The 72089-nt window shown below is 37.8% G+C and overlaps 2 protein-coding genes across 3 annotated transcripts; both read right to left on the reverse strand.

The window, feature by feature from the left end:
• Positions 1-27224: 27224 nt before the first annotated feature.
• LOC107804856 (uncharacterized) lies at positions 27225-28715 on the reverse strand. Its single transcript, XM_016628793.2, has one exon. The coding sequence runs from the start codon at positions 28491-28493 to the stop codon at positions 27552-27554; it is 942 nt and encodes a 313-aa protein (XP_016484279.2). The 5' UTR covers positions 28494-28715; the 3' UTR covers positions 27225-27551.
• Positions 28716-29183: 468 nt separating this feature from the next.
• On the reverse strand, positions 29184-44890 carry LOC107804858 (ycf3-interacting protein 1, chloroplastic-like). Of its 2 annotated transcripts, none has more exon segments than NM_001425923.1 (6): positions 29184-29546; positions 30797-30964; positions 33300-33380; positions 43215-43328; positions 44408-44452; positions 44548-44890. In NM_001425923.1, coding segments are annotated over 6 exon segments (705 nt in total). In that variant the 5' UTR covers positions 44836-44890; the 3' UTR covers positions 29184-29537.
• Between the last annotated feature and the right edge of the window lie 27199 nt (positions 44891-72089).

Here is a 72089-nt window from a genome sequence, read left to right on the forward strand (position 1 = left end):
TTCTATCACAGACCGTATGATTTGTTGAGTTTGAAATTAACTATTTGTACTTAATGAGTAAGAATTTAATACATATGGAGATTAGAGAGTTTAAGCCAAAGCTTTAAGTTCGAATGGACACATAACACTACATCAGCCCGTCTTTGAGTTACGTCTCCTTGTAAAAGATGATTTTCCATTTCGTTCATAGATAGTGTTAGTTTTTTTATGTCATTAACTTAAGTTTATTAAGTAAATATTTAAATTAAGCTTGATAAATTAATAACTTGTTAGTCTACGTTACTGGTGTAAAAATTATTTTTAGTGTCGGTATACATATAAGTTAAGGGGTCGTTTGGTTCGTGGCTAGAGTTATCCCTGGACTAATAATCCCTGGATTATTTAGTACCAATATTTTGTTTGGTTCGTTGGATTGAAAATGGGATATACCGTGTATAATCCCAAACTTGTGTTTGATTTGAAACTAAATAAACTTGAATAAATCATTTGTTTCCATTTTTAACCTTAGTTAATTTAGAGACTTAGACATATGTAATTTAAAAAAAAAAAAATAAAGATGGAGATATCACCTGAACCAAAAGAGATCTACAACTCTATAGAATAAAAGTTCTGTAATGTTATAATCCCTGTCTTGTAATATTCTAGAATCAAAAGATTGGATCACTAATTTATTATTGTTTACTGCTTTTCTTTTTGACAATGTTCTATGCCGGTTCCAAAATTGACCACTGTTTACCCGAAAAACGGATAACAATTGAATTTATACGTAATTCTAAGGATACGTGGTATAACTTGGTATAAATTAGAAAAAATAAATGAATGAATATTGAAATTAGATGTAAAAGAAATGAATTCAAACTAAATGAATTAGTTAGCCTAAGCCTTCAAGTTGAATAGAGAGTAGGAGAACAATATAACTAAATATCAAAGCAAAAGAAGAATAGTGTACTGCCTTTTTCTCTATGGATCTTAATGAATCTGTCTTCTACAAATGATAACAACCCTTAATATAGTGAGTAAATCTTATTTTGGATATAATTAAAAATACATATTGGGGATCTCATGATAGATTAATTAATTAGTCTTTCCATGATTTGCGCCGAGATTCCCACTCAATTCCTAATATTCCGGTTCTCTGTCTTTGGCTCGATAAGCTTTCCTAGATCGAGGCCGATCTTTGGCCTCGGTCGGTCTCTACATTTAGCTCGATCTCTATTTAGCTCGATACCGATCTTGGCTGGTCTCGAACTTAGCTGGTTTCGATCTCGATCGTTCCCTGAATCACGAGCTAGGCAATATCTAGACATGTAATGATCCAATTTATTTTGAGATCGAACCTTGGTCTGCCGCCCCGGTCTCAATTAACCGTACAAAATCGGGCAAGTCCGATTTCGACCGTATACAGATAGTCCCCTCGTTTTTTGGAGAGTAATGACAAGAAACGATTTGAGCCTTCGATTATGACGTAATGGTCGTGACATAAGTAGCAGAAGTGACCGAAACATCTCGTCGGTACAATTATCTAGGTATTTAATGCGCGTCAGTCGACAGTCGGCCACTACTAGTTTTGAGTCGTCATTGCGAAATCGATAAATAGCCCATTTCTTCATTATTTCAAACTTTTACTTTCAAATCTTTTTCATTCCAATCTCCATAGTTCTTTGCCTTCTTCAAAGCTTCCTATCTTCACATCTTTAAGTTTCTTTGCTTGTTCTTTCTAAAACTTAAAAACATTTCAGTCTCCATTCTTCTTTGCCCACAAAAACTAAATGGCAAAAACATCTAAAACTGTTTTGCAGAAATAGACTGCTTCCTCGTCTCAGCTGCCCGGCAAAAAACCAGTGGTGGAGCCATGCCCTGAAGATCTTACTCTGGGAGGGTGTGTCATTGATTCCGACTTTAAGGTCGAGAAACCCTCACCAATTTCTGGTCGATGCGAACCGGTATCGAGATATATATGCTCGATACCCAAAAGCCTCCTTGATCAGGTGAAAAAAAGATTGCAACTCGGGAAACAAAGAGATGTGATACCGACACCGGAAGAAGCGATCACTACCCACGTGGAAGGGTTCTTGAGTATTTACACTTATACTTTTACGCTGGGTCCTCTCGATCCGATCATTGTTGATTTCTGCAAGAAATACCAGGTGACCCTCGGTCAAATTCACCCCTCTTTTTGGAGGATCGTGATACTGCTCCGTTTCTTCGTGAGCAAAATCGATGGGCTTCCCTTCACCCTTAACCACCTCATGAGATTATATAGCCCTCAACTCTATTGAGGTTGGCTGATAAAGCTTCAACGCCGGGCTACCAAGGAGCTCATCTCGAGTATAGATGAAAACAGAGATCAGAGCTGGATGGGCCGGTTCGTTTGGGTGAAAATCACAGACCTAATCCCGGCTAAGAGCATGCCATTTCCCGAGAAATAGAATATGAAACGTAAGTATGATTCTGTTTTTAATTTCTGTTCGTTGTTTTTACTTTTTCATTCTTTCTTATCTGTGTTTTTCTCGACACAGTCGTTGCTTGGATGCCGGGTGCGGTTCCCCACCTCGAGAACTGGGTTAGGAGCCTGTTTTCGAGGTCAACATACGTCGAGCGCACATGGCGCAATTTATCAAAGGGTCAGTGGGAGGCTTGTACTCATGGTAATCCTTCTTCCTGACTTACCGATTTGTCTATCATTCAAACATTTTTGCAAACACAAGTTTACTTACTTTCTCCTTTTGTAGGTCTCAGAAAGGATGTGGCTATGAGGTCCCCACCCGGTGATGAAGAAATTTTACCGATTGTCTCTAAACCGGCGAAGCAGAATAAGAGAAAAAGGGCCTCGTACTCCGAGGGTCAAAAACCTAAGAAGAGAACACCCCGTAAGCCCAAGGGAAACATAATCCCACTGACTATGGAGTCAGTTTAAAGACTAAGGGAAGAATAAGAAGAAGAAGAGAAAGAAGATGATTCTGGGCTGGTGGCCCGTGCGCGATCTAGCACCGAGTTTCGGAGAACTTCGGAACCGATGGGAGTTGATACTGCTCCGTCTAGGCTCGATGATGTTGAGGGGGAGACTTTGGCCTAAGTACCCTAGCCAAGAGGAACCGAAGATGATTTGTCTCGAGGCAAAGAGACTGTTTGAAGAGGCGGTGGATGCCGGTGCAGAAACTGGGCTCGAGGCTCTCCAAGACGGAGGCGTTTCCCCAAAAGATCTATTCGGGGCAATAAAAATCAAGGATTCCCCTTCGTTTCCTTTATTTTCTGAGTCGATGATACGCGATGCTCAAGCCGTGGAGACCTGTCACGGGGAAGGAGCCCATGGAGAGGAAGATCTATTTCGTGGTTATTTCGTTGGGGTAGAAGGTGTCACCGGTCTGAGTGACTTGGAGGTTTCAAAGAAGAGCTCGGGCGAGGCAGGAGCGCCTCGTCTTTTCAATGAAGCCCAACAAGCCCTAAACCAGGCAAGTCCATATTCTCTTTGCCGATGTTAATTTGTATACTTGTACTTTTGTCCTTTTGTATAATTCCTTCCTTCTATTTTTGTAGGCTTCTGCGCTTTATCACGAGGCTTTCTTCTGATCACGTTGGGAGCTGGGCCGGTACGAAGCTGAAAACCGAGGGCTTACTAAGCAGAGATATGCCTTCAAGCTTCTTAGTGAGCAAAAGGAAAGGGAAGCAAAAGGACTTCCGGCTGAGCTAGAAGCAGCTCAGAAAGAACAAATCGATCTAGTCGAGCAGGTAAAAAGAACCTTTGAAGTTAATAACACTGACTCAAGCGTGGTGGCTAACAGTTCGATCCCACAGATTCAGCAAAAGATCAACATGATCGGGCAGCTTCGTGAGGAAGTGGACGCAGTGAAAGCGGAGGCCGAGGTATGGAAGAAGATCATGGACCACCTTGCCTCAGAAAAGAAGGCTGCTCGGGCTCAATTGGCCCCGGCTGAGACCCAACTCCGAAGCTTGAAAGAAAAAACCTTGGTGCAAGTCAAGAAAATTGAGGAGTTCCAATCCCGGTTGGGTTTATCCACTTCCGATCGAGAGAAGCTAGCCATATAACTTGCAGCGGCCAAATCGGAGGTCGAGACAGCCAAGGCTAATGCTGATGCAATGGTGGCCGTCTACCGGTCCGACGCTGAAGTTGCCCAGGTTCGAGCAAATGAGGTTGCCGAAGCTGCTCAGGCTCGAGCAAACTGGGTTGCAAAGCATGCTAAATGCCAGTCTCGAAGGGAGACTCTCGAAGAGATCCATGCTCGTGGCTTCGATCTTATAGCCTAGATCGAGAATGCTAAGGACCTTGAAGCTGAATTCAGAGTGTTGGCCTTTCTTGATGATGATGATGATTCTGGGAGTATGAGCGGATCTGAAAGCAGAGAAGGCCTCGAAGATGCTGCTCCCGGAGAAAACTAAGTCCTTTTAGGATTAGTTGTTTTTTGTGTTTCTTTTAAGACCGTCTTGGTCTTTTGTAGAAAACAATGATCGGGCCCTGCTGCCCTAGTAAATGATTTTTGATATACATATAAAACTTTCTTCCTTTCTATCTTATAAAATTATGAAGTTGTATTTTAAGATCCGAGGGTTAAATAATTTTATTGAAACCGAACTAGCATAGCCTTTACGATCGAGTGAGTGCTTGCTCGAACTCGAAGTAAGGTAATCCTTAGGTTTTTTATTTGAGCGAGGATGGTTTCTCGAACTCAAAGTAAAAAACAGCCCTTAGGCTTCTGTATTAGACCGATATGGCCTTTGTAAAAATATTGTTTATGGATTTTCTCCCCTTTTCGGCCTAAAAAACTTTTTCTATCATTTGTATTTGCAAAACTTGTAATGCTTTATCATGAAATAGGAATTGTTCGAGAGTTCGAACGATTTTGTACTCATTAGAGTTTTTGAGGCTTGATGTTATCGAAGCCTTTTATGATTTTGCCTAGGGTAGCCTTTTTAATTGGTTTATAAAAGAATTCGATGACATGTTTTGTTATGGAATTCGGACGTCTCCGAAATGTGTTAATTCGGTCGTAGCCTCTTTAATTCGGAATTTTCCCCTTGGGCTTATTTTTTCATTTTACTTCGTGCTTACTCGAAGTGTCAATCCCCGAGTGGGGTGGTCGTGGCCTATAAAAATTGAGGGTTGCCTAAAAGGTCTTATGATCTCGAAATTTTAATAGTTCGATCTCGTTTATTTTTCGGGATTTGCCCCTTGACCTTATTTTCCCGTTTTACTTCGAGCTTGCTCAAAGTGTCACTCCCCGAGTGGGGTGGCCGTGGCCTATAAAAATCGTGGGTTGCCTAAAACTCCGTGGCCTGCATTCGGTCTTCTCGGACTTCAAAAGTCCCGTTAACTTGGTTTACCACGAGGAGGGAATCACACTTAGCCTCTATGACCTCCGCTCCCAAGCTTCTAGCTAGTTTGAGACCTGCAATCATGGCCTCATACTCGGCCTCATTGTTAGTTAATTTTATAGTTCTGATAGACTGTCTAACTACATTACCTATGGGTGATTTTAGTACGATGCCTAGTTCGGACACCTTCGCGTTCGAAGTACCATACGTAAAGAGGGTCCAGACTCCCAAAGATGTACCTGATTTTATTAGTAGTTCTTTTTCAATCTCGGGTACGAAGGTCGCGTAAAGTCACCCACGAAGTCCGCCAAGATTTGAGACTTGATGGCAGTTCGGGGTCGATACTCAATATCGTACCACTGATTTCCACGGCCCATTTGGCCAATCGACCCGAAAGTTCGGGTTTGTACAAAATATTTCGAAGAGGATAAGTTGTTACAATAGATATTGGATGACATTGGAAGTATGGTTTTAGTTTCCTAGAGGCACTTATTAAAGCAAACGCTAATTTTTCTAAGTGTAGATATCTAGTTTCGGCCTCACCTAAGGTTCCACTAACATAATAGACAGGGAATTACGTACCTTGTTCTTCTCGGACCAAGACTCCACTTACCACAATCTTCGAGACTGCCAAGTACAGGTAAAGCTGTTCGTCCACTTTCGGGGTGTGAAGCTGCGGCGGGCTCGATAAATACCGCTTTAGTTCTTCCAAGGCCTGTTGGCATTACGGGGTCCATGCAAAATTGCTCTCCTTCTTAAGAAGCGAGTAAAATCGGTGGCTCCTATCTGAGGATCTCGAAATGAATCATCCTAGGGTGGCTATCCGCCCTGTCAGCCTCTGTACGACCTTTACATTATCCACTACCGTGATATCCTCGATAGCTTTGATTTTATTGAGGTTGATCTCGATTCCCCGATTGGACACCATGAAACTAAGAAACTTGCCCGAGCCAACCCCGAATGCACACTTTTCGGGGTTGAGCTTCATATTATACTCCCTTAGTATATCGAAAGTATCCTGCAAATGCTTTAAATGGTCCTCTGCTCGCAGGGACTTGACTAACATGTCATCAATATAAACTTCCATTTATATTCCTATTTGTTCTTCGAACATACAGTTTACTAGGCGTTGATATGTTGCACCAACATTTTTTAGACCGAATCGAATTACATTATAATAGCAGGTACCGTACTTAGTGATAAACAAGGTCTTTTCCTGATCCTCCGGGTTCATCCGCATCTGGTTGTACCCGGATTAGGCAGCGAGAAAACTGGGAATCTCGTGACTAACCGTGGCATCGATCATACGATCGATATTGGGCAAAGGAAAAGAATTCTTGGGGCATGCTTTATTCAGGTCTTTATAATCTACATACATTCTAAGTTTGTTTCCCTTTTTAGGGATTACCACCACATTTGCTAACCATTTAGGGTACTTTACTTCCCGAATGGATCCTATTTTGAGAAGTTTTGTTACTCATCTTTGATGAAGGCATGTTTGACCTCGGACTGGGGCCTTCTTTTTTGCTTCACCGGATGGAATTTCGAATCCAAGCTTAGTCTATGAGTGGTGATTTCCGGTGGGACCCCTGTCATGTCAAGATGGGACCAAGAGAAACAATCCATGTTAGTTAAAAGAAATTGAATAAGCTTTCTCCTAAGCTCGTGATTTAGTCCCGTACCTAGGTATACCTTTCATTTGGGCAGATATTCGATTAGTGTGATTTGCTCCAGTTCTTCGATCGTTGATTTGGTAGCGTCGGAATCATCGGGGACCACGAAGGATCGAGGGAACCCATAATCATCATCTTCGTTAGTCTCATGCTTCTCTGGTTGGGTCAAGGTTGGCACTTGTGATTGCTATTTGGTATCTTGTTTTTCCTTCAAATTTAACCCCTTTGTCAATGAGAGTGATGATATCGGAATCACTTTGCGATGACAAACAGTTCCTTTGCGGCCGGTTGCTCACTGTAGATTGTTTTTATTTCCTCTAGTGTTTGGAATTTTAGAACTTGGTGAAGGGTCGAGGGTACTGCTCTCATGTTGTGGATCCATGGTCTCCCGAATAGGGCATTATACCTCATGTCGCCCTTGATCACGTGGAACTTCATTTCTTGGATGGTCCCGGAAATGTTAACTGGCAGAATTATCTCGCCCTTAGTAGTTTCACATGCCATATTGAATCCTTTTAGTACCAGGGTTGCCGGCATGACCTAGTCCTGTAGACCGAGTTGCTCTACGACCTTCGATCAAATGATGTTGGCCGAACTACCTGGATCAATTAACACACGCTTAACTTGAGTCTTATTCATGAGTACAGATATTACCAGTGCATCGTTATGTGGTTGCATGATTCCTTTTGTATCTTCGTCGTTGAAGGAAAAGGTTCCTTTTTGTATGTAATCCTGATCCCTAGATCGCTTCTCCCTTATAATCGACACCTTAGTGTGTTTAAACACTGGCCCTTGGGGATCATCGATCCCTCCGATAATCATGTGAATAATGTGTTGCGACTCTTCTTGCTCGTTTTGTCTATTGAGCTCCCTGTTTTTGAAGCGATTCTTGGCCCGATCACTTAAAAACTCTCGAAGGTGTCCTTCATTGAACAACCAGGCTACTTCTTCTCTCAACTGCCTGTAATCTTCCGTTCTGTGGCCATGAGTGCCATGATACTTGCATATTTGATTGGGATATCTTTGGGCTGGATCGGTCTGCAGAGGTCGAGGCCATTTAGTATCTTTGATACGTCCGATAGCTGATATAATGGCGGATGCACCAACGTTGAAGTTTTATTCTGATAGTCGTGGTGCTTCTTTGGGTTTGACATTTCTATCGAAACCACTCTTACTCATGAGCCCTCGAGAGCCCTGTCCTCGATCATTTCTTCTATCAATTCGAACGGGGTTGCGTCTGGGCCCGTTATTTCTTCGATCTTCACCGTATGGCTGATATCGATCTCTGTTTAACCGTGGTTCCCGATCAATATCCTTTTTAATTCTGTCGATGGCCCTGTTTGGATAAACGGACCCGGTAGGGTCCCTAACTGGTCATCCTCGACCCTAATCTTTGACTGGTACCGATTATGCACATCGGCCTAGGTTACAGCTGGATATTCGATCAAGTTCTGCTTTAACTGTTATGAGGCTACCGAACTTCGTATGTTTAGGCCTTGAATGAAAGCTTGAATGGTGGTAGATCCATTCGTTCCATTTGAAAATGAGATACAAATTCTCTTAGCATCTCGTTCTCTTTTTACCTTAGCTTAAAGAGGTTCGACTTTCTAGTTTCGACCTTTATGGCTTCGGCATGTGCTTTTACAAAAGAATCTTCAAGTACGATAAAAGAGTAGATAGAGTTAGGTGGTAAATTATGATATTATAATGACCCGGCCAGTCATTTTTAGAATTTAAGTCTCCTCCGATGGCATAAGGCCCTGAGCAGCTTCATATTATGTGTTTTGACTTGTGTTCGTGGTTGAATTCAGTTACTAGATGTTTCGGAGTGATTTGGGACACGTAGTCCCTAAAATGAAATCTTAAGTCTTAAGATTTTGACCATAGTCAGAACTGTGTGAAGACGACTCCAGAATGGAATTTTGTCAGTTCTGTTAGCTCCGTTGGGTAATTTTGGACTTAGGGTCTTGTCCGGGTTGTGTTTTGGAGGTATGTAGCTCATTTAGGCTTGAAATGGTGGAAGTTGAATTTTTGGAGATTTTGACCGGTAGTGGACTTTTTGATATCGAGGTCGGAATACGATTCCGAAAGTTGGAGTAGGTCCGAAATGTTGAATATGATTTGTGTGCAAAATCTGAGATCATTCGGACGTGGTTTGATAGGATTCGGCATCAGTTGTAGGAATATGAAGTTTCAAGTTCTTTAAGTTTGAATTAGAGGGTGATTCATGATTTTAGCGTTAGTTGATGTTATTTGAGGGCTTAACTAAGTTCGTATGGTGTTTTAGGATTGGTTGGTATGTTTGGTTGAGGTTCCGGGGGCCTCGGGTGAGTTTCGGGTGCTTAACAGATTAAAGGTTTGATTTGTGTTGTTGCTAAGTCTTCAGGCTTCTGGTATTTTTGCACCTGCGGTGAAGAAATCGCAGGTGCGGGAGCGCACGTACGAAAGACAAGCGCAAAAGCGGAAAAGTAGAGGAGTGCCAGGGGTCGCAGGTGCGGGGAAAATTCCTCATCTACGATGCCCGCAGATGCAAAGATGGAGGCGCAGGTGTGAGAAGAGCTGGACTTGGCAGTCTCCGCAGGCGCGGAGAATTTGTGCGCATTAGCGGCTCCGCAGAAGCAGATTCTGGGACGCAGAAGCGATAGGAAGCGCAGGTGCGGTTGGAAATGCGCACATGCGGTTGCGCACATGCGGCTAATTATGTCGCAGGTGCGGTCACGCCTAGGCAGAAAAGAGAAATTCGAGGGTTTGATTTCATTCTTCGTTTTTGGACTTGAGAGCTCGGAATTTGGCGATTTTTTGAGAGATTTTCAGAGGAAGTTTTGGGGTAATGATTCCTAATTTGTTTTTGGTTGTATTACATTAATTTATAGTTATTTTCTACATTTAATTTCGGATTTTTTGTGTAGAAATTGGGAAATATTGGAAGAACTGCTTCAATAAAGATTTTTAGTTTTGAAGGGGGATTTGTGGTCGGATTTGAGTAATTCTTATATGGTTGGACTCGTGAGTGAATGGGTGTTCGTATTTTGTAATTTTTACCTGATTTCGAGATGTGGGCCCGGGTCGACTTTTTAGGGCGGATTTCGGAATTTTTGTTTAAATATTGATTTCACTAATTAGATGAGTCTATTATTGTTGTATTCATGTTATGCAATTGTGTTTGGCTAGATCTGGGCTATTCATAGCCGGATATTCGTGGAAAAGGAATTGTGACCGATTGTCTGAGTTTGGTTAGAGGTAAGTATCTTGCCTAACCTTGTGTGAGGGATTTTTCCCTTAGGATTTGAGTCTTCTATATTGATTGTAGTCCATGTACGCGAGGTAACGAGTACGTGCTCAAACTTATTTGTGAAAAGTTGCCCTTTTAGGATTTTTAGGTCCTTATATTCACTGAGTACGGAGTTGTTCTTGATATGATTAAGTTCCTATTTACTAGTTTCACTTCTACATGCTTTAATTAGAATTAATCATTTTCAGGATTTTCTTTTATTGCCTATTTGACTCTTATTTGACTTAACTAAATATTTTACCTCCTCTATTGTCATGCTATCTTTGCATAACTGCTTATCTTTATTTGAAATTATTATGATTTCATCCTATAATTTGTTCAGTCTTAATTGAGGTTATGATTATCTTTTCGCTGCTTATCCTTAATTGAATTATTGAATATCCTTCAAAATTTCCTCAACCTTAAAAGAAGTTTTAGATATCCTACATCTTAGTTGAGTTATTTTATTCTGGATTATTTTACTCGTGTTAGCTCTCCCTGTTATTGAAATGTATATTGTGGGATTGTTGCTACACATTAGTTTTTCCCTTTGTTGAGCTGTTCTTTTTATGCCTAGCATTCTTTACTGTGGTTATTCCTTGTGAATTGGTTCTACCGTTTCTTTGTGAATTAAAATTCTTGAGTTGATTTACTTGTCGTACTTTGTATTATTGTCATTGTTGCTGCTGTACTTGTTGTGGTGATGCTCGAGATTTCTGTCGTGCGGTTGTTATTATGGGGTTGCACGAGGTTTCTGTCGTGCTATTATTACCATTGATATTTGCACATGCGGCGTGACAAGGCAGTATATGTATATATATATATATATATATATATATATATATATATATATATATATATATATATATATATATATATATATATATGGGGGTTGCGCATGTGGCGAGACAAGGCGGGAAGTTATGTTACTATTGCACACGTGGCGAGTCAAGGTGGGATGTGTCAGGGATTAATTTGTGATGATTTGTGACCTGGGGCATTTTTGTTGTTGAAATTTGTGAAGTGGTATACATACCTGTTTGAGCTTTATCTTGTGAAAGCTGTGAGAAAATATTCTACGTGTTGTCCGTTCTTTTTCCTTATGCTTATTTACTGATATGGTCAATGGTAGGACACTTGCACAAGAATACACGTAGTTCATATCAATGGAGTTGTTCTTGATATGATTAAGTTCATATTTACTAGTTTCACCTCTGCATGCTTTAATTAGAATTAATCATTTTCACGATTTACTCTTATTGTCTATTTGACTGTTATTTGACTTAACTGAAGATTTCACCTCCTCTATTGTCATGCTATCTTTTAATAACTGCTTATCTTTATTTGGAATTATTATTATTTCATCATGTAATTTGTTCAGTCTTAATTGAGGTTATGATTATCTTTCGGCTGCTTATCCTTAATTGAATTGTTGAATATCCTTTGAAATTTTCTCAACCTTAAAAGAAGTTTTAGATATCCTACATCTTAGTTGACTTGTTTTATTTGGATTATTTGACTCGTGTTAGCTCTCCCTGTTGTTGAAATGTATATTGTGGGACCGTTGCTACACATTAGTTTTTTCCTTTGTTGAGTTGTTCTCTTTACGCCTAGCATTATTTACTGTGGTTATTCCTTGTGAATTGGTTCTACCGTTTCTTTGTGAATTAAAGTTCTTGAGTTTATTTACTTGTCGTACTTTGTATTATTTTCATTGTTATTGCTGTCTTGTTGTGGTGATGCACGAGGTTTCTGTCGTGCTATTGTTACCATTGATATTTGCACATGCGGCGTGACAAGGCGGGATATGCATATATATATATATATATATATATATATATATATATATATATATATATATATATATATATATATGTGTGTGTGTGTGTGTGTGTGTGTGTGTGTGTGTGTGTGTGTGTTTGCGCATGTAGCGAGACAAGGTGGGAATATTATTATGCACGTGTGGTGAGACAAGGTTGGCAGTTATGTTACTATTGCACACGTGACGAGACAAAGTGGGATGTGTCAGTGATTGATTTATGATGATTTGTGGCATGGGGGCATTCTTGTTGTTGATATTTGTGAAGTGGTATACATACATACCTGTGTAAGCTTTATCTTGTGAAAGTTATGAGAAAATATTCTACGTGCTCTCTGTTCTTTTTCCTTATGCTTATTTGCTAATATGGACTATGGTAGGACACTTGCACAAGCATACACGTAGTTAAGCACTCTAATCGGATAAGAGGTGTTCTTGACATTGTTGAGCATAGATGCTCACCCTTGTTTACTTGCCTTCTATGTGAGAATGACTCTGTCGGCACGTGAGTCGTCAGTGCGGTTATGAGATATTATGAGAGCACAGGATGCCAAGTGTTAGAATTCAGGTATTGAGACCCGTGAGTTGTGATTTGTCCGAGGTTCGGTACCTCGTGGAGTTGTTGACTAAAACCTGATGTAAAAGCGGTTGTAGTTGCTGAGTTATTACTTGTCCTTGATGTATTTGTGATTTAGGATTTAGGTTGTGTTCCATTCACCTTTCTGTGTCATTTTCATGATATTTCGCTGATACTTGTTATTTCCTTCCTTATTGCCATCACTGTACTGTGAGCCATATTGCATAGTCTTTATGTGACAGCATACTTCTGTTGTTCAAATAGTTATATCTATTCAGTTTACTAGACCAGTGGGTGTCTTGACTATTCCTCGTCACTACTCCACCGAAGTTAGTCTTGATACTTACTTGGCACCGCTATGGTGTGCTCATGCTACTGTTCTGCACATTTTTGTGCAAATCCAGGTTCTTGTTCGTTAGCTGGCTGTGTGGACTGTTGCTGTGGAGACTCAAGGTAATCCTGCTGCTGCGTTCGCAGGCTTCGGAGTCACCTTCAACTTTTTATTTTGCACTGTTTATTCTTATTTGGGGACAATTGTATTTACAAGTTTTCTAGCAAACACTCTGTAGAGCTTATGACTTGTACTACCGGTTTTGGGAATTGTAAGAGATTCTATTTAAATAATATTGTTGTTTTAATTATTGTTAGGCTTACCTAGTCCTTAAGACTAGGTTCCATCACGATACCCAGCGGAGGGGAAATTAAGTCATGACAAGTTGGTATCAGAGCTCTAGATTCATAGGTGCTACGAGTCATAAGCGGGTTTAGTAGAGTCTTGTGGATCGGTACGGAGACGTATGTACTTATCTTCGAGAGGCTACAGAACTATTAGGACAATCTCACTTCTTTCATTCCTATCATGCGAGCTTATTGATCTCGGAGTTTGAACTTTTATCATTCCATTCTCTCACAAATGTTGAGGACACGAGCTACAGTTATAGACGACGCTGCTCCCGGAGCAAGTATCGCTAGAGGCAGAGGCCGATGAGGAGTAAGTGTCGCAGCCAGAGCACATACCAGAGTAGCAGTTAAGGAGCCGCCAGTAGTTCCAGTTAGGGAGCAAGTACCGGAGGCGCCTGTTATTACCCCCGGACTTCAGGAGACCTTAGCACAGTTCTTGAGCATGTTTGGTACATTGGCTCAGGCGGGGTTGATTCCGCTTGCAACAGCTACTTCACAGACCGGGGGAGCAACCCAGACTCCCGCCGCCCACAGCCAGGGTAGCGATTTCATGTTGGTCAGGTTCCAGGTGTCATGGCGATACAGTCTGTGGTTCCAGTTCAGCCCGTGGTCAGGGAAGCAACATCTGAGAAAGAGCAGCTTAGACTTGCAAGGTTCAAGAAATATGACCCTCCTTCATTCAGTGGTTTGGCTTTAGAGAGTGCATAGGGTTTTCTGGAGGAGTGTCACCGCATTCTTCATACTATAGGTATTGTAGAGACGAGCGGGGTTGTTTTTACTATATTCCAACTCATGGGAGTGGCTTATCAGTAGTGGCGGGCATATGAGTTGGGTAGACCAGCCGAGTTAGCTTCACTTACATGGGTTCAGTTTTCAGAGATGTTCCTGAGAGAGTTTGTACCTCAGTCTCTTCGAGATGCATGGCGCGCGGAGTTTGAGCAGCTGCGCCAGGGCACTATGTCAGTGTCAGAGTATGCCGTGAGATTCAGTGATTTCGCCAGACATGCACCTGCTTTGGTCGCCACAGTTAGAGAACGTGTCCGTAGATTCATTGAGGGACTTAGGCATGATATTCAGTTCAGCATGGCTCGGGAGTTAGAGTCAGATGTTTCGTTTCAGCAGGTGGTAGGGATCGCTCGTCGAGTAGAGGGTATGTGGGACCAGGAAAGAGAAGACAGGCGAGGCCATGAGAGAGAGTACATATGAGATCAGGAGAGAGAAGACAGAGAGGTGAGGAGGCCTCGAAGACCGGAGAGATCTACTGGTCCTTATTTTAGAGCCGGGCTGCGTGCCGTGGTGGAGGTGATACCAGGATGAGATCCTTATGATTTGTTCATGTAACTTGATTTTTCCTTTTGAATTGATTCGTAGTAGGGTATTGTTAGAAAGTTGTGCCTGTCGGGCTTGTTTGATATTTATCTTATGTGTTTCTCTTTACATATTTAGTCGATTTCGTTATGTGCTTCTTGAGTTTTGGCTTGCGGGGTGTGTGCCCGGTGGTGTTAGTTGTGACTTGTTGATTCGGGTGTATAGTTATGAGGTCTTCGTGTTTCTTGAATCATTGTCAGCGTTGTGGAGGTTTGAAACGGGTTGCTAACGGATATGTATCTAATTATCGGTGCTAGTTTTGATTTTGGGCAGCTAATGTGATCAGAAATGTTATTATGGGCCTATATGTGGTGTGTCTTGTTGTGTGGTCGTACCTTGTGGATGTAGGCATGAGTTGTTACAGCTGATTGAGACTGATATCGATTATGGATTTAGAATCGGGTCTTTTGAAGATAAATGAAGGTAAGAATTTTGACTCTAAGGCTTATCGGTGTTGATAGATAGGATAAATTACAGTTGGGATAGTGTCGTCAGTCTTATGTGGATTGGGGTGACGTAGGGTCCCCCATGGGTGTATGTTGGGTATGTACTTTCAGTGATTTCAAGACTTCGAGGTGATTCTTAGCACGTTCGAGGACGGGCGTTTGTTTAAGAGGGGAAGGATGTAACGACTCGGCCGGTCGTTTTGAGAATTTAAGTCCCGTCCGACGGCATAAGACCCTGAGCAGCTTCATATTATGTGTATTGACTTGCGTGCGTGGTTGAATTCAGTTACCAGATGTTTCGGAGTGGTTTGGGATACGTAGTCCCTAAAACGAAAGCTTAAGTCTTAGGATTTTGATCGTAGTCGGAACTGTGTGAAGACGACTCCATAATGGAATTTCGTCGGTTCCGTTAGCTCCGTTGGGTGATTTTGGACTTAGGGGCATGTTCGGATTATGTTTTGGAGGTCTGTAGCTCATTTAGGCTTGAAATGGTGGAAATTGAATTTTTGGAGATTTTGACCGGTAGTGGACTTTTTGATATCAGGATCGGAATACGATTCCGAAAGTTGGAGTAGGTCCGAAATGTTGAATATGACTTGTGTGCAAAATTTGAGGTCATTCGGACGTGGTTTGATAGGTTTCGGCATCAGTTGTAGGAATGTGAAGTTTCAAGTTCTTTAAGTTTGAATTGGAGGGTGATTCGTGATTTTAGCATTAGTTGATATGATTTGAGGGCTTGACTAAGTTCGTATGGTATTTTAGGATTGGTTGGTATATTTGGTTGAGGTCCCGGGGGCCTCGGGTGAGTTTCGGGTGCTTAACGGATTAAAAGTTTGATTTGTGTTATTGCTAAGTCTTCAGGCTTCTGGTATTTTCGCACCTGCGGTGAAGAGACCGCAGGTGCGGGAGCGCACGTGCAGAATGGCAAGCGCAGAATCGGAAAAATGGAGGAGTGCCAGGGGTCGCAGGTGCGAGGAAAATTCCTTATCTACTATGCCCGCAGATGCGAAGATGGAGGCGCAGGTGCGAGAAGAGCTGGACTTGGCAGTCTCCGCAGGTGCGGAGAATTTGTGCGCATTAGCGGCTCCGCAGAAGCGGATTCTGGGACGCATAAGCGAGAGGAAGCACATGTGCAGTTGGAAATGCACACATGCGGTTGCACACATGCAGCTAATTATGTCGCAGGTGCGGTCACGCCTGGGCAGAAAAGAGAAATTCGAGGGTTTGATTTCATTCTTCGTTTTTGGACTTGAGAGCTCGGAATTTGGCGATTTTTTGAGGGATTTTCAGAGGAAGCTTTGGGGTAATGATTCCTAATTTATTTTTGGTTGTATTACATTAATCTGTAGTTGTGTTCTCCATTTAATTTAGGATTTTTAGGGTTGAAATTGGGAAAAATTGGAAGAACTTCTTCAATAAAGATTTATAGTTTTGAAGGGAGATTTGTGGTCGGATTTGAGTAATTCTTATATGGTTGGACTCGTGAGTGAATGGGTGTTCGTATTTTGTAATTTTTACCCGATTTCGAGATGTGGGCCCGGGTCGACTTTTTAGGGCGGATTTCGAATTTTTTTTTAAAATATTGATTACACTAATTAGATGAGTCTATTATTATTGTAATCATGTTATGCAATTGTGTTTGCCTAGATTTGGGCCATTCGGAGCCGGATATTCTTGGAAAAGGCATTGTGACCGATTGTTTGAGCTTGGTTCGAGGTAAGTATCTTGCCTAACCTTGTGTGAGGGATTTTTTCCTTAGGATTTGAGTCTTCTATAGTGATTGTAGTCCATGTACGCGAGGTGACGAGTGCGTGCTCAGACTTATTTGTGAAAAGTTTCCCTTTTAGGATTTCTAGATCCTTATATTCAATGAGTATGGAGTTGTTCTTGATATGATTAAGTTCATATTTACTAGTTTCACCTCTACATGCTTTAAATAGAATTAATCATTTTCCCGATTTACTCTTATTGTCTATTTGACTCTTATTTGACTTAACTGAAGATTTCACCTCCTCTATTGTCATGCTATCTTTTCATAACTGCTTATCTTTATTTAGAATTATTATTATTTCATCCTGTAATTTGTTCAGTCTTAATTGAGGTTATGATTATCTTTCGGCTGCTTATCCTTAATTGAATTATTGAATATCCTTTGAAATTTCCTCAACCTTAAAAGAAGTTTTAGATATCCTACATCTTAGTTGACTTGTTTTATTTGGATTATTTGACTCGTGTTAGCTCTCCCTGTTGTTGAAATGTATATTGTGGGACCGTTGCTACACATTAGTTTTTCCCTTTGTTGAGTTGTTCTCTTTACGCCTAGCATTATTTACTGTGGTTATTCCTTGTGAATTGGTTCTACCGTTTCTTTGTGAATTAAAGTTCTTGAGTTTATTTACTTGTCGTACTTTGTATTATTGTCATTGTTATTGCTGTCTTGTTGTGGTGATGCACGAGGTTTCTGTCGTGCTATTGTTACCATTGATATTTGCACATGCGGCGTGACAAGGCGGGATATGCATATATATATATCTATATCTATATCTATATATATATATATATATATGTGTGTGTGTGGGGGGGGGGGGGTGCGCATGTAGCGAGACAAGGTGGGAATATTATTATGCACGTGTGGTGAGACAAGGTTGGCAGTTATGTTACTATTGCACACGTGACGAGACAAAGTGGGATGTGTCAGTGATTGATTTATGATGATTTGTGGCATGGGGGCATTCTTGTTGTTGATATTTGTGAAGTGGTATACATACATACCTGTGTGAGCTTTATCTTGTGAAAGTTATGAGAAAATATTCTACGTGCTCTCTGTTCTTTTTTCTTATGCTTATTTGCTAATATGGACTATGGTAGGACACTTGCACAAGCATACACGTAGTTAAGCACTCTAATCGGATAAGAGGTGTTCTTGACATTGTTGAGCATACATGCTCACCCTTGTTTACTTGCCTTCTATGTGAGAATGACTCTGTCGGCACGTGAGTCATCAGTGCGGTTATGAGATATTATGAGGGCACAGGATGCCAAGTGTTAGAATTCAGTTATTGAGACCCGTGAGTTGTGATTTGTCCGAGGTTTGGTACCTCGTGGAGTTGTTGACTAAAACCTGATGTAAAAGCGGTTGTAGTTGCTGAGTTATTACTTGTCCTTGATGTATTTGTGATTTCGGATTTAGGTTGTGTTCCATTCACCTTTCTGTGTCATTTTCATGATATTCCGCTGATACTTGTTGTTTCCTTCCTTATTGCCATCACTGTACTGTGAGCCATATTGCATAGTCTTTATGTGACAGCATACTTCTGTTGTTCAAATAGTTATATCTATTCAGTTTACTAGACCGGTGGGTGTCTTGACTATTTCTCGTCACTACTCCACCGAAGTTAGTCTTGATACTTACTTGGCACCGCTATGGTGTGCTCATGCTACTCTTCTGCACATTTTTGTGCAGATCCAGGTTCTTGTTCGTTAGCTAGCTGTGTAGACTGTTGCTGTGGAGACTCAAGGTAAGCATGTTGCTGCATTCGCAGGCTTTGGAGTCACCTTCAACTTTTCGTTTTGCTCTGTTTATTCTTATTTCTGGACAGTTGTATTTACAAGTTTTCTAGCAAACACTCTATAGAGCTTATGACTTGTACTACCGATTTTAGAAATTGTAAGAGGTTCTATTTAAATAGTGTTATTGTTTTAATTATTGTTAGGCTTACCTAGTCCTTAAGACTAGGTGCCATCACGATACCCAACGGAGAAAAAATTGGGTCGTGACAGATACCATATCATTGCTCCCTTTGACATGGTCTCCCCGAATTTCTTTAATAATACAACTTTGATCTCATCATCTTCTAGATCGTTCCCTTTAATGGCACACGTGTAAGAGGTGACATGTTCGTTGAGGTTAGTCGTTCCATTATATTTAGGAATCTCGGGCATGCAGAACATCTTGGGGATCGGTTTGGGAGTTGCGCTCGGGGGGAAAGGCTTTTTTACGAACTTTTTGGAATCCAAACCCTTCAATATTGGTGGTGCCCCCGGGATCTGATCAACCCTGGAGTTATAAGTTTCTACTTTCTTGTCGTTTGCCTCAATTCTTTTTTTTCCTGACTCTATCCGTTTATATCAGTTCCTCGAGCATCTTTATAATTTTGGGGGTAGTTCCCGATTCTTGATAATTTGACCTTACTACAGCTGGTCCCGTTTTGTGGGTGACTTCTTGGAGTGGACCATGCTCAGGCCTGCTCGGTGCCTGGATTTTGATCTGCAACTGAGCTATCGCTACTTGTTGAGCTTGCAACATTTCAAAAATCATGCGCCACGTTGGTTTCAAAAATCATGCGCCACATTTCAAAAATCATGCGCCACGTTGGCTCATCCCGTCTTCTCCAATATTTTGGGTATTTCGAACTACAGATCGAGTTCCACCATGAATGTTATTTTCGGGGCCGGAATGTTGGTTTGCTTCAATGGCCACATGCGAATTAACATCAATTGGACCCACGACCCGAGTTCCAACGGGGTCAACGGGTGGTCTTTTATCCCTGGGCGCCACGTTGTTATTCTCATCTTGATGGCCAGATTCGTTGTCGATAGGTAGGGCCATTAACTAAGAGTTCGTCATTTTTAGCTTGAAATCAAAGATACTTCCAAGAGCAAGTGTAAAATAGTGTGTTTTACAGAGATTTATATCAAATAACCACTATTATCCTTAGCCCTACGGTAGGCGCCAAACTATTTACCCGAAAAACGGATAACAATTGAATTTATACGTAGTTCTAAGGATACGTGGTATAACTTAGTACAAATTGGGAAAGATAAATAAATGAATATTGAAATTAGTTGTAAAAGAAATGAATTCAAACTGAATGAATTAGTTAGCCTAAGCCTTCAAGTTGAATAGAGAGTAATTGATAGGAGAACAATATAACTAAATATCAAAACCAGAGAAGAATAGTGTATTGCTTTATATTCTATGGATCTTAATGAATATGTCTTCTACAAATGATAACAACCTTTAATATAGTGAAGAAATCTTATTTTGGATATAATTAAAAATACATAGTGGGGATCTCATGATAGATTAATTAATTAGTCTTTCCATGATTTGCGCCGTAATTTCCGTCGAGATTCCCACCCAATTGCTGATATTCCGGTCTCTGTCTTTGGCTTGATAAGCTTTCCTCGATTGAGGCCGATCTTTGGCCTCGGTCTGTCTCTACATTTAGCTCGATCTCAATCTTGGTTGATCTCCATTTAGCTCGATATCGATCTTGGCTGGTCTCGAACTTAACTGGTTTCGATCTCGATCGATTCCTGAATTACGAGCTTGGCAATATCTATACATATAATGATCCAATCTATTTTGAGATCGAACCTTGGTCTGCCACCCCGATCTCAATTAACCGTACAAAATCGGACAAGTCCGATTTCGACCGTATACAACGACATAAATTTTATAATCCATATCATATTCTTTTTTCATTCGTTGCACTGTTATTGTTATGGTCTCGTGGAGTTCAATTCGAATTAATAGGACTACTAGAATGAAATTCCAAACACATTTCATCAGTTCAAAAACAGTGAAAAAGGAAAGGTCTTTAACGGGGATAACATGATCATTTTTGAATCTTATCCTGGGAATCCCACCTATGAGGTGGGTATTAAATAATCCAAGATTGTGATATAAATTTATTCCGAGATTAACTAATTCTAAAAATAAATATGAGATAAATTTAATCGTAATTCCTATACCACCTTATCCCACCTACCAAAAGATCCACTGCGTAGTTAAAAATATAAAACTCTAGTGAACCGTTTGAATGACAATGAACATAACAGTCGGTAGCGCAATGATGACCCACCCTGTCAATTTCTGAGACAAAAAAAAAAAAACAATGTCAGACTGACAAGAGATTAACAGAGACCATAAATGTTTGTTTCTATAATTTACTTATCGTTCTCTTTTAATTATTTACTCCCTCTGGTCCACAATAAGTGATTTGTTTTGAATATTTTTATACAAATTAAGAAATTCACCCTTTAACATTAATTAGCAATGAAATTGACCATATTAATCTTTACTATTTCTTCACATAAATATCTCTAACACATACTCCAATATTATTTACTCTAAGGGTAATGTAAGAAAAAAAATAATTAATTCATTTTTTGAAATCTGAAAAATTACTTATTTTGGACCACAAAAAAAAAAACCAAAAAATCACTTATTTTGAATCGGAGAAAGTATTATTTATTTATCAAAGAGTCAACATATAACTCTTGCATGGTAAACTCTTAATCTAGCGGTTGAGCTTGATTAGCAATTTTACATATCTAAGCACCTAAGGATCTGATCTAGCCGTTAACGAAGTGCATAGAAATCATGCGTGATCAGGGTTCAATTTTAGTAGAAAATAAACATAATTATCCGAAAGACATAATCTAAACCTTAATAGACATAATTATCCGATGCGAATATCGGTGGAAAAAAAAAAAAGCAAAGTCCGAGACATAATTTAAATGTGCACAAACTGACAGAACACCTTAAAAAACAAACAACATTACATAACCTACTTTATCTCGATGTTAAGTAATACTACTATACAATTAGATTGTACTTTCCAGCTTAGATAAATTCAATAATAATAGCATAATATGAAAAGAGTTTTTGCGTGTGGCTTGTGGAAGGGGGTTAAGATGTTTCCTATTTTAAATTAAAATAAGAAATAAAATAGTCAGATCCATAACTAAAGCGAGTGGGTAACATTTTTGAGCACATGGATTCATGTGGAAGAGAATTTAATGAAAAGGTTGTCCCTGATTAATTATGATAATTTAAACTTTGAGTAAAATACTAACGTGATGAAAATCGAGGAGACGGTGCAGATTCTCATCTTTTTTTCTCGTTATTTACGACTTTTTGATACTCTGTGCAAAAAAAAGAAAAAAAACATAATGCAAATTTATCTAAGGTAAATATTTGGTTCAGATAAATTAATTTTTACACCGTCTAACTACTACGAATTCTCTTGGCGTAAAGTTAGAATATTTGTTTTTGGGTGCTTCGTCTGTACAGTATATGTTGAAGTTTCTGTTAAACTATTCTGGGTTTAAAGGTAAAACATGAATCTTTTTATCTATAATACCATCTGTATCGTTAAATCAATTCTACTGCAAGGAGGGGTATCATTGATATCTCAAGATGCTTTACCAGTGCTTTTTTGGAGTTTAACTACTATACACTAACAAGGTAAAATCTTTTTAACACAATCACATCACCTGATCGATAATTATAGTTAACCATTCATAATAGATGAGTTCTGTAACTTGGAAAAGGCAAGTTACATCCTACTACAAGTTAAACTATACCAATATAAGCTAAATTCTTTTGTGGGATTAAGGACACGACAAAGACAACAAGTAACTATCTGCATTAATTGGGAAACTATGATCAAGATAAAAGCTAAACATATGCTATAACTCACCTCTTATTCAGAGGAAAGCTAAATATATGCTATAACTCACCCATATTGAGATAAAGAAGTCCAAAGTCAAAGAACAAAGAGCATTAACTCTTCCACCACCATTGTTTGAGATTCAGAGATTGCTTTTTGAAACATCAGAAAACATGAAATTAGAGGCTTGTGAAGCAGATAAAATGTACAACAATGAGGCAGCATCTCATCCAACACTGAACGTTACCCATAAAAAAGTTGAGAGCTTGAAGTCACTTGGGCTTTTGTGAAGTGGATAACCTTGAAGAATGGAGCACGTTTTGCTCGCTTATTGGTTCTGTACAACAACAACAACCCAGTATAATCCCACAAGTGGGGTCTGGGGAGGGTAGGATGTACGCAGCCATAGCCAATCTTTGGAACCTTAAAACTTTGATATGGAAAAAATGTTGCCGCTCGTAACACTTTGGTGGAAGATGAGACATTTGTAAATTTCTCACGGTTTCACAATAAATAAACTAATTATTTACTGTGAAGCAGAGAAAGATATGCAAATGTCTCAATTTAACCATCTTTCAAAGTATTGCGAGTGATAATATTTCGCCCCAAACTTATAATATCAAAGTTTCAAGGCTCCAAAGATTGGCTATGCTAGACAAAATTAACTCCCCCCATCATTCTCTACAGAAAAAATACCTCAAATAAACTAGCTCGGTTGGAAAACAGTCAATAAAGGTGTCCGCTCGAGCACGATAACTTTATGCAAGTTTCTTTTTTGTTTTCCACTATGAGTCAATACAACTGTCCAATCTTAAGCTGGATTAGGCTTGTCAAGAGCTAGTGTTTTTGCAGATGCAGCAATTTCTCTAGAGCCGTTAGAGAATGGAATACCATGTAAATTGAAGATGTTGTCAATTAAGGACCTAAAATAAAAAAGAATCATTAGAGTGGATATAACATTCTAACATGACATTTCTTACTTCTTAGGGCCTGGTTTTATATGAGAAAAAAGTCGCTTTACCTGATTAATGACTCTGTTCTTATGATACTCACAGCAGACACAGACAAAAGATAAAACTACTATAGAACTGCTGTAGCAATATGGACACACACACACCAACCGCCGTTACCAAAAAAGATTTTGTCATTGTAATCATTAGCCATAGAACATGATCAGTAGCATATGCAAAATATGCAACTCTTGAGAATTCAAACCTAAATGAACTGACCAGCCATGTATGTTCCCACATTTCACGAAATCAGTGTTAAACAAAGTATAACATATATGGCTATCGATTGTTTTCTCTTGTTTCACCGTAAAAACAAAAATAACTAAGAACCCGTTTGGATGGGCTTACAAAAATAACTAAGAGCCTGTTTGGATGGGCTTATTTTAAGTAACTTTTAAGCCAAAATAGTTTTTAAGCCATAAGTTAGGATTTCTAGCTTTTGACTTTTGGCTTGTTTTTGTCATTTTAGCTTAAAAACAAGTGCTTAAAAGCACTTTTTTTACTTTATCCAAACACTACAAAATGGCTTAAAAGCGATTTTGGCTTAAAAGCACTTAAAATAAGCCAATCCAAACGGGCTCTAAGTCATTCGCAAATAAGTTGTGACCGAAAATATGAATCCTAAATGAACATGTGTCTCCATTTAATTTCATCTAATGCCGACGTTACAACAACTATGCCTCAAATAGATCTAATAAAACTCCTATGAAACATATCACCTACAGTAAATGCACCAACATTATTAAAACATCTTCCCAACTAATAAGTATCGCATGTATAGATATTTTTCTTCAATTTTGTCCTACCTTATGTTAAGTGTGCATGGATTCCAAAACCTTATATATCTTTCGAGACAATTTCCTTGCATATAATTTTAGGTCTAACTAGTCCTCTTTTAATACTTTCCGCCATGGCTTCACACATACACGGATGCATCTGGAGGTTGATACAGGACACGATCCAACCATTTCAAGCCACTTTCTTTCAAAATTATCCTGATGTGATTATTTTTTGATCTTGTCTAATCTTGTATAACCACACATCCATCTTATATATCCACATTTCCACGACACAAATCTTGTGGATGTCTTGGACTTTAACGGCCCAACATTCACTTCCATCACATATAATATTGTTGATTTTATAAGTTATAACTACCCTATGAGCGTTAAATTCTTTGGTTCTTTGAGCATTAGTTAACAACATTATTAATCAGAAAAAAAAAAGGTTTTAAACCCGGAGCACATTGTGAATAAGCTGATGTTTTTTCGCATCCCTCCTATGAAGATCAGAGCAGACACAGTAGACAAATAATTTTTGAAAGCGGTATACAAAATGATAGTGAGAAGGATTACACTGTAGCTAAGAGGCGGATAGAACAGATCCAAAAAATCTGATACATATATATTCCTTAGACAAAATCAAGGAACATGAATCTGTAATCAACAGACGAAGAAAGAGCGGTTACTTACTTGTTAAGTAGGGTAGCAGCATCCGAAAATTAGAGGAGGTAAAACCTGCCTGAAGAATAGGCGGCGATTTTTAGCTCATAGGAATATGGTGAAATCACATCTCAATATCTATATGTGGCATTGGACGCGAGTAGGTTGGGCTATTTGAGGCATTGACTCGGCCCAATTTGAACCATCTAAATATTAGAGCCTAATTTCCACACGTAACTACAATTTACTTAATTATCATCAATTATTATCAATTTGTATCATTTGTATTCCTTCGCTCTAAATTGTTGTATCAACACATATACTATACTGAAATACAGTGATACATGCAGTTATTGTATCACCGTATGTGACTCCATATGCTGGATTTACCATTGAAATTTTGCTACAAAATACAAAGAGTAGCTACCACTTGTAATCATTTCAATGTGTATTTATGTCTAGTTGATACAATGTATAAGTTAGTTATACCATGTAATTTTTTCTTTCTTTAACCATTATGGTAATAAATACCTTTACAAATTTTATCAAGGAATCTTCATAAAAATAGCCGGTTAGATTTACTGTTTACTTTGCCTAGCCAGTATACATAGATCAGATACTGATTATACACACTAATTCACATATTATGCATAAGCTGTATATATGTTATATATCCGCCGGATATTTTTAGTTTTAGTTGGGTGGGCGGCTGTTTAGAGGCGGACCCAGGATTTGAGCACGACGGGGCCACAATTGTATGCTAATTACTAGCGATAAAATTTGGCGGCAACTCTTTGAAAATTCAATGATTATGATGACTTATCATCCAAGTATAAATAAAAAGAAGCTCTAAAGAAATAGAAAGTATCAAACAAAGAGAGAGATTTCTTCGCAAAATAGGTGTTACGGAAAGAGAAGGTATTTGATTTAAGATTGTTTCAAATTTTAACTTTTCTAGCTTTTTCTCCATTAAAAAAAGGGTCTATGATCAAAAGGGTGTTCAAACTTCAAAAATTATGAAAAAACTTACTAAACAAATCAAGATTAAGGGTGTGCTAATAGTTAAAGAACTGAAGAAAGGTCTCAAATTCTTAATTAGTTGTCATTGCCGAGTCAGGGTTGACGGATATCCGCTACTTTGTCAAAGTGATTGTTGAAGAAAGTTGTGGTAGAAGGATTTGTATTTTTCTACTTCAGGAGTGCGATAAATTACAATTTAAGGCTTTTAATTTTAAGGGAAGGATTTGAAAATGAATAAAATTAAGTAAGTTGACTATTATGTATTAAAACTAAACTATAATTGAATTCAAAAAAAGAAGAAGATAAAAGTAAAAAGTGTAGCAGTTTGCTATTAAGTACAAATTAGTTGAATTCAAAGAAGTAAAATAAAAATGAGAGGAGAAATGATGAAAATGGGTTTTGAACCCACGAGATCCAGCAAAGGCGAAAACTTAAGCGCTCCATAAAATCGCTCCTCTAGTTCGCCTCTTTGAGTTTGGGCACACACATATATATATATATATATATATATATATATATATATATATATATATATATATATATATATATATATATAGAGAGAGAGAGAGAGAGAGAGAGAGAGAGAGAGAGTCGAGGTTAACGGGGTCCCGTGACCCCTCAACCCGAAACGTAGGTCCGCCTCCGCGGCTGTTTGGATTAATTCTTCTCTCATCTATTATGTAGTTGTCTTTTGGAGTCCAAATTTTTGCAGACTTGTTGCTGATATGTTAAAGAATTTCTGGTTGATTTTGCTAGTATTCTGAGTTAGTTGATAAATTCATTTTTTTGTCCTAGGGCCGATGGTACGATTTCGAAGGCAAAAACAATGCACACTCTATGTTCACACTAATTATAAGTATAGTTTATTATGATTAAGTCATTAAAATGACATGAAAATGCGTAATTATATACATGTAAAGACACATGTCATGTATTTATTGATTTGATATAATCAACGGGTATAAATAAGTATTTTTCATGGTAGGAATTTCGCTTATAAATTGTCGATATAGACGTTGTTCTTTAATTTCATTAATGTTGAGTCTTCCATTATCGCATCATGATTTGATAGCTTATACTCCGTAATAAGAATCATATTACAAATGCTGTTAGTATCATTTCTCTCTCCATTTCACCAAGCTAAACATAGTAGGATCTTCTCAAGAAGATAAAGCTTCATTGTATACCTACATGATACAATAGAAAGATGCTCCTTTTGACTCTTCTCAAGAAAGGGGAAAATGTTTTATGCATACACAATACATGATCTAGGTTTGTGTATTTAAGTTCATGGTCATGCACCGTGGCGGATTCAGAATCTAAACATTGTGAATTCTGAAATGCATATCTAACTCTACCTTTATATGTTTTTCGCAAATATATATAAGGTTCGGCCTTGAAACACTGAATTTTGCCGACTGCAAAACCTATGGTTGAATCCGCCACTAATCGATCATGCACATTGGGCTTCTAGGAAGGCATTGAAATCTTCCCTCGCCTTGTGAAGGCGAGGAGTTACGCAGGAATTGGGCGAGTCAGAGTCAGGGGACGATGTAGAAAACCGAACATGGCGTCTCGACTCATCGGATTTTCTATCAGTTATTTTTGCTGTGGTGTTCTTCAGGACCCCTTTTGGCTCCTTATCAAAAACAAATGCTGTTGTCACTGAGGAATGAGTGTCACTCACACTGCATCTGACTAGTTCCATTGGTAGATCAAAGAAGAGATTGGACTCATTTTCTTCATCTTCACTTGAGTTGATTATAGCTGATGATGTCCATGATCCACATTCAAATTTCTCCAATGACACTTTCCTTGAAACATTGTCTCCCATATTATCACATATTCCAGTTTCTTCCCTTCTGGCTTTTACTTGTTTTGCTTTTCCAATACCAGGAATAAACAAACACATAGCCCCACACTTAAACTTCTCCTCATAAGACTCCACTTTATCTTCACCACCACCACTAGATTTGTGAACTCTGCTAACTTTGCTTTCCTCAACATGTTTAACACTATTGACTTTTGTCAACCCAAGAACAGATTTTTCCGGTGGCGCGCTTGATCTTGATCTTTCTACACCCAATGACATGCTCCTGCGCAAGTGGTTTTCTTTCAGCCGTTCGAGATTTGCTAGCGCCACAGAATGCTGCCTAGCCAAAGGGTTGTTAGAGAGAGGAGAAGGTTGGTTTTTCCCTTTCTTTTTGGATAAATTTGATGCAAATTTTGGTGATGAGGTTGCTGAATTTGGAAGGCTGTTGCTTAAGAACTTCTTTGATGGTGGAAAAGGGAGAGGAATTGTTATGGGATCAAAAGATTTGGGTTTGTCATTTGTGTGAAGTGAGATAGGGAAATCATATTCATTTGCTACTTGAATATCCATGAATGAAGGCATATCTGAATTCTGAATTTGTCTGAACTTTGAAGCTGAAAGTGAGTGAGGTTGCTACCAATTATAGAGTGAGGTATTTAAGGAAAAGCCAAAGCATAGCTAAACCAAGAATGTGGAAGCCATGTCTTTGTTTTTCTTAGTTATGATTCTCACGTCTTCCTGTCCCAATGTGTGAAAACACAATAGCATTAATCTATTAATATGATACTTGGACTTACCATGAACTAAGTGGACAACAACTTGTACTAAGCAATCCTCTCCCAATGTGTGGAAAACACTATTTCATTAATCTATTATGTGATACTTTGACTTACCATAGAACTAAGTGGACAACAAGTTCTACTAAGCAACCACCAAAGGATGTGATAGAATGATTTAGATCCCTCTGCTCTTATCCAAAGGTCTTTGTCGAGTCATGGGAATAAAGAACCTCTTGGTAAGGAACACCTTACTCTCCATAGTGGGTCTACCCGGCGCGACTCCAAATTAATCAGACTAGTGAATTTCGGATAAGCGATGCGGAAAAAAAAAATCTACTAAGCAGTTTTTCATACATAGTAGTCCACCGGCATGAAAGGTTCGATGTAACCCAAACAAACAAAAAGAATATCAAAATATTCTTTAAGTATGTCTTCATATTCGGTTTTAGTAAGTTCAACTACTAAAAACCACCAACTGCATGACTTGCTACTATTTTAATCAACTTAATTCTGACTTTCGAACTGAAATTTAACAAAATGAACGTGCAATCACACGGCTGAATACAATTATACAACTAACTAAATAATTGAGAGTGGTCAAATGTAACCATTCCAAACACTAGAGGAGACGAGACAAGACACAGTTGCATATGAAAGATTAGAATCTAACTGATTCACTTACGTAGCTAAATACAGATACACTAAGAAAAAACAGAATAAATTGGAGTCTGGAGAGTGGAAAATTTACTCAATCAATTAACTCTATAAAAACAGATATACGTATCTATTTTCCGTGGCAATATACATGTTCCACTATTGTAGGACGAATCGTGTACATTGACACAACTTACTGACCCTGCAAAAATGCCAAAAGCTGTATCACTGTAGAGAATTATAGAAGAGAATCAACACAACAGAGATGCCAATGATGATTGGAAATGCAGAGACCAAGTATAACGCTCCATATCCCTGCATGAAATTGTCACTCGTCAGAACCAGCTCCAAAAGAAGCGGTAATGAGAGCAACATATCTGGCAATGTTTCACAATTACAAGTGCATAATCTTATTCAATTTTACTTAATAAGCACCTGATATCACTTCATTAAGCACATTTTCCACTAAACTGATAGTTGAGAAAATCTTCAAGAAATCGCTATATGATGGAGCTACATTATAAGGCATATGAAAAGATTTGAGGGCATTTGCAATAATGCTTTTCCACAGCAGCAACATAATCTTCCATGAAGCCAATTTTTTTCTCATCTACCAGCTTAACTTGAATTTAGTCTAAGTTGAGCGGACTTTTCATTTGTGGCGCCTCACCTATGTCGACACGATACCAACACTAGTATGGGTGTGGGATACGTACCAGATCTGGTCAATCAACATTAGGTACTTTGACTACAAACTACTAAGAAATTAGAGATAAGATTTTGTATTTTGATTTCTCAAGTCAAAAGCGACTGTAGATTTCTAGATGGCTACCTACAACTTGAGAATAAAAGATTGAGTTACTGCATTCTACTACCTACATGTAAGTTTTTCACATAATGTCTCATTATTTTGGCATATTTTTAGCTCTATTTTTAGATATAGTCAAATCGCACCACCCGTAGCTGTACCTAGATACGTACCCCGAATCTTAAAATTTAGATACGAAGGATCCGACCTCTAGATCTGCACCCGTATCGGATACCCACACCCGAGTCCGAGCAACTTAGGATTTAGCCATGACTTGAAAACTCGTTAAAAGAACAACAACAACAACCCAGTATAATCCCACTAGTGAGGTCTGGGGAGGGTAGTGTGTACGCAGACCTTACCCCTACCCTGAGGTAGAGAGGTTGTTTCCAATAGACCCTCGGCATCCTTCCCTCCAAGAACTCCCACCTTGCTCTTGGGATGACTCGAACTCACAACCTCTTGGTTGGAAGTGGACCTATTAGTTTTGACATGTTCCAACAATAACATGTCAGATTGGTCCATTTAACATATTCCACAAATTGTAAGCTAATTACCGGAAACAGTACTTAGCCTGCCTTATGAACAATCATAACAAAAGGGATAACTAGAGACAATGTCTAAGAATTATTTCGTCAACTAACCAAAGCTGGAGGAACATCTGGCTCATCACTCTCAGCTGACTCGTCAATCTCAGCTGCTGAATCCCAGTCAATCTTGAGCCGCTTAGCAGCCTCTTTTGGATTGATACCAGTGTCTGTGGCTTTTGCATACAGGGATCTGCCAGGCTTATTTTGCTTTGTAGCTTCAACCTAAATCCAACAAGAATAGAGTAAAACTACTAATTGGCTAAATGATGAAATTGGTGCCACTACAAAGACATAGCTTTTCCAGAGGATGTAAATCAAGGAGTCTCATCTGATTTCAAGAAATGAAAAAGAAATCAATATTATCTGCAAGTGGAATTCTCCAGATCAAGTAAAAGCTTAATACATGAAAAAAATAGTACTGGTGTCTGAAATTTCCAAAAGAAAGAAAAGAACAAGAAAATGTATTCTACTACTTTTTAGAAAAGTTGCAGCAAATGGTTGGAGAAAGATAAAACTATCCTGAAATCTAAAGATGAGGAGAAACTATTCAACCAATAAATCAATGTTACAAAAATTCAAATGCAATAAATTTTCCTTTTTATCACAGTATCTGACTTTGAGCGTGAAAGGTTAAATTCAACACCATGGACTATAGATATAGATGTCAAGGGGCCGGGCTGGTCAGGGGTAGAGTAAAACGGAACCGGCCGGTTTCATTACCGGGCCGGTTCCGGTTATTTTTTACCGGGTTTACCGATTCCGGGCTTCCCCGGTGCAAAATTTAACCGGAACGGTTCCGGGCCTAACGGACTGGGCCGGGCTTATTTATTTATTTATTGTATTTTATATAACAATCGTAATTTATATTAAGATAAAGTAAAAATGTAAAACATTAAAAACTAACGTATAAAAAGAATGTTTGAATAAATATAACTTATAGTATAGATCTTATACTGGACACTGGAGTGTTAATAACTTGATATGTAAGGATCAAACTTCAAAGGCTTTCATAGTTTCATTTCAAATTTTCATTGCATAATAATACTTCAAATTAATCTAACAAACTAAAACATTAAGCTTAAATAAGTCTAATAATTTTAAAATAACACAAATTGTCTCAAATCAACTTAAATACAAATTTCTGGAGGACGCTCAAGACAACTCTTCATATGCCTCCTTAAACAGCCTGTGCCCTCCCACTTTCGACGAAAATTTAAGGCTCGACCACAGTTCTTGCACTTTACTTTGTGAACTTCTTTATTTTCTTCTACCACCTCAAAGTGTTCCCAAACATATGAGCGCACTCTAGAAGCGCAAGGCATGATTTAACTTGAATTGAAATTTGGGTTTGAGAATTGAGAGATGAGTGAAGAAATGAAGAAGAAGGGGGGGTCTTTTATAGTTTTTCAAAAGGATAAATTAGTAAATAATAAAAGTGTTATTTTTGAAAAAAAAAAGCCCAAAAAAGGCTATTCTTGCAAATTAGCCATTGGGCAACGGTCAAAATGGCAGCTGACTGTTGCCAAACAAGCAACTTTATAAAATAAAAATAAAAAAATCAAAAAATAGCATTGAACCGGTCCGGTTAACCGGTTCCCATATGACTTGACCATAACGGGTCGTACCGGTCCGGTTAACCGATACCAAAAATCTACAGTCCGGTCCCCGTCCCAACCCAGCCCTGCCCGGCCCCCTTACTACCGGGCCGGTCCGGGAACCGGGCCAACCCGGCCCATTTGACAACTATAACTATAGATGGCTTAGAATTTGCCTTGTAATAGGCGTATCTAGATAAAGTATCACTAACAAACCTCCATTGCATGTTAAGAGGACTTTAATTAAGAAAAAAACTTGATTCTCAGGTCAAATTTATCGAGAATATGAGATTTCGCTCTCCAAGAAGTTGACATCCCTCATTTAAAAGAAGAAAAAAAAATTAAACTTCTTATTAGATGTAATGTCATTTACTTTTAGCTAAGTCTAATAAAACAGAGTCTAGATATAAGAAAAGTAGTAACTTTTTGATATTCTATGAATTAAAATGTTAAGCAAGAACATATTTTGTCCTTCTTAATCTTTAACAGTCTTGAGTTATACTATTGTTGTCCCTCAACACCTCTCACCCACAATATTAAGTAAGTCTATCTGATTCTGGCCCAAGTGAACCGACATACTATATTAGAATGATTTATGCCTGCATGAATGTGCTTCATGAAGCAGATATTGTGATTGTCAACCTATTATTGAATGCAGTTGAATAAAATGAAGTTAAAATACCACAATATTTACTGATGATTTTGGGTCATAATAAAACCTAGTCATGCATTTGTTGGTCCAATCAAGCTACGGGAGAAAACAATCAAGTAACCTTATTAGAGCATTTAGTTTCTCCTTCACCGGCCTTCCCCACCCCGTCCCCAATAAAAAAAAGTGTTTTTTCTTCCCCGCTATGCAGAAATGCTAGCCCTACCACAAAATGTGAGCTGGATTATGAGCATTTTCCATCATGTTTAATTGTAAATTTTGCCAAGAAGAATGTTTGAAGTCACAGTAATACCTCCAAATTAGGCCATGAATTCATCTCTTCAGCCAGCATCTGCAGAGCAGCAAAATCTTTTGGTACTTTTCCTTCGTTGATCTGAAACCAAAAAAAATAAAAATAAATAAAGAATTTAGCAAGACCTTGGGAAGTATATACTTAGAATCATAGACTGCAACATTAAAAAGCACTCTAACTGGTTGATCAAGGAACTTTAAATATTCAACAGATAGTAGTTTGGTCCAAAAAAGATTCTTCTTTTACATTCAAATAGAAACAATCTGATCTATACCTATGAAATATAAACTCATTGAGAATCTATTAAGGTGGACAAAGCAAGAAGAAAAAGAGTTTCTAAATTTTTTGCTATTTCACTGTTTCATTTTTATGTGGCACATTTCCTTTTCAAGAGGTCATGAAATCTTCGACACAGTTCTGCAAATAATATGTTTGTAATACAATTCACATTCAGATGATGATGTGAGATTTTCCCATACTGAACAAACTTTATACACATTTCAATGAGAAGTTAAGTGCTTTCTTTCTTTAGTAATAAAATATTTAAGTCACATTAACTCATTCTCTCTAGAGCTAGTCAAATTGTACCACATAAAATGGGGTGGAAGGCATAGTTAATATAATAGTTATCTTCCTAGTGAACATCGATAAATTTTCTTATAACTTAATTTTATGACTCCCTGCCTATTTAGGTTCATTTATTCTCCAAACTGCTAGTTTAACACCACTATCACATTGGTACAAAGGTCCACTTGCTTACAACTAGGGGTGGCAAAAGTAGCCCAAGTCCATGTAACCTGCCCAACTTTTAATGGGTTGGGCATGAAACATTTTTCCTGATGAGCTAGTTTGGGCATAACCCATCTAGACCCATGAAAAAAGTTAGCCCAAACTCAACCCATGAAGAAGCCCAAAGTTAACCCGCCACTACCCAAACTGATATGCACCAGAAATTCTGGAATTGAAAAGAAGAAGGAACACCTAAAGAGTAACGAGAAGAACTACTCTTGAACAGTGATTCCAAGAGCTCAATGAAGCTCCGTCGAATTGAGAGAATAGAGAAGAGAGAATGTTATTAATCTTCACAACAATAGCTAAGTACAAAAGGAAGGTTTTGTGAGCTACATAGTAACATCCACGTGATGTGCAGTTAGTTAGTTATAACTAACTTCTGGAAGTCACATGACCCACACGTGCCTCTTCTAACAACCTTCACTAACAGTTTTAACTACTAACTCGACTACTCCTTATCATTTAACTATAGATTTAACTATGACTACTCCCTAACTGTGATTATTACATATAGATACGTATCAATAGCCCCCTCTTCAGACAATCCTTGTCCTCAAGGATTAAAAAGTGGAAACTTGAGCTTGAAATCTTGTAGATCCTCCCAAGTGTTGTACTCTGGTGCAACATTCATCCATTTGACAACGACTTGTGCTATTGCCTTGCCATGCTTCTTGGCCAGCCTCCTATCCAATATTGCTTCAGGTTCTAGTAGGACATGCCCTGAGTCAGAATGGATCACATGCAATGTCACAGAACCAGTGTGAGCTCCCAACTTTTTCTTGAGCAGTGAAACATGGAAAGTTGGGTGGATCTTACAGTGTGGAGCTAGAGCTAGAGTGTAGGCACCTTGGCAATGATTTGGAAGGTCCAAAAGAACTTAGCAGATAATTTCTGATAAGAATGGTTCTTTAAGGAGAGTTGTTGTAAGGTTGTAACTTGATGAAGACCCAATCACCAACTTGATAGCTTCTATCAATTCTTCCCTTGTCTGCATGCACTTTCATTGTGTGTTGAGCTTTCTCCAGATGAGCCTTTAAAGCTCTTAATGTGGCTTCTCTTGCCTGCAAGCTCCTATCTATCACATCCAGCTGGGAATCAAAAGGTTGGTAAGGAAGTAGAGGAGGTGGTTTCTGACCATAAACAGCTTCATATGGAGTCATATTGGTAGCTGAGTGAAAGGTGGTGTTGTACCACCATTCTGCAAGAGGCAACCAGTGTGGCCATTCCTTTGGTTTATCAAAGGTCATACACCTCAAGTAGCATTCCAAACATCGATTGACAACTTCAATTTGGCCATCTGGTTGAGGGTGATAGGCAGAAGAAGTCAGAAGTGAGACTTTTTGTAATTTGAACAGCTACTGCCAAAATCTACTTGTGAATACCTTGTCCCTGTCAGACACAATGGTTCTGGGCATTCCATGATGTTTGAATACTCCTTCCATGAAAATTTGGGCTACCTCTAAGGTTGTGTAGGGATGTTTGAGGGCCATAAATGAGCAGCCTTGCTGAGCCTGTCTTCCACTACAAAAATGACCTCTTTACCTGCAGCCTTAGGCAATCCTTCTATGAAATCCATAGAGATATCTTGCCGAACTCCTGCAGGGATGGGTAAAGGTTGTAATAGCACTGGGTAAGCCACATTCTCTCCCTTGCACCTCTGACACACATCACATTCCCTTACATAGTGATACACATCCTGCTTCATCTTTTTCCAGTAGAAATCCTGTTTTAATCTGTTGAGGGTAGCTGTGATACCAGAGTGTCCTCCAATAGCACTGTCATGATAGAATGACAACAATCTTTTCCTCAGCTCAGGATCTGCACCTACCATCATTCTCCCTTTCCTACTAAGGATGCCACCTTGAAGCAAGTGGTGAGATTTATGGCAGGTACCAGATTGCAGCCTTTGAACCAGCTTTTGGAGTGCTGGATCTTGGGTCCATCTGTGCTTAACTGCTTCTAAAAGCTCAGAAGAGACCAGAGATGCTGAATAGTTCAATTGGATCCTCCTTCCTGGAAAGAACATTAGCTGCAATGTTGTCTTTGCCCTTTTTGTAAGAGATGATGTAATCATAACCTAATAGTTTGATTAGCCATTTTTGTTGGCTGGGAGTGGTAATTTTCTGTTCTAGTAGATACTTGAGACTGATGGTCAGTCTTGATTACAAGTGTCTCCCCAGTAGCTAAGGTTCCATTTTTGGACTGCAGTAACCAATGCTAGCAGCTCTCTCTCATAGGCTGATAGTACTTTGTTTTTCTCGGATAAGCCTTTGTTGAAGAAAGCTATAGGTCTGCTATCTTGAGCCAGTACTGCTCCAATGCCAGAACCAGAAGCATCAGTTTCTACTACAAACTTTTTGTTGAAATCAGGTAGTGCCAGAACAGGTGTTGTAGTGAGTGCCTTTTTCAAGTCTTCAACTTCCTCAGTGGCAGCAGAGTTCCAGATGAAATTCCCTTGTTTCAACAGATCATGCAAGGGTCTTGCAATAATACCATACCCCCTTATAAACCTTCTGTAGTACCCAGTGAGACCTAAGAAACCCCTCAAGCTCTTTAGGGTAGTTGGTTGAGGCCAGTTCACTACTGCTTCCACCTTCTGATGGTCCATAGCAACTCCCACTTCAGAGATTACATGGCCTAAGTAATCTATTTGTTTCACTCCAAAAGCACACTTGCTTTTCTTGACATAGAGCACATGTGATCTCAATACTTGAAAAGCTTCCTCAAGGTGAATTAGGTGATCTGCCCAGCTAGCACTGTATATAAGAATGTCATCAAAGAAAACCAAGACTGATTTTCTAAGGAAGTCATGAAATATTTGATTCATTAGGCTTTGGAATGTTGAGGGTGCATTAGTTAGGCCAAAGGGCATGACCATGAACTCATAGTAGCCATTGTGAGTTCTAAAATAAGTCTTTGGAATGTCCGGCTCATACATTCTGATTTTGTGGTATCCAGATCTAAGGTCTAGCTTAGAAAAATACTTAGCTCCATGTAGTTCATCTAATAGTTCCTCAATGACAGGGATTGGGAACTTGTCCTTAACTGTGCAATCATTCAATTCTCTGTAATCCACACACATCCTCCATGTGCCATCTTTCTTTTTTACCATCACAATTGGTGAGGAATAAGGGCTGGTGCTATGTCTGATTACACTAGAACCTAACATCTCATCCACCATTTTCTCTATTTCATTCTTCTGGATGGTTGGATACCTATAAGGTCTCTTGTTGATTGAAGAAGTACCTTTCTTCAGGATAATCCTATGATCATGCATCCTAGAAGGAGGAAGTTTGCTGGGCTCTTCAAACAGATCACCATATTTCTGTAGTACTAGCTGTAGATCTGCAGGTTCACTTTGAGTCTCCAACTGAGATTCCAAAGAGAACAAGCTGGCATATTCCTCTACTGATTCTTCTGTTAGAATGCCTACTGATATCATACATAACTCTGCAGGTTTAGCTAGCAACTTATCCATTTTGCCAGATTGGATTAGTTTAGCAGCAGGAGGCTGGATGCCTCTCAAGGATATCTTTTGGCCCATGATAGTGAACTCCATCTTGAGCTTCCTAAAATTCCACATGATATCTCCAAGTGTGACCAACGATTGAATTCCTAGCACCATGTTACACCCTCCAATGGGCAACACTAGCATATCTGAATCAAAGGAAATTCCCTACATTTTCCATATCAATTTCTTGCACACATAGTGACTGTGTACCTTATTGCCATCAGCTACTGAAACTGCAAATGGTGAGATGGCAGTCAAAGCACATCCCAATCTCTTGGCAGTATTGAGATCCAAGAAATTGTGGGTGCTACAATACCCTCATCCACCTCCATGGAAAAGAATTGTCTTCTCTTCTTGCAGATATGGCCTTGAGTGTACTTCTCATCACGGTTAAAACATAATCATTTACTCCTCTTCTCCTCCATTTCAACATGAGTTAAGAGTTTAGCATTTTTGTAGGGTAGTTTAGGATTAACGGGGTAAGGGTGTTGGCGTTTTAGGAAGATCTGGGCAGTGGTTTGGGTGAGAGGTTGGTTTGGTCCAAAGTGAGAAGAAGGTGGTTTCACAGGAAGGTTTCTAGGATTATTTCTGGGGTTTGGCAAAATAGGTGTTGAAAAGAAAACTTGTTTTTGGATTTCTAAAGTTTATTCCTGTATTCTTTCTAGGCTAATGGCTTTGGCTAAAGATCTAGGATTTAACATTTTAACAAGCAGTCCAATATCAGGCTTCAGTCCCCTTATGAAGAAACTAACAACATATTCATCTTGCAATTCTACTCTATTAAGCAATTCATCAAAAATGTCAATGTATTCTTGAACAGTTGTTACCTGCCTTAGGCCTTTGAAATCTCCCATTGGATCGTCAAACAACTTTGCTCCAAATCTGGAATAGAGACACCCTACAAACTCCCCCAGCGAGGCCACTCTCTTGTAACCCTTGATTTCATGAATCCTTGATGCCATTGAAGAGCTCGGCCTTCAAGTTTACAAGAAGCCAATTTCACCTTTGAATCTTCAGGAGTCTCGTCCACATCGAAGAACTGCTCACACTTATAGAGCCAATCCTTAAGCCCAGTTCCATCAAATTTGGAGATGGCCACATCCACCTGATAATTTCTAAAGGGAGGCTGATGTTCGACAGCTCTGGCCACTCGATTCTCTGCACGATTTCTCAGAACTTCCTCACCTCTATCTATTACTGGTTCATTCTGCACGTGGCTATCCCCATTGATAAGCATCATCTTCTTAATCTCTTCTAATGCTTGGGCAAAATTTTGCTTCCACTAAAATAGTCAATTCTGCAACGATGTGAACTACAGAATCTACAGAGCCTTTGAGACTATCAACATCCTTGCGTAACTCTGCCATTCGCGTGCTATGATCGCCCATTGTCGTAGCCAAGGAATTACAGCTCTAATACCAATGATACGCACCACAAATTCTGGAATTGAAAAGAAGGAACACCTAAAGAGTAACGAGAAGAACTACTCTTGAACAGTGATTCCAAGAGCTCAATGAAGCTCAGTCGAATTGAGAGAATAGAGAAGGGAGAATGTTATTAATCTTCACAACAATAGCTAAGTACAAAATGAAGGTTTTGTGAGCTATATAGGTTAATCCACGTGATGTGCAGTTAGTTAGTTATAACTAACTTATGGAAGTCACATGACCCACACGTGCCTCTTCTAACAACCTTCACTAACAGTTTTAACTACTAACTTGACTACTCCTTATCATTTAACTATGGATTTAACTATGATTACTCCCTAACTGTGGTTATTACATGCAAATACGTATCACAAACACGTACGGACAAGAATTTGAATACGAAATGAAGATTTTATTGGGATTAGTGTTTTTGCTACAAAGTAAATTTTTGGCCAATCAACAATCTTTCTAATACCTCATGTAATTTGGAATTTCTTAAATAAGTTATTTCTTTTGGTGGTTGAAGCTTGAACCAATTAAGACAAAAAAAGATTTAAATGTATTATAGATAAAAAAATTATTCAATAAGAATCTTGGAAATGTTGCTCTATTGAAGACGATATCATAGCAGTTACAAAATTTCTTAATAATATTTTAATTCTTCTTTGGTGGAGGTTATAACTAGTGAGAAAGAAAGATATGTATAACTCTAAATGTTTGTTATATTTACTTCTACTTCTGATTTCAGAGCAATATGCTAAGTTGAAATTGATCACGAGAGATTTTTGTTAATCATTTTCGTGATTGGCATGGATTCAAGAATTGTGGCAATGAAAAGGTTTGTGACAAAAAAATGGCATGAATCAATACTATGCAGAGATAGATATTACATTTAATTCACTGAAAATTAGTATTTCAAAAATTTCTTGTTGTAATAAATTTATAACTTTTTGTTATATGTAAATATTTATGAAGACTTGTTTATAGATATTTGGTTGAGAATGTTTATTGGTTTCTTCAAAAGGTAAGAAAAAAAGTTGGGTCAAGTTGGACGGGTTGGGCTATGACCCATTGTTTATCCCATTTTGACCCCAGCCCATCTTGAATCAAGTGAACTTTGGGTTGGGTTGGGCATTGACCCATTTATAGTTCAGCCCATCTTGACCAATCCAAACTCAACCCAAACAGCCCATTTGCCACCCCTACTTACAACAAAAAATTCCATTCAATCCACTTTTTTTGGTAACATAAAAAAAGGAAAGCTTAGTATGGATTTCCATACTTAGTGCTTAAATTATAAAAAAAAATCATGGAAGTAAATTATGTGACACAACAGTGTAAGTTGAATTATTTGTTGTAGAGTAATACCAAAAGTAAAAAGAATGTTCTCCTATACATTGGATGTTATAGAGTAATACTAAAAGTAAAAGAATGTTCTCCTACACTTTAAACATTATTCTGAGAGTGATCACAATCGATTCTACAGATTTTAGGACAAATTGTTTCTAAGAGATATATGAACGATCAATCTTTTCCTAAAGCTTAAATACATTTGGGAGTAGGAAATTGTGTTATAGACATATAGCATATAGCAGTTATCCCTACCAAGCACATAGAGAGAGATACATTTTCTTAAATAGGTAATATATCAGCAAAAATTCAAAGGAGTATAGACCTATACACCATCAAATAAACATAATCGGAGTGCAAGACCAATAACAGATGTCGAGATATAAATTTGCCAAGCAGTATAAAATGAAACCCTTAATAACTCAATGCAACCCCTTGACAACTAACACTTTTCCCTGCAATAATTTATTCCAATCTCCTTTCGCATCATTGTTAATGCCACATACATGTGTACTTCACTTTATTGTCACTAGGGTTCACATAGAAATCCACATACATTCTACAGGAAATATTCATCTCGTACTATGATGTAATTGTAAATTTAATCGACTACTCCAATAATATCAGTAGAATTTTGCAGAATTAGTTGCTCTGACTACAACTTCTATGCTTCATGAAATTTTCATCTGAAGGACATTGTGGTAACTCCCAAAGATCTTGCTTATAATTTCCAAGGAAGAGTGTTAGTTTCCTTTTAACTTCGCCGGTCTAAACTTGCCCATGTTGCCGATTCCAAACTCAACTAGTGGAAAGTTGTGGTAAGTTGATACCCAGTGTAAAGCTAGTCAACTTATGATGAGTCTCAAACAACATTAGGTATGTCTGGGACCACTATAAATAGTGAAGATTCATATAGTTGACCCCAACTAACTTGGGGTTGATGCGTTGGTTGTTGTAGTGCAAGTTTCCTTTGTCTTCATCATGGTTTGACAGATACTAAAAGTAGTATTTAGTTAAAGGGTTGGTTGCATTGTTGGTTTGAAAGATCTTTTACAGAATAGAGTTAAGTTTAGAGTTAACATCACAAAAAGTTTATTATACTTCAAGTAATACAGAATCTTCCCTAGCTACTCTTTTTCCTAACTCTTACCATATAGTATGATACTTCCATTTCTGATATAGTAACACTTCTCTCAAACCACACCCCAGGGAACAAAAGTGGAAATTTTCCACTCTTTTTCCCCTTGTGACTTGAACCTCCAAAATCATGGTTAGAAGTGGAGGACCCCTTCCTCTTACTCTTGTTTCCCATATAGCATGATACTTAAGGAGTTTGGTATGATCTTACATCTTATCTTTTCCTTTTCCTAACTATGTTCCCCCTTTCGAAGTATTCCTAGATTCCCTTTCTGCTGTATTATTCCTCAAAAGTTACCTCTGAGAGGCTTGTGGATTTCCCACATCACAAGAACTAATAACATGATCTACATGCATTCTAGTAGAGTGCTTAGATAAGTTATAAGATGTGTTGGATTTGAAAGAAACATGGGAATCTAACCCAAAACTTGAGGAGTAGAGTTAAGAGCCAAAAACTCTTGACGTAGGGAGGTTCAGTCCAGTCTCACCTCAATTTGCGCCCTATTTGAGACTAAAGCAGGCGGGGACCTGTACTGGAAAATACTTATAAAGGAAATATTTCAACTTGCTCTGCAACAATAGATGAGAAATTGTTTTCTTTTTGCTGGCAAAACCTATTGATTAAACAAGGTCCTTAATGCGGAAAGGACAGTTTCAGCAGTTCATTATGAATTGTTCTCCATAGTCCATATAACTTGTCTTTTGGTGGAAAACATTCTTATTCAAACTGGAAAAACACAAAAAGGGATGTGGAAATGGGGGGGGGGGGGGGGGGAAATGCTGTTGAAGGAAGAAAAAAGATGAAGGAAAGAATGAGAAAATGAAGGGAGTAATACAAAGCAGTGACAGAAGGAGAATTGCTTTTTCAGTGAGAACCTCTTGTTCAATTGAGCAATTTTTGTAATCAAAGGGATTCAAATATCCGCCTATTTCAGTGCATAACTGAAGCATGTAAAATAATATTTTCCTAAAACAAGTGTTAACATCAGTTTTCATTCTTTTAATATCAAGGCCTGCTTTCAAAGTGCTTCCTAGAAACTGAAAAGGTTTTGTCACCAAACAACGTCATTTAATCTGCATTCTAAAATTTTTGAAAACAAAACAGCAATTATATTCCTTATTTTTCTTACCAAGCAGCTTTCAGCCGGCAAGAGAAAAACTACAAAAGCATCACTAGGACTCTTATTGCAACATTTAATATCCTAGTGCATGTTTTGGAGGGTCGAAAAACCTTCTATGCCAACTCCAATATATTACACTGTAAATCCTTCTAAAATGTTGTGTTGCAACATATTGCACTTGTACTTCGCTGACTTCTATATTTTGATCTACTTAACTAGAGTCTTCCATAAAAAGGTATGCAGCCTTTTTCATTTGCTTAGAATAAACTTCCCTTTGCAACTGCACCAGAGGAAATACTTCACATCGGAATGTTCTATTCTTGTCATCAATCAATTAAGCCTCAATCCCAAAGAGATGATCTATTCTTATTGGATGTCCTATATTCCTTCTTTTATGAGGAAACCATCTAGTACCAACAAATATGCCAGATTAATAGTCCAAATCATAGTTCCAGGTCACACTTCCAGAACCAGATCACAACTTTTAAAGCAGATAGTTCAGGAGCAGCCTCCTGAGTCAAAAAGCCATATAATTTGGTCAGCATTAAGCTGAGGCATTTGTGGAGCAGAGACTTACTTCTTCTAAAGCAGCAGCTAAGTCATCCCTTGTTGGAGCATTTTCATCGTCGATGCCGAGCAGCCGCCTCCTCTCAACGTCCCTGGGGTCTTCAATCATTATTGTCAACTTAACCTGTAATAAACCCAAGGGAATAGGTCAATCAAGATACAAATTGACATTTAAATTACCCCATGGAGCTAGTTAACCAAGACAGTCTATCAATCAATTAATCACTACTCCTCAATCCCAAATTAGTTGGAGTTGACTATGACAATCTTCAGTATCCATTCCACTCTCTTCAGGCCCATTTCATTTCAATACTAAATAATTCATCTTTAAGGGCAAATTAGGCAAATTAAGATTCTTTAAAACCATAGTTCCCTAAGTCTCACACTTACATCTGCGTGGACGCCCGGACCTAATGTAACAAAGTTTTAATCCTAGTTAAGACAATTAATGTCGTACTAAAAAAGAAGAGGCACCGACATCTTTCATATAACATTAACTAAAGGGACAATGAAAAAGTGCAAAAAGCATTCCAAACTTAGTACATGTGGTGAGCTTAACAAAATAAGTGATCTTTCAAAATAAACTGAGAGCTTAAACAAGCCGAAAATTCAAAGGGCGTGTATGGAGGTCAACTAAAAATGTTCAACATGAATAATACAAAATCTTTTTTCAAGGAAAAATATATTTCATTAATGGGAAAAACAACTTTCTTCACTTATGGGCTGAAGTCTCGGGCAGCATGAAGAATTTTCCAGAATAAGCGCAAGCTGAGTTGGAATCCCGTTCTAATAGAGGGCTTGCTTCTATTAGACCTGGAGTTGGTCAAAGGACTGTTGCGGGTCAAGTAGTAGAGGATATCGTCCATAAACCAGTTACTGGTACAAGTAACATAATGAAATGTAGCCATTCTCCTTTTATAACATAATATCCCATCCCTATCTCCATATAACTTAGTTCAATCAGTACTTTGACATTATTGCTACCTTTTAAAACTCAAAAATTATTCCCCAAAACATTATCCTCATACCTTATCCCACATTTTGCACAAATACCATATGTCACCAACCATTCTACCAGACCAAACATTCAAAAATGATGCAAACAATTGTTAAAATATTTCCAAAAAAACATTACTATCCATACCAAATGCACCTTAATTGAAAGAAAAAATCATAAGGGGGTTAAGGAAAATAAATTCACACCTCACCGAAGAGCATATCCCGATTCCTCTTGAGAAGCTCCAAAACCTACAAAAGTGACAAATTTGAACCCCATACACATCAGAAGCTGCAAAATACAAATCATAGGTAATACAATATTGGGTAAAGCATAAAGACTGAACCCTTTTTATTTGTGAAACGTATTCAAGGGATTGAGGATCTGGGTCAGCATCATCATCATCTTCTTCTTCTGTGACAGTATAAGTTGCACTGTCTTCTTCTTTATTCACAAACAGCGGTCCCAAGGAAGTGCTTCTGCTTAACTGAAACCGAAAATTTTGAACATTAAAGAGAGAGAAATGGCGGCGTTGCTGAGTAAAGGAATTGTTGCAGCGTGAAGATGATAATAATGTTAGTGATGATGAGGAAGAGAGTGGTAGGAGTGACAGTTGAAGCATGTTCGAGGCCATTGTAATGGCCACTGGATATTTTACTTGGGATAAAGCATTGCTTGCTGTTAAGAGTTTAACCGAAAGTATAATAGGACAAATGAGAATCCTCATCTTTTGGTAAATAATTTCCTTCATTGAACTTTTGGTAAATACATTGTCGACCCTAAAGTTACCATGAGTTTTCATTTAGACACTACTTATAGTCAGTCCATAGTGTATCAATCATATATATTCTGCACCCGAAGTACCTTGAGGGGTTTGTTTGCTATAAGGAACAAGTAGATACTCGTATAAAGTTTTAATACTATCTTAATACTTTATTTGGTTAGCAAATTTGGTATAAGTTATTTCGGGATTAAAATTAGTATCGGAATAACTTATACCTTATAGGAGTGTGGTAATTAGTGTCGGAATAACTTATATCTTCTTCTTAGAAATTATGTAATTATTATTTTTAATACAACATACCAAATAGTGAATAAAAAATAATACCAGAATAATTAATCTCAGCATAACTTATCCCATCATAAGCCGTATTCAAATCAAACGACCCTAAGTGTGTGTCTGCAAACGCTCCTTACTTAGTATAATTAACCAATTAAATTATTATTATAATTGGAATATGTTATTTTCACGCCTCTTTTGGACAACTTTTCATGCTCGTTCCTAGGTTCATCTTTCGCATCAAAGTAATTTAATTGGCTAATTACTCCATGTGCACTTGTAGACCCGAGGTTGAGGTATTTTCATGTCAGTGCGAAATGCGTCTCACTGGTATACGTTGGGTCTAGTACTGTTTAATTTTTCTAACAACCAATTTACTTCATTTTTCTAAATATAATTTATATGAAAAGGAATAACAATAATAGAGAATAAAACTGAGAGAATAATGAAATAGAAATCTTATTGATGATTATCGTTTTCTTTCAGTAAGAAAAAACAAGATTTATAATGACAGAGAATAGCAAGAATATTGATAATTGACTTTTCTGACGGGGATACAAGTTATGAAAAAGGGATTTATATAGTAGTACAATTTGTAACCGCTTATCCTATTTAGTTCCTACCCGTTATAATATTTATTATATTAATTACCCATTACGTGGGTGATTTGTAAGGGTCGAAGCAATAATAGCAAATCGCGCACGATCAGGGATTCAACTGATTTCTTTCCATATTTGAACTATTAATTACCTTTCCATTTATGCGACCTCCAATGACCTTAATTATCAGGCCCAAACCTATTTTCTCTTATTCAACTAACATGCATTGTATCTTCTGTCACGACCCAAAATCCTAACTTGTCGTGATGGCGCCTATCCCAATGTTAGGCAAGCCGACAACCTCAATAAACCATATTATCTCTTAAGTTTGAAAACATAATATTTGAATTCAATAGAAAACCTCACAATTTCAAATACAAAATACTCACAAAACCCGGTGTCACTAAGTACATGAGCGTCTAAATGATAACAAAGTCTGACTAATAAAATCATTGTCTGAAAATATAGAACAGTACAATAACTGAAAGAAAGTGAGTCAAGGTCAGCGAACGCCAGGCAACTACCTTGATAGTCTCCAACTGATAATACTCTGAGATATAACAATCAACGTGTCCGGAAGCACCTAGATCTCCACACGAGGTACAGAGTGTAGTATGAGTACAACCAACTCAATAAGTAACAAGACTAACCTTTGGGCTGAAAGTAGTGACGAGCTTAGTAGGTACAGTCCAGTATAGAAATGTAGGCATTCTTTCAAGTTCTATAGTTAGGTCAATACTGCTCATTGTCATTAACGCTAAATTTTTCCTTATAAAAAAAAAGCTCGCACTTTCCACTCATCATGCTTAATCACTCGACACACTTAGTCACTCAGTACTGTATATGGCCAATCCAGCCTAGGAAAGATCCATCCCATATATATATATATATATATATATATATATATATATATATATATACACACACACACACATCAACTGCCAGTCAGTGACTCAGTACCGTATAAGGCCAATCCAGCCTAGGGATAAATTTATCCCCAAATATAAATGACTCGGACAAGATCCATGTCCAGGGAAAATTTCATCACAATTATAAATAAATAAGGCAAGTTCATACCCTGGGAAGTCCACCCCGAATATATAAATCATCTACACTCACTGTGGGGGGTGCAGACTCGGGAAGGTCTCCTTCAACCCAAGTATGATATAAAGCCGATATGGCATGCTGCAGGCGGGCAGTCCCGATCCATATAATAATAAAGCTGATATGGCATGCTGCAGGCGGGAGCCCCGATCCATATATTAATAAAATACATAAAGTTGATATGGCCTGTTGCTGGCGGGCAGCCCCAATCTCATAAATATTCCCACAATGAATGAACATGACTGAGTATGAAACGTACATTTTAAAATAATTAAATTCAACAGCAACACGACCTTATGGGTCCCAAAGCATCGGCACGTAGCCTAAACATGATCTTTAATACGAGTCTCAGCTCAATTTCTCTAGCACGTGTAGGATATGCGAATAATGACATGATTCTTTAATTTTACAACTCCACAAAATTTATTTAAGTTACCATTTCTATGGTGCACGCCCACACGCTCGTCACCTAGCATGTGTGTCACCTCCAACAATTGATAGAACGCAAAATTCGTGGATTCATACCCTCAGAACCAAGTTTAGAAATGTCACTTACCTCGAACAAACCGAATCCAATGCCAAGCAAGCTGAACAATTGTCACGACCCAAATCTTCCTCCGTAGGATATCGTGATGGCACCTAGTCTTAGGGACTAAGTAAGCCTAACATTTACTGAAATAATAACAATATTTATTAAGGACTGATAAATGCGAAAAAGAAATCTCTATACAATAATTACAATCCCAAAACCGGTAGTACAATACTACAAACACAACTGTTTTGAAGTAGAGATAAGACAGTGCAAACGCATCAACAGGTTTACCTTGAGTCTCCACAACAAGATCCCTATAGCTAGCTAGCGGTCAACTGACTCCAAATTACCTCCCTCTGCACAAAAATGTGCAAAAGTGTAGTATGAGTACATCACAGTCGGTACCCAGTAAGTATCAAGACTAACCTCGGTGGAGTAGTGACGAGGTATAGTCAAGACACTCGCTAGTCAAATAACTTGTTCAATATAGCATGTAAAAATAATAAAAAATAAATAGCAGTGATAGCAACAATAATCAACTAGTGATATAAACAGCAAGGAAACAAGAACACCATAAATATTACCCAAACGAATAATAAACACAAGCACAACCAATTAATCAAGTCCTTCAAAATATACACCTTTTATCTACAAGTTTGTTTTCGGATAAAAATCTTTGGAAGAAAATCCGTTCAAATAAATTAAATATCTTATATCATAATAATAAATCCGGGTCTCAGTCCCCTTTCATATTCTCACGGTACCTCGTGCCCATATCTCTATCACAACCGCACAGACAACTCTCGTACCAAATATATATCAATACATAAAATCTGCACGATCAATTTATTTTCAACAAAATAAGGTTACAATTTTATTTTATTTTTTTGTAAATCAAATAAGAATTCACCAAAGAAATGAGTTTATTTTTTGAAATAGTTTGAGTGAAGAAAAATAATATTTTAATTAAAAAAAAGCATCAAATAAGCTACTGATTTGGATGTAAAACTTATTAAATTAAAACATAATAGTAATTTTTTTTATTTAAAATAACTCAATTATTAAGAACAATTAAAAACCAGACATATAAATCCTCAGAATCTCGTACGAAAAAGCCAAAGCCAACACAATATAACAAGAAATACAAAACACTTAATATTAAGTCAAATAATACATCACGGAGAACACAAGAATTTACATATTACGAAAAAATAAAATAACCAAAGGCAAGTGCAGCCATAAAGAAATATCAACAAAAGGGCACTCATGAGGTACCGCCTCGTAGTCCCAACACAAATATCAACAATAACAAGGCTCCCAGGACATCACAAGTCATCACAAATCAATCCCCGACATAGCCCACCTTATCTCGCCACGTGCACAATAATAAAGTAAATGCCCGCCTTGTCTCGCCGTACGCGCATAATAATATTCTCACCTTGTCTCTCCACATGCGCAAAACTACATATATAGCCCGCCCTATCACGTCGCATGTGCATATATCAATAGTAACAATAGCACGACAGAAACCTCGTGCAAACACCCGAACAAACATCCCAACCATATCACGTGCCAATATCACAATATCTCATAAATTGCACCTCAAGTTCTCAAATATTACAACTTGCCACAGAAATCAACAATACATTATTTTTCACAATAAGGAGCCCATGGCTCGACCGTAATGTGCACAAAATCTTAATAAAATATTCGGGAGTGAACAACTTAACAGAATAATATTTTACAATTTAACACTTTGCCTCAATATGATTTACGGCTTTTATAACTCAATACCAATTTCAACAACATGAACTGAAAAGTAATTCATCAAGGAACAACACCTTCTTAAATCCAAATTTTGGCATAAAAATGTCAACCCAACTAACCACGGTATTTCACATAAAAATCAAAGTGACAATCACACCAAATTATCATATAAAAACAACCTCGACAAACAAGGAATGAGGCATAACAAATAAAGAATTTACTATGTTCCAACAATTTTTCCAATCTAATACATAAGGGCGTCTATGAATTGCAACCGATATAATTTGCACATGTAAATCAAGTATGTACTCGTCACCTCACATACATGGTTTTCAATTACACAATTTTCACATAAGACTTAATGTCTAAGGGGTAATTCCCCCACTCAAGGTTAGGCAAGATACTTACCTTTTTGAAGTTAGGCCGATATTCCAAAATTGCCTTCTTGCTTGAATTGACCTCCGGACAACTCAAATCTATCCAAATTAATTGTATAACTTCATTAAAATTCATCGGAAATAATTCCGGATAATAAAATATCAACTTAAAATTTTGTTCTAAAAAGTCAACGAGGGGCCCGCCTCTCGAAACCCGATAGAATTTTTATGAAATTCGAATACTCATTCCGATACGAGTTCAACCATACCAATTTTATCAAATTCCAATAACGAATTGACCTCCAAATCCTCAATTTAAGGTATAGAAAATTTCTACCTTTTTCAACCCAATTCACTAATTTCATAATAAAAATAATAATATATTCATGTATTTTAACCAAAATCGAGTTAGAAATTCTTACCCCAATATTTTACTTGAAAAACCCTCGAAAAATATCCTTACCCGAGCTTTCTTTGTCCAAAAATGGAAGAATTTTTTTGACTTTATTCTGCTGCCCAAGGGTTTGTTCTTCGCGTTCGCGGCCCTCCTCTCGCGTTAGCGATGAACAAATCCTTCCACAGCCATTTCCAAACTCTTCTCAAACAATATTTAGTACAATGTTTATAACGTTTTGTACAAAATTCCAAATGACACATGGTTTAACTTTTTCAAAACTAGACATCAAAGGCTACAACTTTCATGTTTTGCTCAGCTCCTAATTCCTTATAGATTTCGAGATATAAGCTTCCAAAGTCAGCTCTGTGCACTAGAAATTTCTTCTTTGCGATTTCTAAACTCTTCCCAGACATCTTGTAGTGTATCTACCATATCCTTTTGTACACAACTCCAAATGCTAAATAGTTTACATTTATGAAAACTAGACACAAAGGACTACAACTTTTATTTTTGAATCATCTCCAAATTCCTTATAGATTGCAAGATATAAGCTTCTGAAGTCGGGTGACGGACAACAAGAATTCCTTTTTCGCGAACGCGAAGAACAAAATCCCAGAAGCCAAATCCTTCTTCGCAAATGCGAGAGGCACCTCGCGAACACGAAGAACAACACTGTACATCAGAAAAACCAGCATCCAACGTAGCCCAAAATGATCCGAAACACACCCGAGGCCCTTGGGACCTTAACCAAATATACCAACAAGTCCTAAAACATGATACAAACTTAGTCGAGGCCTCAAATCATATCAAACGGTACCGAAACTACGAATCACACCTCGAATCAAACTTATGAGTTTATGAAATTTCCAAATTCTATAACTTGTGCCGAAACATATCAAATCAATCTGGAATGACTTCATATTTTGTACACAAGTCAAAAATGACATAATAGAGTTGTTCCAATTTCCTGAATTAAATTTTGACCCTGATATCAAAAAAGTCAACTCCCGGTTAAACATTCTAAAAATCTTGCATTTTCCAACTTTCGCCAACATGCGTCAAATTGTCCTTAGGACTTCCAAATCCAAATCCGAACATACTCCTAAGTTCGAAATCACCATACGAAGCTATTGACATCATCAAAATCCCATTCCGGAGTCGTTTTCTCAAAATTCAAACTCCGGTCAACTCTTTTCATTTAAGCTTCAAAAATGAGAATTGCTCTTTCAATTTAATTCCGAACCTTCAAAAAACCAAACTCGACCACACACAGAGGTTATAATACATATTTCGAAGTTGCTCGGGACCTTAAGTCGCTAAACGGAACGTAAATTCTCAAAACGACAAGTCGGGTCGTCACAACAATACTCCGAAAACTCCATTTCGTGCGTATCAACCTCCAAACGCCTTCCTATCTCTTCAATTCCAAGCCAAACGATTCGAAACTGGTCAAAAAAATGTGCCAATTTATCAAAGATACTCCAATGCTTACAATTTAACAATTTATAAAAATTCTCAACTCTGCTCGGAAAGTCGGGAGTGGGGCCCATGTTTCGGAATCCGATGAAACTCACAAAATCCGACAACCCATTCAATTATGAGTCCAACCATACTAATCTCACTCAAATCTGACTCTAAATCGACATTCAAATCCCAAAAAATCATTTTATGAAATTTCCATCTCAAAATACTAATTAAATTATGAAAACAGTGATATATTCATGTATATTAACCAAATCCGAGTTAGAATCACTTACCCCGATGAATTTCTTGAAAATCCTATGAAAAATCGCCACAAACCGAGCTCCCAAAGTCCAAATATGAAATAATGCTCTAACTCTCGTTTATAAACTACAGCAATCTGATCTCCCATTGTGCTAACCGCACATTTTTTGTGCGGTCCGCACATTCCAAGTTCCGCGGCCGCGATCCAAATTGTGCGGCGGCACTTTAGCAGCCACTATACTACCAAGTTTCAGTAAATTGACCATAACTTTCGGTACAAATGTCCAAATAATGAATGGTTTAACTTTCTGGAAACTAGATTCAAAGGATACAACTTTCATTTTTGGATCATCTAGAGATTCCTTATAGATTAAAATATATAAGCTTCCGAATCCAGACCATCAAACCTGTAGATTCCCCTTTCTGCGATCGCAGGAGGATTTCTGTGGTCGGCACATTTCCAACTGCGGTCCGTACATTTTCCACTGCCTCCGCACTTTGGGGGTTTGCGATCACATATCTGCACTCCTAAAATGTGCCCTCCGCACTTCAACTGCTCCAAGACATCATCAATGTGCCGAAATGCCCAAACATGTTCAAAACTCACCCTGAAACACACCTGAGCCGCTCGGGACTCCGTCCGAATATACCAACAAGTCCTGTAACATAACATAGACCTACTCAAGGCCTCAAATAACACCTAACAACATCAAAATGACGAATAGCAATGCTATGAGCTCATAATATATAGTAGAACCAAGACACACGAATCTAATAACGGTAACCAGCGCTCCTAGAGCTCACATAAACATCAACTGCACGGCTCACGTGCTATAATATCAGTATTTGGACCCGCACGAACAACTCACGTGCCAATAATATAAGTATATGGATCCGCACGGACAACTCACGTGCCAATAACATAATCCGCCTGGCATGGTCACATGCCTCCAGTCCAAGTATATCATACATGAGCAATCAAATAAGTACATATGTATATGATAAATGAAATAAGATTCACATGCTCCTGGACTGGTATAAATAACACGCCATATAGTAGGCATGTACAAAGTGTGTTATCACGACTCAAATCAGCAAGTTAACGCATAAATAGTAACTACCCAATTTATTCAGGGAATTAGCCTCTTTGTAACCTCAAGTGTAACCCAGATAGTTCTCGACAAAGGTACGAATACGAAAAACGGTATAACTTTACGCTTAACAATCAACTCTAGGCATATCTTTGCCTAAGCATTCCTCCAAGTATGAATACTAAAAAGTCAAACTTGGTCAACTCTTCCAACTTAAATTTTCAAACATGAAATTCATTCTTCTGAACTAATTCCGAAACACCTGAAAACCAAAACCAACGATTCACACACGTCATAATATATCATATAAAACTATTCAAGAGTTAAAATAGTTGAAAGGAGCGTAAATACTCAAAATGAACGGTCGGGTCGTTACATTCTCCCTCACTTAAACATACGTTCGTCCTCGAACGTGCCAAGAGTTGTTCCTAAACCTTCAAATCACTATTCCACCTTACCACGCACATACCCGGGGTGATCCCATGCCACCCTATTCTATATAGGCCTGACAACACAACATAATCGAAGATTATTACTTTAACCTTAGTCCGCAAAACTTAGAACACAATTTCTAACATCCAGAATTTCTTACAAGACCCGAGTCTCATATCTACACACTGTATAAGTTTGAACAAGCTGTATCAAGCCGTAACCATAGCCCTAAATATAATCACATAACATACTACACAACTCGCATACTCGCAACACCATTCCTGATCATAGTAACTACTCAAAACCAACCCGGTACTAGTATTAAACCCTATATCAAACAAAACCTTGTTCCAAAACCTTAGAACACTGCCGATAATGAAAGGAACATGTGGAATCTCATAACCACTTATCAGATCAACAAGTCTTGGAGCTCTCTCGCTCCAACCAGAACCATAATCACTTTCTAAGCCGACTTTCAATATTATCCTCCCAAATATACCGTAATCAAACCTGATAGTGCCCATTATAGGTCCAATGAACTTGTATTATTAAACACAACTATCCCACATACATGCCACACCAATATAACTCAAGCCACAATTGCACAATCCGTGCACCCAAAAATGGGAAATGTCTCAAAGAAGAGAATCGTATTGCAAGTTCAACAAGCACCACCACAACCATAACACTCACTCTGAAAATACCTTATGTGAATTTAAAATTGTTCTTTTTACCTTTCTTATACTAAAATATAGAATCCATAGTCATTACCGCAATACCAACGAAACATCTGTAAGTCAAAACATAGTGTGCCCTTCTGAATGTACACTCTTCTCAGGTAATACCACTAGTGCCAATATCTGAAATCGACTGTGCTCCATAAACTCATGACCTTCCTTTTAAAACTAAATCGTATACTTGCACATGCAAATCCCAATCTAACTCCACACACAACCTCTATTAGGCCATCCTATGAAAACACGAGAACCTCATTAACACTCTGAGTCACCAGCAAATTACATCCTCGGTTAGTTAGAAACCTTCCATTTGCTCTCATCTAGGAGGAAATCACAATACACAACATGTCCCCCACACCGGTAGAAAATATTTGGTTCGAACCATGGTAGAGATCATCAAGAATACTTTGAAATCTATTTGTACATAACCAAGCTATCAGAACTGAATTCCTCTAACTCGACCAAGCCACGCAGTTCACCAACCCAAGAATATTTCCACTAAAACATCCGTAGAGACTCACCACTTCATAGGTATCCAAAGAACCAATCATGCCATACTGGTCTAGCCTACTACCCAGTCGTCCTATTTTCTCCGAGTTTCTTCTGAATTACCCTCAAGTTGACACTTCTCCCTATCATAACTCCACGATCCTTACCCAAATCTCACTACAAGACATCCTATCATAAAAATACACCGCCCTATGGCCTATAAGTCATTGTATTCTTCTTAAGCACCTCCATAAATACCACAATCAGTTCTATAAAAATTCTTCTCAAGTTCATGCAATGCCAACCATAAAAATACCTCAATAATTCGCTAAGCTCACATTAATTCTCTTGACACTCAAGTCAACTTTCTCAACCAGATTCAAATTCAAATCTCAACACATATGCCCCGCTGGCAGAAAAGAAACTCTCCACTCAACATTATAAGGAACACACCTACGTAGATTACTCCGCAGGTGATAACCCACATGCTTAGCCTCAAATTGGCATCTTGTTATACCCTTTCGCAGTCACAATTACTATGAAATCACTTAATCTTTCTGAGTCCAAACTCATTAACAAGACATGAGAATTTAGTTTGTCCCAAAATTTAACAACAGAAAGAATCCTTCAATGCACTCATACTCGAGACTGTACGTCACATCAAAATGAAAATCAAGCACCCAATGGCCCTTACTTTACATTTCAAGGAAACACTTCTCGTCGCATTCAAACCATCTTAACACATCCCTCAATCACATCATACTCATCACAAAGCCATTTCACCGCTCATCGAGCCACAAATTCCACTCGTAGGGACATTACCGGACATATGAGTCCAAATGTACAAGTTACAACTGAAGCTACCGAGCTTAAGCTGCGGTCTAGCACTGGCCTCAAGTCCTCCAGACTGGCCCATCACCAAAACACATAATACTTATCTCGAACCTCGTTCATGGAATCATAAGCCAACGATGCACAGCTGATACCAGCACTCACATACGCAGACGAATGCATGGAAGGGATTCAAAGAGTAATATTTCAAGCTGAATCAATTTCGCACGATAAGGAGAGAAATATGGGAAGTTTATCCTAAAAAGCCCAGTAGCCCCTCGAAGATAAGTATGGACATCATCATACTGATCTACAAGACTCCACTAGACACTTGCTCATGACTCGTGATACCTATGTAACCTAGGCTTTGATACCAACTTGTCACGACCCAAAATCCTAACCTATCGTGATGGCGAATATCCTAATGCTAGGCAAGCCGACAACCTTAATAAACCACATTATCTCTTAAGTTTGAAAACATAATATTTGAATTCAATAGAAAACCTCACAATTTCAAATACAAAATACTCCCAAAACCGGTGTCACTAAGTACATGAGCATCTAAATGATAACAAATTCTGACTGATAAAATCAATGTCGAAAAATATAGAACAGTACAATAACTGGGGAAAAAAGAGTCGAGGTCATCAGACGCCATACAACTACCTTGATAGTCTCCAACTGATAATACTCTGAGATCTAACAGTCGCCGTGTCCGGAGCACCTGGATCTACACACGAGGTGCAGAGTGTAGTATGAGTACAACCAACTCAATAAGTAACAAGACTAACCTTTGGGCTGAAAGTAGTGACGATCTCAGCAGGTACAATTTAGTATAGAAATAACAGTACAGAAATGTAGGCATGCTTTCAAGTTCTACAGTTAAACTCAGTATTGTATATGGCCAATCCTGCCTAGGGAAAGATCCATCATGTATATATATATATATATCAACTGCCAGTCAGTGACTTAGTACCGTATAAGGCCAATCCAGCCCATGGGTAAATTTATCCCCAAATATAAATGGCTCGGACAAGATCCATGTCCAGGAAAAATTCATCACAATTATAAATAAATAAGGCAAGTCCATGCCCTGGGAAGTCCATCCCGAATATATATAAATAAGACAAGTCCATGCCCTGGGAAGTCCATCCCGAATATATAAATCATCTACGCTTACTGTGGGGAGGTGCAGATTCCGTAGGCCATATCGGCTTTATATCACGCTTGGGCTGAAACATATAATAATAAAGCCAATATGGCCTGCTGCAGGCGGGCAACCTCGATCCATATAATAATAAAATATATAGAGCCGATATGGCCTGCTGCAGGCGGGCATCCCGATCCCATAAATATCCTCATAATGGATGAACATGACTGAGTATAAAATGTACATTTTAAAATAATTAAATTCAATAGCAACACGACCCTATGGGTCCCAAAGTATCGCCCCGTAGCCTAAACATGATCTTTAATACGTGTCTCAGCTCAATTTCTCTAGCACGTGGAGGATATGCGAATAATGACATGATTCTTTAATTTTACAACTCCACAGAATTTATTTAAGTCATTATTTCTATGGTGCACGCCCACACGCTCTTCACCTAGCATGTGCGTCACCTCCAAACAATTGATAGAACACAAAATTCGGGGATTCATACCCTCAGAACCAAGTTTAGAAATGTTACTTAACTCGAACAAGCCGAATCTAATGCCGAGCAAGCTGAACAATACTCCGAAAATTCCATTTCGTGCGTACCAACTTTCGAACGCCTTCCTATCTCTTCAATTCCTAGCCAAACGATTCGAAACAAGTCAAACAACGTGCAAATTTATCAAAATATACTCCAATGCTTACAATTTAATAATTTATAAAAATTTCCAACTATGCTCAAAAAGTCGGTAGTGGGGCCCATATCTCAAAATCGGATGAAACTCACAAAATCCGACAACCCATTCAATTACGAGTCTAACTATACTACTTTCACTCAAATCCGACTTCGAATCGATATTCAAATTCCAAAAATTTATTTTATGAAATTTCCATAATGTTCCCCAAATTTTCATCTCAAAATACTAATTAAATGATGAAAACAATGATATATTCATGTATATTAACTAAATTCGAATTAGAATCACTTACCCCGATGAATGTTTTGAAAATTCCACGAAACATCGCCACAAATTGAGCTCCCAAAGTCCAAATATGAAATAATACTCTAACTCTCATTTATAAAGTACAATAATCTGATCTCCCATTATGCTGACCGCACATGTTTTGTGCGGTCCGTATATTCCAAGTTTCGCGGCCGCGATCCAAATTGTGCGGCCGCACTTCAGTAACTACTACACTACCAAGTTTTAGTACATTGACCATAACTTTTGGTACAAATGTCAAAATAATGTATGGTTTAACTTTCTGGAAACTAGATTCAAAGGGCTACAACTTTCATTTTTGAATCATCTCCAAATTCCTTATATATTAAAAGATATAAGCTTCCAAAATCAGACCATCAAACCTGTAGATTCCCCTTTCTGCGGCCGCAAGAGGATTTCTGCGGTCCGCACATTTTCAAATGTGGTCCGCATATTTTCAACTACGGTCCGCACATTTTCCACTGCCTCCGCACTTTGGGGGTTTGAGGTCGCACATCCGCACTCCAAAAATGTACCCTCTGAAATGCCCAAACTTGTTCAAAACTCACCCCAAAACACACCGAGCCGCTCGGGACCCCTTCCGAATATACCGACAAGTCCCGTAATATAACATGGACCTACTCAAGGCCTCAAATCACACCTAACAACATCAAAATCACGAATCGCACCTCAAAGCTCATCATATATAGTAGAATCAAGACACACGAATCTAATAACGGTAACCAGCTTTCCTAGAGCTCACATTAACATCAACTGCACGGACAACTCACGTGCTATAGTATTTAGTATCTGGACCCGCACAGATAACTCGTGTGCTAATAATATCAGTATATGGATCCGCACGGACAACTCACGTGCCAATGACATAATCTGCCTAGCATGGTCATATGCCTCCAGTCCAAGCATATCATACATGAGCAATCAAATTAGTACACATGTATATGATAAATGGAATAAGATTCACATGCTCCTATACTAGTATAAATAACACGCCATAGAGTAGGCATGTGCAAAGTGTGCTATCATAACTCAAATCGACAAGTTAACACATAAATACTAACTACCTAATTTATTCAGGGATTTAGCCCCTTTGTAACCTCAAGTGTAGCCCAGATAATTCTCGACAAAGGTACGAATATGAGAAACATTATAACTTTACGCTTAACAGTCAACTCTAGGCATATCTTTGCCTACGCATTCTTCCGAATATGAATACTAAAAAGTCAAACTTGGTCAACTCTTCCAACTTAAAGCTTCAAACATGAAATTCATTATTCCGAACTAATTCTGAAACACTTGAAAACCAAAACCAATGATTCACACACATCATAATACATCATATGAAACTATTCAAGAGTTCAAATAGTTGAAATGAGCGTAAATACTCAAAATAAACGATCGGGTCATTACATCTTCATAGATGATCCCGTGGGTGTTGTTCATATCTTCTTTGCACATCATTCTTCTTTATTACTTCGACTCCTATGACACCTACTATTATACTATTAGTCCATGTGGTAAGTTTCCACCAATACAACTGTATGTGTTCAATCGAAACAAGACCTAATTAAGATGTTTAAATGAAAAATTATACCTTAGGTGCATCAGTATATGTTCAGTCTTTTTTTATTTCTCAACCATCATTTGAAAGACACACATCCAATTAATTCAGGTTTCGTTTGACACCTTCTTTCTTATTTTTTTTTATTGTTAATGCATTCATTATTGGAGAGAAAAACAAATGTTATTTATTGTTAGTAATATGTGTTCAAAATCAGAAAATTATAGAAGCAAAGAAACGTTAATTCAATAAACAAAATAGAAAATAATTTCGAGCCCACAAGTTACTTGTATCCTTAAGGAATTTAATCCCCTCATTGTTGCCCAACATTATGGATTACTTCCTCTCAGGATAGAATAAAAAAACTATTTTATAACACTGGCAATCAAAATTACAGAACTTCAGTGAACTCAACAAACAGAGAAAATCACACTTGACACTTTGTTTATTTGAAAAAATAATGCAAAAATATAGAAAAGAGGGAAGACATATTCAGATTTTCCACGTTTAAAAAATGAGGCTAATCCTCTATATTTATAGACAATGAAAGGGTGAGATGAAGAGGTGCAATTCAAAAGGTGCCTCTTCAATTTCCCATTCACACCCATTCACGAAACCTAACAATCCCCCACATGAATGGGGGAATGGCAATATGTTTAAAAACATGCAAAAAAGCTTGTGTGATTCACAAATAAGGATTAATCGCATCTGGATAAGTAGGTTTCCGTTTGAACTTTTTGTAGTGAACATATGTCGGATATACTCGGTCAATCAGTAGATTTGATATCTTTGAATCGTCGGGCTTTGGTATATACCTAAACAATCATAAATCATACAATCAACCATTAATCGTCATTGGTTCTCATTATTGTGTTCGTTTCATCCATGAACATCGCCTGGTTTTGTAAGTCAATAGAGAATTGGCCTTACAGAACTCTCCTTGAAGCGACTAACACTTCACACTTACATAGGTGATTCCTAAATGCGTTATCCCGTAGATACACTATTTGATATACCCCGTATCAAACTTAAAAATCATTAAAAAGCCTTAACGTTTTGTCCTTGGTACTGAACATTATCTCATCACGAGAATGGACCAAAAAATATTATTTGACAATATTAAACTGTCATAAATGACTTTGTTTGAGCTCCTTAAACCTTGATGTTGGGATCTCACGTCTTCTAGGTAGAGTCACCGCCACAATGACTTATCCTCGGCCATAGTCCTATTCCCCTCGATGATCTTTCAACTACCTCTCTCTAGTTAGGCTTTTTTTTAAAATGGATCTGATACAATATCGCTTGACTTCACATAGTCAACTATGATAATTTCCCTAGAGAATAGTTTCCTAACGGTTTTATGATTTCGTCGTATATGACGAGATTTTTCGCTATACATAATGCTCCTATCCCTTCTTATTTTCGCTTGACCATCGCAATATATGCACATATGTACAAATATTTTGAACTAAGATGGAATTTCTTCAAGAAATTCAGGATCCATTCAACTTCTTCTACAATTATGTCATTTGAGACTTGCATGGAAAATTTGACGTCATTCCGGGTTGATTTGATATGTTTCGGCACGAGTTTTGGAAGTTGGAAGATTTGAAAGTTCATAAGTTCGATTCGAGATGCGATTCATAGTTTCGACATTGTTTGATGTATTTTGAGACCTCGAGGGGGTCCGTGTTATACTATGGAACTTGCTGGCATGTTTCGACGGGGTCCTAGGGGCCTCAGGTGCGTTTCGGATGGGCTACGAGCCATTTTCTTATGTTTTGGAATGCTGAAGTTCTGGTGTCTGATGTCCCTCTCTGCGATCGCGTGGGTGTAGCCGCAATCGCGAAGGTTGTTCTGGTAGATAGATCTTTTTTCTCTTCGCGTTCGCATGTCTTATCCCACGATCGCTTCATCGCATTCACATTCGCATAGAAATAGCCTTGGCAAGTGATATCCTTCTTCTTCACGATCGCCTGAATTAGTTCGCGATCGCATAGCGCACTCTTTGGGGCAGAGAAATTTCCTTTATCATGATCACATCTCTCCTCTCGCGATCGCGAAGTGTATTATTGGCAGCTGTCATCTTTCTACTTCGCAATCACATACAAATCTTCGCTATCGCGATTCATGTTACCTGGGCAGCAAAATATAATTTCCATATCGTGGGTTTTGTCCATTTTTTCATATTTTGAGCTAGAGACCTCGGATTTGAGCGATGTTTGAGGGGTTCTTCACGTGGTTGTTTGGGGTAAGTGATATTTACCTGGTTTTGATTTTATTTCATGGTTTTATTTTTATTTTTATCATTAAATTAGAGAATTATGTTGGAAATTTGAGGAAAATTTATAAAATCTTCCAAAGTGTAAAATGATGATTTGAAGGACGAATTGATATCGAAATTGGATAATTTTGGTATGGTTGAACTCGTATCGGAATGGGTGTTCGGATTTTGTATATTTTATCGGGTTCTGATGTGTGGGCCCGAGGGTTGACTTTTAGGTTGACTTTTTAGTTCTTGTTAAAGATCGAAGCTTTATTATCCAGAATTATTTCCTATGAGTTTTATTTATGATTTAAAGTTATTTTGGCTAGATTTGAGCCGTTCGGAGGTTGTTTCACTCGAGAAGGTCATTTTAGAGTATCTGTCTAGCTTCTTTGAGGTAAGTATGTTGCCTAACTTTGTGTGTGGGGAACTACCCCTTAGGGTTTGAGTCATTTGTGCTAATTGTGTCATGTGAAAGCCGTGTACGCGAGGTAACGAGTACGTACTCGGGCTTAATTGTGGAAATTTGACCGTTTAGGGCTCTTAGGTTCTTATGTTAATAGATATAAAATTGTTTTGTCATGTTAAATCCCCCATATATCAAATTCACCCTTACGTGTCTTATTTGGAATTAATTGCTTCATGTTCTACCATTATTGCCGATTAAACTCTTATGTGCCTCAACTAAAGTTGTTGCCTCTTTAATTGCCATGCTATCATTTCCGTAGTTGCTTATCCTTAATTGAAGTTACTATTATCTTTTTTGTAAGTATCTATCCTTAATTGAAGTTATTGTTATCTTTTCCGTAATTGCTTATCCTTAATTAAATTTGTGGTTTCTCTTCCATAATTGCTCAACTCTAAATGTCGTTTTGTTATCCATTTTCATTGTCGACTTATCCTTATTTGGAATCATTAGTTCATGTTATATTTCTTATCGTCGAATTGTACTTTTGTGGAATCATTGCGACACATTATCTCTTTCTTGTTGAGCTATTCTTGTTGAGATCATTATTCCATGTTGTGTCTTTCTTTGTGCGCTCGTTCCACCGTTTCGTTGTGTTCTGAAGTTCCTGAGTTGATTTACTTCCCGTATTCTCATGTTATTGTTGTTGTTGTTCTTATGTTTTGGCACACGTGTTATTGTTGAGAGAATTGTTATGTTGTTTGTATGAGGTTTCTGCCGTGTTGTTGTTGTGTTGTTTGCATGAGGTTTTTGCCGTGTTATTGTTACTATTGATACGCATGTGGTGGTATACGGTCTGGGTATTGAAACGCATGCGGTGAGATAAGGTGGGCTTGAAACGCGTGTCTAGTAGGGGAAGTACTAGAAGCCATGTGGTGTGATAAGGTGGGCTAAAACGTGGGATGTTATTTCGGGAAAAATAATTTTTAAAACTAAATGTAAATGCTCCTGCGGTGAAATAAGGAAAGTTTGTGATTCGTTTTATCTTTTGAGACTATGAGGCGGTACCTCGGTAGGGCTCTTGTTGACATTTCCTCTTTCCTGTGCACTTGTCTTTGATTGTTGTTTTCTTTAGCATACTATTAATTATTTTCTTCCATGTTGCACTATTTGCTTAGTTCTATGTAGCTAATCTTGTTGTACTAGTCATTGCTTCTACTTTATTGCTATCTTTATTACAGTGTACATTTTGTGGTGATCGTTTCGTATGTGTCATTCATTGTCTCTACTCTTATTTGTTGACTTGATTTGTCATAGAACACTTGCACAAGCATACACATAAATAAATCACCCATATCGGTTTAAGAAGATGAATTATGATGTTATTGACCATTTACGTGCACTCTCGTCTACACCTTCTGCGTGAGAGTTGTTCTATTGGCACGTGGGTCGTCCGTGCGGTTATGAATTGTAATGTGGGTACAAGGTGCCAAGTGATTAGGGTTGATGAATAGGGACCCACAGACTGTGATTATGAGGTTTGGTACCTCGTGGAAATGCTTGAACAGATCTGGTGTGAAAGCGGTTGTTCTTATTGAGTTGTTGCTGTTTTTTCCTTTATTCGGTTTCACCAAACTTAGATTGTGTTAAGGTTACTCTACAACATTATTACCTGACTGCTTCCTGTTAAAAATTGTTGTTAATAGTGTACCATTGCAAGTATGGTGTTGTATTCCTTATCGTGCTTAGCATTATATTAATATTGTTTCTCTGTTAGTTCACCTTCATACTTGTTCAGGTTGTTTAGTCCAGTAGGTGTCTTGACTGTTCCTCGTCACTACTCCATCGAGGTTAGTCTTGATACTTACTGGGTACTACCGTGGTGTACTCATACTATACTTATGTACATTTTTGTGCAGATCCATGTGCCTCGGTTATTGTTGATTATTAGCTAGTTGGTCGAGCATTGGTGTGGAGACTCAAGGTAAACCTGTCGTCACGTTCGCAAGCCTCGAAGTCACCTTCTGATATTGTATTTTTACTTTTTAATTCTATTCCGAACAATTATATTTATGGATTTTCTAGCAAACTCAATAGAGATTATAACTTGTGCTACCGATTTTGGGATTGTAAGTTGTGTATAAAGATTTTTATTTCAGATTTATCAGTTAATGGTTAAATTCTTCTGTTAGTTCAGTAAGTGTTAGTCTTACCTAGTCTTAGAGACTAGGTGCCGTCACGACATCCTACTGAGGAAAATTGGGGTCGTGACATGAGTTTACCGACTACCATATTGGTTTTCACTATTTGTGGAAATAGACATCATGTCTAACATTGGCTTTTGGCATGCATACGCTAAATGCCCCCACATTTCAAATATTTCATGTGCTTTTTCTATTATTCGTTATCAACATACCACTTGACAATATTAATTAGTCAAATTCTACATGTTATTGTTTGGGTGCTTGTTTTAGTCTGTAAAGTGACTTAACAAGTCTGTACACCTTTTTACCACAAGAACCACGAAGCTTTCAGGTTGTTCCATATAAATTTCTTCCTCTAAATCTCAATTTAAGAAGGTTGTTTTTACATTCATTTGATGGATTTCAAGACCATATATGGTAGCCAATGCTACTAATATTCATATGTACGTAATGCTCGTAACCGACGAGTATGTGCCAAAATAGTCAAGGCCTTCTCATTGTCCATACCATTTGACATTAAGTCTTGCCTTATACATGTCAATAGTGCCATCATCTTTTATTTTTCTCTTGAAAATTCATTTGGAACCCAATGGCTTGTTCCTAGAGTAAGATCAACTAACTCCCAAGTATGATTATTTAATACAGATTCTATCTCACTATTGACTGCTTCTTTCCGAGGAAGACATAACTTCTTTTAAAGTTTGAAGTTCATTTTCCAACAAGAATGTTAGAAAATCTGATCCAAAGGAAGTACTTGTCCTTTGACGTTTAATATGTATTGGATTTTTCTCCTTAAAGGTACTTTCCTTTGCTTATTTCCGAGGTCGCTTGAATTTTTTACTAGACGACCCATATTCCTTTTTATACAGATAAATATTCTCAAAGAATTCAGCATTATCTGATTCAATTACCGTATTAATATGAATGTCAGAATTTTCTGATTTATGAAGCAGAAAACGATGTGCCTTACTATTTGTTGCATATCTTATGAAAACGCAATCAACGGTTTTCGGTCCAATCTTAACCTTTTTGAGTTTAGGGACTTGCACTTTAGCCAAATAACCCCACACTTTGAAATATTTCAAGTTGGGCTTTCTTCATTTCCATTTTTCATATGGAATGGATTGCGTTTTGCTATGGGAAACTCGATTGAGTATTCGATTAGCAGTAAGAATAGCTTCCACCCATAAGTTCTAGGGTAAATCAAAACTTATCAATAAGGCACACATCGTCTTTTTTAACGTTTTATTTTTTCTTTCCGCACTTCCATTAGATTGCGATGAGTAAGGGGCACTTGTTTGGTGAATAATATCATATTTCAAACATATTTCTTCAAAAGAGATTCATACTTGCCACCTCTAGTACTTTGTAGAGCCAACCACATAACATATTGTTTGTGTCATGACACAACCAGAATTAATAATCGGTGAAGTTTTTAATCCTCAAACCGAGCAATATCTGATACATCCAGATATAATAAATGATGAAATTTTTAATCTTCCAACCAAGTAATATATGACACAATCAAATTTAGTAAAGTGTGAAGTTTTGAATCTCCAAAATGTGTTATAAATAGAGTAGAAAATCACTAAGAATGTAATCTCCAAAATGAGTAGAAAGTCACTTAGACTTTAATCTCAACAAACGAGTATAAAATTACACAAATTTAATTTTTTTTTTCAAACGGCTTTCCAACTAAATCATTGTAGCCTCTACCCATTTCAACGGTTTGATATATTATTCTTATCAAACTATTATATGTATATCTTTAATAATCCAAACTAATATACATATAAAATATCATATTCATGAACTCAAAACGATTTTCAAGTATTAATGTAAGCCTCATTGATGCCTTACAACTTTGAGAATAATCTTCCAACTAATTCGTGCGTACTACCAAATAGTTTTTTTTATTTGGTCAAAAGAATAATAAAATTAAATGCAAACACATGTTATTCCTAATCATGCATATAATTCTAGGTTTATAATTTGAGATCATCACATAATAATTATCTATCCTAACCATTTGTAGAAACTGAGCTTCATAAATTACGCAGGATAAGAAATCAATTAAAAATGAGTCAAGTAAAGAAATCATAACCCAATTTTTCCACCGTCTCTTTGAATCGTCACCTCGTAGTTGACATCTTACTGTTGCAATTTCAAAATTCCATTCTCAAGAAGAACTGTTGGGTTCTCTGTTTCCTCTGCCAAGTGCATACCATCATTATACCTTTCATATCCTATAAAATTTCCAGACACCAACTTGAACATGTTGCTGAAGTGTCAGACTCAATTTTATTTGAAGTAGGAAGCACCGATTCGGAAACAATGGATTAAAAAAAGAACTAGTTATTCCTTTTTTGCCATTACAATTAGTGAGTCTGTTAATATAATTCTTATCCTCCCGTTGATGTCAGACGTTGCACCATAAAGTTTGATGAAACACAACATGGCCAAGCATCTTGCACCATAATTCCATTTTGTTTAATTTGTTGAAATTTTCCACATTTTGAATTGGGTTGCACATTAAATTCCTTAATGTCTATTTAAGGAAAATAAGCTAGAGAAAATCTCACTTTATACATATTAAGCCTAAACTATTTAGGAAAAACTATACTAAATGCCCACACAATCCAAAATAATTACCCGTAATTACCCATATAAAAGTTTGTTACAAAAACTACCTATTCGGCTAAAATATTTTACCCGGCCTACCTATCCCTTTTTCCCTTTTACTCCATTCCCTTTCCCCTTTAAAGTGAAAAGTCCCAGAGCTTTCTCATTTGATAGAGTATGAAATCCAGATGACCCCGTTATTTTTCATGTAATCTCATCACTTTTCTATCAAAATCCCATGCTTGCTTGGATTTGCATTTCGTGTTTTTTTTGCTTGAATTAAAATTTTATAGATTTTCTTAAAGTCTTCAAATCCACCATTCAAGGACCTTGAAACTTGAAATTCATATAATGAGTTTGTTGAGTTTGTAGTTATTCTGATATGATATCACCTGGAGTTTGTTTGAAATATTGATTAGGGGTTGTGGTTAAAGCTTGGGACAAGTCGATGGAGATTGCAGTGGAGTTGTGAAATTTTTGTTGAAATTAAGTTAAACTTGCGAAGGAGATTAATTTGTACTTTATACCAAAATGGTATACTTATATATCAGTTTGGTATCATATAAGACAAAGCTCTTTTTTGAAGCAACGAACTAGTCCTCTATTGTACTATGTCAGTATGTGATATATACCATGTGGATAATATAGAGGATTGAGGAGTATTTTTAAGAAGAAGTGATTTAGTCCTCTATGATTTCCTATCAGTATATAATATATACTAGATTGGTATCATCGAGACTCAATTTGGATTAAAGTTGAGTTGAACTGGAAAAGAAGAATTTGTATTGTATACCAAAATGATATACTATATACAATTTTGGGTATACAGTTCTTTCTAGTGGAATATTGTTACAGTATAATAACAAAATGATATACCACTATGGTATCACAATATTTCAGCTGAAACTTGAATAAAAACACATTTACCCAATAGTATACCGCTATGGTATCACAATATACCGTAAGAGTATATAGTTATACTACAATAATATATTGTAATAGTATACATATATACCGAAACAATATACTATAATAATATGCAATTTTTCAGCAAAATTTAAATTAAAACACAGTTACCTAACAATATACCGCTACTGTATCACAATATATGTTAAGAGTACTATAATTGGGTATATAGTTATACTGCAACAGTATACTATAATAGTATACATATATACTGAAACGTTATATGGGTAGGGTTGCGTAATTAGATTATGTGACAACTGATATTATTTCAGTTTAATAATTGAATTTTAAAAAAAATTAAACTCTTTGCGTACAATTGTATACCATGTTGGTATAGCTATATACTATACATGTATCATATGTTAGCTAGAATATTTTTTGGTTGTATTAGCTACATTTAATTGGTACACTATTTGATTTTTCTTTATTAATAGTAGAATAATACAGTATCTTGAATTTTTTTAATTTTCCTTTATGCATGTGTATTATATAATCATTTTGATTTTTTCTTTATGCGTTTGTTTTATATAATAGTATTATAGTACAATATCTTAAAATATATTATTATATTAATATGTGGTACACTATTTTTTGATTTTTCTCTTTATGCATGTGTATTATGTAATAGTAGTATAATCATATATAGTTACCTGGAATTAATTAGTAGAACTGTATACCCTATTGGTATAGTTATATGTCATATTGGTATCATATGGTAGTTGGAATATTTTTTGGTTGTTTTAGCTGCATTTTTAAGTGAATTCTATTCTGAAATGATTTATATGATTATGTTTTGCTGTGTTGGATTTTCTTGTACCTATGGACATAGATTTTGTGTATTATGCAATAGTTTTTATAGTTATATGCAGTTGTTGGAATGGCCTTGTACAACTAATGTAACGATCCGGCCGGTCGTTCCGAGAGTTATAGCCCCGTTTTCCCCATTTCTACTTCTTTTTGTCTTCTTCAGCTATATTATGATATATCAAGTTAGTTGGTTCGGGTCCAGAGTGGTTTCGGAGTGAATTGGGATACTTAGTCTCTTTATTAGAAGCTTAAGTTGGAAAAGTCAACCAGATGTTGACTTATATGTAAACGACCTCGGATTTGAATTTTTATAGTTCCGTTAGCTCCGTTAGGTGATTTCGGACTTAGGAGCGCATCCGGAATGTGATTTGGAGGTCCGTAGTGGAATTAGGCTTGAATTTTGCGAAAGTTAGAATTTTGGCGATTTTGGCCGGCAGTGAAAATTTTGATATCGGGGTCAGATTGGATTTTTGGAAGTTGGATAGGTTCGTGGTGTCATTTCAGACTTGTGTGCAAAATTTGAGGTCATTTAGACGTGGTTTGGTAGGTTTCAGCGTCGTTTGTGGAATTCAGAAATTTCGAAGTTCATTTGGCTTGCATCCGTGTGTAATTCGTGTTTTTGGTGTTGTTGAAGGTGATTTGAAGGTTCGACAAAGTTCGTATGAGGTTATGGGACGCGTTGGTATGTTTGGTTGAGGTCCCGAGGGCCTCGGGTGAGTTTCGGATGGTTAACGAATCATTCTTGGCCTTGGTGAGATTGCTGATATATGCTGCTGCATTCATCTGGTTTCCTCTTTCGCGATCACGAGTGGGCTCTCGCGTCCGCGAAGAGTGTTTTCTGAGTGGAAAATTTTTGTTCTACGTGTTCGCGAAGGGGAGGACGCGAACACGAACGCGAAGGTGTGGTCTGCGTGTGCATCGCGAACGCGGGAGAAGGGTCGCGTTCACGAAGAGGAGTGAGGCAGTTAGGGACCCCAGGTCCTTGTTCTACGTGTTCGCGTGGTGGTGGTCGCGTTCGCGTTCGCGAAGGCCTGAGCTAGTAAAGCATCACGTTCGCGAGGCATGCGTCACGTTCGCGAAGAGTAAAATGGTAAGGCAGTCAAGTTGGTCTACGCGAACGCGAGAGGACGGTCGCATTCGTGAAGGGTAAAATCTGGGAAGACAGTGTTAAATTCAAATCGAGGGTTTGAGCTCATTATTCATATTTTGAGCAAGAGATCACGGATTTGGACGATTCTTGAAGGGATTTTTGCGGAGTTGATTGGGGTAAGTGTTTCTCACTTGGTTTTGGTTAAATTCCATGATTAAATCTTGATTTTTATCATCTAAATTATGATTTGGGGTGAAAATTTGGGGAAAAAGTGAAAGAGTTCTTGAGATGGAATTTTGAGGTTTTGAAGGGGATTATGTTGTCGGATTTGAGTAAATTTGGTATGTCTAGACTCGTGAGTGAATGGGCTTTCGAGTTTTGTGACTTTTGTCAGATTTTGAGACGCGGGCCCGGGTTTGACCCGATTTCGGATTTTGGCGATAATTTGGTATTTTTCTTGTGGAATTGATCCCTTTAGCCTATATTGATCATATTGTATTACTTGTGGCTAGATTCGGGATGTTTGGAGGCCGATTCGAGAGGCAAGGGCATTGCGGAGTAGAGATTTGCTCGGATTGAGGTAAGTAACGATTGTAAATCTGGTCCTGAGGGTATACAACCCCAAAATTTTGTATCATTTTACTATTTGGAGGTGGCGCACATGCTAGGTGACGGGCGTGTGGGCATGCATCATTGGGAATTGTGACTTGGTCCATCCCGTATCAACTGTAAAGTTGAATATTTTATTGAAACTATATGATTCTTATGTATTTTAGAAAGAATTTCTGTAAATCAGGCTGGATGCCATGTTTATGCCTTATGCCAGTGTTGTATGGACCCTTAGAGGTCTTTTCTTGCTATCCTCTCATTGGTTTTGATTGAAAATCCACACTCAGTCATGTTTATACATATTTACAGCATAACTCAGTCTCTATTATTCTATTTTGATGCATCATATAAATGTTGTTTGGGTTGAATACTTTTTTTTTTCCTGAGAGCATGAGAGGCTGGAGAGGTTTATGAACTATACTTGCATATATCTCGTCACTACTTCTCATCCTTTATTTTCTATTGTTACTTACTGAGTTGGTGTACTCATGTTACTCCCTTCACCTTGTGTGCAGATCCAGGCATTTCTGGCCACGGTAGCGGTTGTTGATATATTCAGCAGCGGATCATCGGAGATAGCAAGGTAGCTGCCTGGCGATCGCAGCCCTGTTTTTCTCCTTCCTTATCTTCCCCTTAGTTGTATTAGTTTTTCCCGGACTATGCTAGTCTTGATATTATCAAACAGTTTGTAGTAGTTGCTCATGACTTAGTGGCACCCCGATGTCGGGCTATCTTTTCCGCATTTTATTTTTATTTTGGTTTGAACTCTTTAATGAAGATTCTAGTAAAGTAAAGCTTTGACTTATCTTTTAAATGAAATAAAGATGTGTTTTGGAAATGTGTCAGCTTTCCTAGTACCACGATAGGCGCCATCATGACGGATTAGGTTTTGGGTCGTGACAAGTTGGTATCAGAGCTTGGGCTGAAGGAGCCCTCCGGAGTCTGTACACACCCCTAGTGAGCGCAGGTACCTACTGAGTGCGAGTGCCGAGTGCTGAGTGACTGGGAGGCATGAGTGATGGTGAGGTCTACCCGAGGGGCTGTATACGAGTGATTGTGAGGTTTGCCCGAATGGCTGTATATGAGTGATGTATGGGCTGATTATAATTTCATTATTTTTGCTCACCTTTGCATTGAGACTTTGTTTGAAAACTGTTGAAAGATGTCTTTAAATGATTTTACTGGAACTGGATTTAAAAGAGCTGATTTGATTGAAACTCTAGTTTTTAAAGCATGTTGTACTTTATAGAATTTTTGTGATATAAACTATACCTGCATCTAGCTCGTCACTACTTCTCAGCCTTTATTTACTGCTGTTACTTACTGAGTTGGTGTACTCACGTTACTCCCTGCACCTTGTATGCAGATCTAGGCATTTCTAGCCACGGTAGCGGTTGATGATATATTCAGTAGCGGATCATAGGAGATAGCAAGGTAGCTGCCTGGCGATCATAACCCTGTGTTTCTCCTTCCTTATCTTCCCCTTAATTGTATTAGTTTTTCCCGGACTATGCTAGTCTTGATGTTATCAGACAGTTTGTAGTAGTTGCTCATGACTTAGTGACACCCCGATGTCAGGCTATCTTTTTTGCATTTTATTTTTATTTTGGTTTGAACTCTTTAATGAAAATTCTAGTAAAGTAAAGTTTTGACTTATCTTTTAAATGAAATATCGATGTGTTTTGGAAATGTGTCGGTTTGCCTAGTACCACGATAGGCGCCATCACAACGGGTTAGGGTTTGGGTCGTGACAAGTTGATATTAGAGCTTGGGCTGAAGGAGCCCCTCCAGAGTTTGTACACACCCCCAATGAGTACAGGTACCTACTGAGTGCGAGTACCTAGTGCTGAGTGACTGGGAGGCATGAGTGATGGTGAGCTCTGCCCGAGGGGCTGTATACGAGTGATTGTGAGGTTTGCCCGATGGGCTGTATATGAGTGATGTTGCCCGATGAGATGATTATGATTTAATTATTTTTGCGCACCTTTGCATTGAGACTTTGTTTGAAAACTGTTGAAAGATGTCTTTAAATGATTTTACTGGAACTGGATTTAAAAGA

This window comes from Nicotiana tabacum, chromosome 23 (assembly GCF_000715075.1).
Source record: "Nicotiana tabacum cultivar K326 chromosome 23, ASM71507v2, whole genome shotgun sequence".
Lineage (NCBI taxonomy): Eukaryota > Viridiplantae > Streptophyta > Magnoliopsida > Solanales > Solanaceae > Nicotiana > Nicotiana tabacum.

Excerpts from the sequence above, each read along its gene's own strand:
- LOC107804856 (XM_016628793.2), bottom strand. The coding sequence starts at position 28,493 with ATGCCTTCATTCATGGATATTCAAGTAGCAAATGAATATGATTTCCCT.